General features: G+C 40.5%; 2 protein-coding genes across 3 annotated transcripts; both read right to left on the bottom strand.

Annotated features, from left to right (window-relative positions):
• Window positions 1-20,313: 20,313 nt before the first annotated feature.
• LOC147880573 (uncharacterized) lies at window positions 20,314-26,112 on the bottom strand. 2 transcript variants are annotated; one of them, XM_087371137.1, is made up of 4 exons: window positions 25,871-26,112; window positions 25,581-25,741; window positions 20,907-21,066; window positions 20,314-20,779 (listed from the first exon to the last, which is right to left on the bottom strand). In XM_087371137.1, exons 2-4 carry the CDS (start codon window positions 25,657-25,659, stop codon window positions 20,476-20,478), a joined length of 543 nt encoding a protein of 180 aa, XP_087227263.1. In that variant the 5' UTR covers window positions 25,660-25,741; window positions 25,871-26,112; the 3' UTR covers window positions 20,314-20,475. The 2 variants fall into 2 exon arrangements, with proteins under 2 accessions (XP_087227263.1, XP_087227262.1); XM_087371136.1 differs by having other exon boundaries at window positions 25,896-26,112.
• A 25,626-nt stretch (window positions 26,113-51,738) lies between these two features.
• Window positions 51,739-58,011, bottom strand: LOC147880572 (uncharacterized). Its single transcript, XM_087371122.1, has 6 exons — window positions 56,579-58,011; window positions 56,258-56,364; window positions 54,306-54,894; window positions 53,064-54,164; window positions 52,881-52,964; window positions 51,739-52,756 (listed from the first exon to the last, which is right to left on the bottom strand). Exons 1-6 carry the CDS (start codon window positions 56,730-56,732, stop codon window positions 52,602-52,604), a joined length of 2,190 nt encoding a protein of 729 aa, XP_087227248.1. The 5' UTR covers window positions 56,733-58,011; the 3' UTR covers window positions 51,739-52,601.
• Window positions 58,012-72,089: the final 14,078 nt, after the last annotated feature.

Genomic DNA, 72,089 nt, shown 5'->3' with positions numbered 1-72,089 from the left:
AAAAGTGTATTACACTAAAAATCAAAGAGCCAATGCATCATTCAAAAATACCTCATTTTCACTTTTGTGTTTTCTCAACCACAAAGCATTAACATTTTTACTATGCTAAAAAATGGAAGCTTGTGACAAAAAATAAATGTAAATAACCTTTTGACCACTTTTAGAGAGCTTTGAAATGGAATTATTATCGTGCAAAAAAAGGGGGCTTGTTACTCTACTCAAATTATTGTATCAATTTTTAGCTTGAGAGAAGGATTCATATGTTTCACAAATTAATCATTAGTATTTTCATAATAAGGAAATTTTTTTAACAAATGGCAAAAAAGCAATATTATAGGCATTCTAAGTAATACTGTGGTAAATCAAAAAACTGGCTAGTGCCAAAGATATAAAGAAAGAGAGAGTAATGACAAGATCAGGGAAACTAGAAAGACAACTATTGGATGGTTCGAGTACTTTAAGCACTCCTACATGGATTTGGTAATCGTAATGATGACCCAAGCTGTCCATTACATTAAGACTATGGAAGTCATCAGAAAGAGGATTTTTGAGACCACTACAAACCAACTACGAAGCACATAATCGGTGGTATTTTAAAAATATTTTTTAGCAAATCCTTGTCTTTGTATAGTATTATCCGCACGCCACATGCTCATGTATATTTCTTTAGGAGAGATGTTGTAGGCTTATTGAGGATTTTGCTTCTTTGCTAAAGTGGCATGGGACTCAATTTCAAAAGCTTAGAGCCTTGAGCTTGGAGCCTTTATATTGGAGCTGCAACGCATTCAAGCATGTTTTGAGACTCTATTCTCTTGAAATAGAGGTCATCGCTCCTAATCTAAGATTTGGAATATTCAAAGATTATTCTCAAAGATATTGATCACTGTGCCTCATATGTCTTGGGCATTGTTGTTCAAGTTATCATGATGAATCATTGAAAAGTGGTGTGTGAGCAATCTCAAGGGAATAGAGCTAGGGAGCCTTTGTTTGCTTGGATCATCACTGAAGATATTATGGAGATGAATCATTGAAAAATGGATGTGAGCAATCTCCAAGGAATAGAGCTAGGGAGCCTTTGTTTGCTTGGATCATTACTAAAATGGAGAGAGCAAACCCTCACATTCATAGACCAAAGAGGATTGGAAAATGCAACTAGTTGGATTTGAATGGGACTATGTTATCAACGAGCAAGGCTTTGTAGAGTGGAGGTGAAAATATTGAGGGCAAGAGAAATAATATGGTGCACCTTTCATAAGAGGATATCTTCTTGGAAATCCAAATAACCAGACCAAAATTTGTCCAGTTTTGGGTGCATTAGAAGTAGCAAAATCCCCATGAGAAAGGTGTGAGAATTTGCCAAAGAATATGTGTTCTTGAATGGTTCTTGATGACAATTAAGCTACTCACATGGCCTCTTAGGATACTACAATTTAAAACTTAATAACATGAAAGTACAATTGCTACATCCAAGTCAATTAATCATGGTTCAAGTATTCTCTACTAAATGAAACTATCTCAGGCAATCAACAACTATTGATATCTTGTAAACACATGATGATGCACAATGCAAGCTTCATGAAGCCATCTTCTTCTTTGGAGCTCCCATAAGGATTATGAATGGCAATTATGCTTAGTGAAGGATAGGAATCTATGGTTCTAGTTTTTGTACCCATATTTTACATCATAACATACTAGACAACTTGTCTAAATATATGAAGCAACATGTACGTTATTCTATATTGCAACAATTCAATGTTAGTGGGTGTACAATTGTGTCAAATAGATGACCAATGTGGTGTATGTCCTTTGATTAGTGCCATAATTGTCATTCTTAGAGATGAGGCCTTACAAAATTGATAAATATAATGGGAGTATTCTAAGCATTTTGCGAAAAATGATTGATGAGGTGGGGTGGCTAAGTGTAAAAGAGTTGGCAAGATTGTCCAATAGATTTTGGTATCAAAGTAATATTGTGAAGTTCACGTTCAAGTGTGAATGCTTTATGTTGATCTACTTATCAAAGACCGTATCCACTCTAAAGATTCCCTGTGACACAAGATTTTGCATAAATTTATATGCTCTAGAATCGCGATTCGCTAGAAATAGACCAAGACCATCTAGCATGTGATAAATAAAGTAAATATTAACAACCAAATATGTGATTGTAGCCCACAAAGCCAAGCTAGAATCATCCTCCACTTGGGTCAGGATTGTTGATGTAGTTAAGGTTATAAAACCTATCATGTACGAGGTAAGATCCCTAGACACAAAGAGTCGCAATTTTGGCAAGGCATATGCAAGTCTCTAATTAGGCTACTGTGCTTTTGTTGGCCCTGCAAGGGTCCTATGGGATGGACCTACTGATAGCTTTTTCCAATCAGGTCCATCCCTCTCTTGGATGTGGTTTTGGTCAACTTGACCTGGTTTGTTGGAGGTTAAGTAATAGGTTAGTGTGCGTTAGTGTCTATTTAGAGTTTTAATAGGGTAATTAGGGTTTTCAATTTTGTCTTGTAATGGGGGTCTTAAGTGTGTTTGTTTTTTGTGTGTTGGTTCCGTGTCATTTGTGGGGCTTCATGTGATGAGCAGGGTTGGGACATGGCGATGACCACGAGTGTATCATGGTGGATTGTGGACATATAAGGGTGCTGCGAGGCAAAATTTGCTAAATTTTGGATAGGCGGAGGGCTGTATCGGGTGTGGGTTTTCTAGATCATGGACATGGATTGTGTTGCAGGGTGAAAATCACTAAATTCTCGATGTAGATAGGATGCCTTCTTCTTCAGCAGAGCCATTCTTGGCTTCCTCTATTGATGAGAGGCTAAATTAAAGCAATTTGGGGATGTGTCGTATCAAGCAGATGTTCATCCACTCTGATGCGATGTAGAGATGCATTTTGCATGAGGCTTTGTGTGTATAAATAGAGGTATTACTTGGTTGAAGGTCATTTGTCATTGTTTCGTTACGTTGTCTAGTGAGGTTCCTCTGTCTGATCTTGATATTGTGATGGCAGAGTCTAAAGGAAAAGATTCAAATGCTTGGTCTAATTGTTGGTCATAGCAGTTATTGATTAGCAGTAGTCTATGTGTGGATTGCATGTCACATGCAACCGGGTGGACAGGTTGTGTTTCAATGTGGGTGGTTGTTTGATTTGGTTACACTGTGTTTGTGAGGGATGTGGTTGGTCTGCTAATCAGTATTGGGTGTACAATCTATATGTGGAAATGTGGGTCTTTGTTACGTTTCATTCGGGCCTTTGGTGAGCGAATTTCATGCAAACTCTTGGTTTATGATCCGTCTTACAGGGATTCGCACTAGTTGAGTTTGAACAGTCATGTTTGTTGCATACCTACTGCATTTCATGTTGGTGACTCTCTGAGTGGGTTTTTTGTAATTCCTCTTATGGGGATTGCGAATAGTCGGTGTTGGCAAAGGAAATTTGTAATCTGCCTTATGGGGAGTGGCACTAGTCAAGGTTGAGCAGGCTGTTTTCATCCTTATTAGGTACCTTCTGCATTTTGTTTCAGAGGGGTTTCTATGATTGATGTTCTATGGATTGTCAATAGTGGGTATTAGCAAAGGGGGTGAATTTTCTGTCTGATATGTTTGTACAAGATAGATTAGGCACTTGTGTTTTGGATCAATGTATTGGATAGTCGGTTTCGTGATGCTCCCACCTGCTATTCATAGTAGTGATTGGAAAGTTGTGTGATTGCTAAACCCTAAGGCAGAGTCCGAGGATTCATTTCTTTGATACTTGGTGTTGGCAAGGGAGGAGAATTTTGTGTCTTTTGTATTCGTCTAGGACAAATAAGAGAGTTGTGTTTTGTATTGACGCACTAATGAGTCAGTTTTGTGATGGTCTTGGTTGTTGTTTGTGGTAGTGATAGGGAAGTTGTGAAATTGTTAGACCTAAAGGTAGGGTCTGAGAATTCATTTTTTGTGTGATTCACTAGCGAGAGATGTTGTGGAATGTCAACTCGGTTTGCGTGATTTGCTTATGCGATCCTTTGGGGTGTTGGCTCAGTAGTGATACTGTTGCAACTATTATGGACTTGTCGGAATGTTGGGTGTGCAATCGAATGACTAGAAGCCGTTGTAGATTGTGCAGTAGTTTGCTAAGGTTGTTGTTGTCAATATAGGTGGAAACCCCCCACATTTCTTACATATACATATCCTTCTTCTTACTTGCTTTCCTAGCACTTCAAAAGCAAAATATGTTTTCATTGCACTGAAAATAATGCATGTAAACATGATCTTAAATAACTTGCATAAACAAGTATAATGCAAATGAATTATAAGTAGATTACTCTTGTATTAGGATATTTTTTTTTGGCTTTCCTTGCATGATAGATTAATATTTCAATAGAACACCCATGCAATGGGCTGCAATCTTGAATTTCCTTGCATGAAAGATTAATAGAAAAAAGGATCACTAAAATGAAAGAAATTTGAATCTGATAACATATATTTTGTTGGAGCAGATGCTCTTGTTCCCGAGGAAAAGAGAAACAAAGTCTTGGTAACTGAAACCTCCCCCATCAAAATCCATGTCGAATTCTCCACACCCAAAAAATGAGAGCATAGCTTGCCTCGTTCATCACTCTTTCGTTACCATTGCATAGATCAACAAAAGATTTCCAATTCATCAACACGAATGAGAAACATAAGAGGGCCTTCATTTTAAAATGGAAAGAGAAATTACTCGCACCGGAGGATGACTTCACAGACATTTCTTGCGAGAAACTAATTGATAAGTATGCTAGGAGGCAACACATGGACAACATTTCCCTAGCAACATTCACATTTGAAAACAATCACATTAGCGTTACCTCTAAGAAGAGAAACACACCTAGGATTCTGAGATTCGTTAAGTTCAACAAGTTCAAAGACCCTAACAACTACTATCGTGAAGAATTGCTCCTATAATTCCCTTTCTCAAATGATGAGAACCAAGAACTACGTATCAATGAAAGTTGGAAAACCGCATATTTTGCAAACGAGTCCAACAAAGAGATAAACAGGAGGAAATACAACTACGACTACAATCATTGAAGGTGACATCGAAAACATCTAGAATAATTTCCAAGACAATGATAAGGACGATGATGCCCCACTATCATGAATCAATGATCACAACAATAATTTGTATAACATCAGACTAGACATGCCCAAAGTCCTACCAGAGAAAAGAAACGATCACTTCCTCATACTCGTGAAGAAATAGGTGTTGCTCCAAAACAATGAATACTTCCAAAGACTACGTTTCTTAATACAGAGAAACGTGAGCTATTTGAAAACATAATGACTCGAAAAATAATAAAACCAACGGAAAAAATACACTTGTTCCTAATTGGAGGACCTGGTATAGGAAAAACTTACCTCTTGCTACTTATAGTGTGAGGATTGTTGCTTCATTAAATCAGATCCTTTCCAAAATAGGCTACAACTTGCTCATAGTTCTCATGTTAGAAGAAACTAGAAAATCATCATGCAATATTAATGGCAACATGATCCACTCGGTAGAACACTTGCTGACACATGGCAACAACCTCACGTCACTATCGAAAGAGAAATTAGACACAGTTTCAACACTATATTCGCAAGTCCAACTAGTTGTTTTTTATGAGATCTCCTTGGTTGGAAAGAGAGCGATGAATTTTGCATACTTGAGAGTGCGTACCTTGAGAAGAGATCATGAGCATTTCGTATTGATGTCATCACATGCGGTGCCTTCTACTAGGCAAAACCAGTAAAAGACTCTTGGGTCTTCAAAGTAAACGAAAGTGAGCTGGAGTGCATGGTAGACGGTATTGGCATACAAAACCCTAGCACTTCAAGATCAAGACCACCATGTGCCAGAACAGCAGCAAGTTCATTGGTGCACTCAATTCTTTTAGGAAATGCATGCACACGAGTCATGACATAGAATACATAAACACGATGTGCTTTTGTGATGTACCAAACAACCACACTCTACCTCACTTGTACTACACAAACTCTCAAATGAACAAGCACCACAAGCATGTCTTACAATTCTCCACGGGACAAAAAATGTGCTTAAAGCCATAGACCACTTCTCATGAACAGCATACAACAAAGACAAAATACTAGACGATCCAAAAGCCACTTGTGGTCTGCCCACAACAATCATAATAAAAGAAGGCATGCTCGTTGAACTATGTTTGGGGAACATCAACTAGTAGGATGGACTAGTAAATGGAGTTGACAAAGGTTTCATGACAACTACTTCGAGCCATATGGGAAAGGACATAGTTTGTATTCTCTTCCCTTTAAAAGACATAGGCTCCAAACAAGGTCAGATAACTTTGCCACTTTCAAGCCTCTTATCAACAAGGACTGGACACCAATCTTTAGAATCACAAAAGACATCCAAATAGGGCCATCTAGAATAAACATTCTTACTTGAGAACAATTTTTTACTCAACCAGCTGCCTGTTGCAACAACAATTCACAGAGCGCAAGGCCTAACATTAGAGAGGCTTGCATTCTCACCACCAAACGGAGTGCATGGCCATGGCTTGGCCTATACAACATTGTCATGAGTCAAAAAAATAGAGAACTTGTACCTATTGGAACCACTTCAACATGAAAACTTCCACATTGACAATGATGTCAAAAAAGAGATGACCAAACTCACTGAGAAATTCCCTTGGAAAACAATAGCTCAATTAAATATTAAAAAAAAGAGAGACTTGTACATTGTTGGCTATATCGCCACACACAATCTCTATCTCAATACAAGACCAACATCGAGAAGACACCGCTCCTCACGAACTCCAACATTATCTGCTTCCAAGAAATAAGAACAAGAAACTCGTTTGCTCATGCCAGGACAATTTTAAGTCATACAAAATTACTCCCACTCTAGACAATGTACGCTATTGGCAAAATGGATAAGGACAAACAACGTTGCTACATACACAGAACAAGGAATCAAAATTACTACCATCGATGTAAATGTGAAAGATAAAAACTTCACTACCACCCTTCATAAAATACAATATACGTCATCAATTACCTTCACAACATACTCGTAAAAGCACCACGGAAAAAGACACCACCATAATATTGCTAGGTGACTTTAACATAGACATGAGCAGAGGCACACTAGAATCGATGAATCTATAATCGATGATGATGGACATCTTGACCTCGAAATAAAAGTCAAAGAGCCTATCACTACATAAAGCTCCCAACTCGACCACGTTTGGAACAACCTACCAAACATCATTTGCTTACTGGAGTGACCACTCCTTGGCATACATTTACACTTACTAGGGGTACCAATAAGACTCGGACTACACTTGGCAAGGCCTTAGTGGAATCCCCACCTTGTTGGTAAGAAACATTTAAAGGAAGCCTGCATTTTAGATTTCCATGTGGATGGACGAAATAAAATCCCACAAAAATAATTTTATCTTTTAAAATGAACCATCACTAAGGTTTTCCTAAAGGGCAAGCCAAAAAATTGTTCTCTATTAATGGTCAAGTTGAGTAAAAAGCAAATATCTTGGAATTAGCTTTCTAAGTGGTAGATTATTTTTATTTAAATTAAAAGATTTTTATGTGGAATGAAATCGCCCCCCCAACCAATACAACACCTACCAAAATATGAATCATAGCAAGATACTCATTCTCTTCATATCTTTTAATTAAATTTGTTTTTACTTCATAACGAAAAGCCTCTTCTATATTTAGAATTTTATGGATTGAAAACTCATTGTAGACCCGTGACAATGTCATTCAAGCATATTTTTATGGGTGCCCACCATAGCACAATGTTCTTTCATTCTCATTGAGTATGTATGTACATGATACTCAATGGATCCTTAACTATTTTTAAATGATCATTCCTCGTAGTAAATGTATATTTCTTATGTTTGTGTTTGTCAAATGTGAATGCATCAACTAATTAGTACAACTTAGGCATAGAGAACTTGGATTTTCTCTTAGTTACTCTATTTTGTTGAGCTATATGTGAACATATCCATGGCCTCCTTAGGTCAAGTTGTGTCACTACTAATCTCGATGTTCATTTTCAATGCATCTTACTTTAAAAATGAAAAACATTGAAATATTTTTTGAAGGTGATGGGCATTGAATTGCACATTTTTTTTAAAGGAATAAAAATGGAGGTTAGTGGCTTGCAAGCATGTGTACTTGTGTACATAGTGGTCTTAGGTCTTGACATAGACCATATTATGTGTATCCACCAACCACAACTCCGTCCAACTCATCTCTTCCAAATTTTGTGTCTTTCTAGAAACCACATGGTTGTTTGAGCAATTGAAATAAGATGTTGGTGCATGTGCTTTTTTGGGTGGAGAGAGCTACAACGTTTGTGGGACTGGCATCACATATTTTAGTTATAGTAGGTTCTAGAGTTTTTCTCTTATTAAGATGCTTTTTGTTCATGTGAGAAATCTCCTTGCAAATTGGTCCAAAGGTATGGTTTTTGGGGTGAAGAAAGCTACAATGTTTGTGAGCTTGGCATCACATCTTTAAACTATATCATCTCATGTAATTTTTGCTCTATAAAATACGCTTTTTGTTATGTAATAATTCTCCTTGCAAATGACGTGGCTTTTGGGGTGAGGAAAGGTAGTGCATGTAAGCTCTGCAACTTAACTGTCAATTATAGTAATTTTGCCAATGGGTTATTTGCTTTAAAAAAAGAGGCTTTTTGTTCATGTAATTTGTCGCTTTGTGTATTACTTTGGACATGTGCTCCTTGCGGTTTAGGTATATGTTGTTGCATAAGTTTTTATGGCTTCCATTGACTATATATTGCATGCAACTTGTCACAACAAAAAAATTTGAAATTCTAATACTTGTTGAGCTAAAGTATGTGACGTCGATTGTTTATGATTTATGTATTGCTAGCCAATAGCCATACATCTAAAGGATCAAAACTCACAAAACTCGCTTGAAGGAAAGAACTTGCAAAATGCCATGGTCCATCTACACACATTTGTAGTTTTGTTGTTCAAACATAGATAGTGCTATAGAGATCCATGATTTACTTGGGGCAAAATATATTTTATTTATCCTATGGTATCATGGTTTCATATTTGACAACATGGTACCATGGTTTCATCATTGACAACATGGACATGTGCCATTAGATCCATAGATACTTGACCTTGAGTTTCTTGGCCTAGCCATTAGATCCCTAGATACCTAGTGACCTTGAATTTCTTGGCCTTGCCATTAGATCTAGTGGCAAGTTTAGCATGATTTAAGAGCCCCTCAAGATGACAATCTCACCAAGACCTAGAGGAGTGGTAGGAGTACTCAACTCGTCTCACCTCAATATCCGGAAGCTCCAAGCGAGTGCACTCATACCGATCTATGTTACCACTGCAACTGTGAAACTTGCTCCTGAAGATGTTCAATGGATGCCAAGTCCCACTGCAAAGCCCTCTCTCTCTCGTGAAGAGTATAACAACAGTGCATAGCATAGGTGTGAAGCTCCTCACTGCTCCGCTGAGTCAGCAATTGCTGCCCACACGGCCCACCCTCCCTGCGGGGGGGACCCAGGCTGCTGCTGTAATACTTTGTTGTACCTCTTCTTCCAGGAGCAAAGCATTTGGAATGCAGACCCTCTGCAACGGACCACGACAGGCTGCTCTAAGTGAAGAACGATAGGAGAGTGGTTTGAGAGGGTAGTCCCTGCATACACATTGAGAATCCCAATTCTGGAGTCCCCAACCCTCAAACCCATCCATACTACTCTGCCTGGGATGAGCTCGCCCTAATCATACACATCCGCTCCAATAGACTGGGACACCAAAATGAATGACCCCCCTACTCCTACCAACCGCGGGGGACCATACCTTCGGGCCTCTCCCTGGAAGGAGGTTTTGTCTACATCGAGCATCTAAGGTTGAAGACATATGCTCTTGGATCAAGAGGAAGTACCACTACCCTTTGCACCTCCTGTCGAAGTAACAGAGGATGCGGCTGCTAACGCGCACAGTCATGGAGACCATGCACGTTCCAACTCACCATGGTCCAACTCATGGGGAGGTTGGGGGGAGTGGAGAATAGAGCTCACCTATGAATGGGAGCCTGTACTGAAGCCTAAGACATCTAGGACTTCACTGCGGGTTTAGATGGGGAGTAATCTGTGTTTGTAACAACGTCGCACCAAGGGCATAACTAGCTCGATGCCTACCTTGGTGGCCCATTGTTTGAGAAATGAGGAATCAACCCCTAATCTATCTACACAAAGTTGTAGAGTCCAATACAAGGCCTGCTTCAGTTCAACCTTGGGTCCCACGTGAAGCACACAGAGTGCAACACCCAGCTCCCAACGGCCAAGCTGAAAAGTGGTGATGTGACCATGGTGACCCACATCTCCCTCCCCTGGGGGCCAAGCCACTCTTCCATCATGTCAAACATTTGCTACTGCATCATAAGGTCAAACAATGTGGGAGTCCACTGCTCCTCTCCAGACGTTGCAAAGAGAAACCCCCAGAAAGGGCGTGACTGCGAGCCAAACACTCCTATAGAGCCTCCTCGGGGCTGCAAAATCATGACAGGCACCACTAGAGCCATTGGGTATCTGTCAGGGATCTCAAGATAGTTCCACGGTCCTAGTTGCCAGAACTCTCTAGGTAGAGGCTATCCTGGATGAGGCTTGGGACCTGGAAGTTGCAAAAACAGACCGCGCCTGTGCTCTGCTGTGTGGAGGAGGACACACCCGAACTAGGCTACGCCTGGGAAGAGGGGCCCGAGGCATGCTGCAAGGGAGAGGACTCTAGCACCCCCTTGCCTCCTAAAGACACAAGTCTGGAGAGAGAAGGGGGACGGGTAACAAAGGGGGCGGAGGGGGCTGCAGTCCTAGAGGCAGGGAGGGGAGGCGGGCAAGAAGAAGGGGGGCGGGTGGTACGAGTGATTGCAAGATCAGGGGGAGGAAGTGGAGGGACTGAGCAGGGGGGCAAAGGCGAGGGGGCAACCTCGATGGAGGGTCCACTGAGACCTACTCAGCGGTGGCTCCAGACTCTTGCTGCAAAGGGACCTGGGCGCTCTGCTCTACTGGCATCTACAGCTCAGTTGGGAAATCGAAGAAAGTCTCCTCCTCCTGCTCCATAGGGGCAACCTCTATCAGCTTCTCTTGATGTTGGGGGATCACCGATCAGGCTCTCTCGCGCTCTCTAACCCCAACCCAATACTGCGATGCTTGAGGGCTGCCTTGCTGGGCTTCTTGTGTTCAACCTTGGTCCAAGTCCCCTGAGAGGGCTCAACCCAAGGTGTTTGCGAGCGTTGCTAATGATCTGACTGCCTAACCCAATGCTGGGGAGCCCTCTGCCCCTGCCTGGGTTGAGGGGGAGCCCCTTGCTCCTGCCTAAGTTGAGGGGGAGCCCCCTGCTCCTGCCTAGGTTGAGGAGGATCCCTACCTTGGCCTCTCATGCAATCTCAAGCTAAGTGTCCCATCTGTCTACATTGAAGGCACTGGCCTGGAAGCCCAGAGACCTCAACTCTCTGACATAGTTCACCTCCATCCAAGGTCTCCAGAAGGATCTACTTAGGAAGTGTCTTGGGGGTGTCCACAATCACTCTGAGCCTAGGGACCCCATCATCTATGACCATTGTGGCTCTTGAGGGAGGAGGAGACTCGAGCACCATACCAAAACATCCTTCGATATATTGGAGAATGGATATATACTCTTTTGGGAGCCCCGAGAAGCGGAGCATCATCAAGAAGTGAGGTTCATGGTGAGTCGTGTCCATGTCCGCCACTGTGAAGCCATGGTACCAAGGGAAGAAAGAGGAAGACCAGATGAGGACCAAGAAAGATAGGGCTCTAGTCCACAAGTGACAAGGTGGTCTCTGGAGAGAAGGAAGACCCCTCACCCATAGATGGTGACCTCCTGGATGTGGTCATCCCCTAGGGCTAAACTCGCCTCAAGCCAATCTCGAATCTACCGCCTTGAGGGGGTGAGCCAACAATCCGGCCTACCAAGCCCTTGTCCTGAAGAGCCTCCACGACACTTTGGACCTGTTGCTTATCCTCCAAAGAGAGAAAAACCTTAATAGTATTGGGAGTCGAAGGTGATGCCATTTGAGCCCCTCTTGTCAGACCAAGGGTCAGTGTCAAGGTTAATCTTAAAAAAAAAGCAATTAGTCCACTGCTGCGTGAAAAGGAAGGCAGAACAAAGATCGATGGGCCCTGCCAGTCCAAGAAAGTCAGCTGTCCTTTGGAACAAATGCCTCTAGCACTCATAGACACTTTAGAGAGCCTTGTTGTAGTTATGACTTGCTCTTAAGGTTGGGTAGAGGACGCTCCAAGTTCTCTTCATGTACCAGGGTAGCCCGAGCCAACCAAGCGGGCTGTAGAGCCCCCAATTAATTTCGTCTACTCATGGACCTGCCCCGACCTCTGAGCGCTAAGGCTTGCTTGCAGAATAGACAACGAATTGCGTGATGGCTGCGAAATCCTGTGCGATGGCAGAACTCGATAGAAATCTCCTTATAGGTGGCACAGCTTGGTGGCAAAAGGGCGGCATAGATGCTCGTCAAACATTCACGAATCTTGGCTGCTGCTGTTGCAGGTTCGAAATAGACACCAGCCTCTACTCAGCTCTACATGGACTGCAGTAAGCAACTAAACAGCAAAGCTCCAATGAGCCAAGCAACACAACGCTCCAACGACCAAGTCAGCGCTCCTGACGACAATAGCTGCTAGCTCTTGAGAGCTCACAATCCGAACGGAACAATTGCTTCATCTGTTGAAGCTCCTGGTTTCTCCATACTATTCACCCGCCAACCAAGACTAGTGGTGAAAGGAGTCTCAGCACTCAGCCAACGCACATGTGATGCCCCATAGAGCTTTTGCTCTGTGTTTCGCCCCAGAGCCTCACCAAGTGCTTCGCCAAAAGCTACGCCAAGAGCTTTGCCAAGAGCTTCGTCGAGAGCTACACCAGGAGCTTCGTCGAGAGCTGCACTGTGAACAAGGATCACTGTAGTGTTTCACCTCGTCCCTTGCTTCTACTCCATCACTGGAAACAATCAGCGTGAAGGTTGTTACCACATGCTCTGCAAAAGACAACAATAAATTTATGTTTTGAAGCATCTATGATAGGAATAAAGATCTAAACACCGGGCAAGGTACATTGTATGCCTACAAACTTAGCCAATGTTGGAATTGTCTTAATGAGACGAGATAAGCTTGCTTTGAAGGAATATTTATCCATATTAATGGCGATTAGTGCAATTCCCTTCCTGCTCAAGAGTAGCCCCACCCTCAAAAAGAAGTCCCTCCACAAAACAATTCCACCACATATTAATTATCATGGCGAAAGGACTCCATGAGTTGTGGAATTAAACTTCATCCCTAAGCCTACTTGTGTCATGCATCCCAACCATTTGGGATAGGTTTTTTTTTTGGGCCATCCTTAAAATCATGGACAGATGTCTTTGAGGGCCATCCTCTAAACTTGAGATACATACAAGGCCTCCAAAATAAGGGCCCATGGAGTGCTTAGGATCTCTGGTAATAAAAGCCACCGCAATTCCCATCTATAAGATTTTTTTGTGAGCCTTTTCTCTCTTACTAATTTCTAAACTCCCACTTCACATTTAAAGCATCCCTCAGTGTCTTCCAAACCGTATGAATGTTTTTTAGATAATATCATTTATACCATTTAATTTTTGAATATAAAACATTGTACCTCTCAAGTACTCCTTTGACAATGCCTTATATGCTTCTATGCAATTCTACAACTATACTTCAAGTACTCCTTTGACCATGCTTCTATGCAATTATAGATATATGATCACCAAACCCATTGGGATATCCGATCAATCCTTTCAAAAATATTAATGAGCCTCTCAAATTATGGTACAACAATTGTAGCAATAACCTAATGGTTGTAGTGCACATCCTGGTAAAGGATCCTAGAAGTATATGTTGATAGTTAACTACTTGTACTAAAAATGGGGGATATGGTCTCTTGGTGATAGCATCTTTTAGCATGAGAAAGAAATCATCATGGGACAAAAGGATCCACTTTGCACATCATCATGCCACTTGTCTACCTTATCTCACCTCATCCATATCTTCTAGAACTTTCTCATCACTCTCATCCAATCATATATTTTCCTCTTCATACCCCTCTTTTGATCACATACAATATTGACTAGCATGACATCTTTCAACAATCCACCCATACACACACACACACACAAACACATATATACATGTGTGCTTGCGTGCATGCACGCATGCATTATTTAAAAACAAAAAGGTGTGTGTGTGCGCACACACCCATGCACGTGCGCATGTGTATAGATCCCACCTCTAAGATTGATCAAGAGAGTGTTGAATTACTTAGTGTTTTTTATTCCATTTTAGATCGGCCAAAAACATTCGACATGCCCCTGTGACTCTTGTATCATACACTATAATCCTTCTTACTTTGGAGCAATTGATCTTTCCTACGGACCCACAAAACTATTATGTTTTGGGAACACCACTAGGAGACCACTAGATACTTGAAGAATGGTGCGAATTTAAATCAGAAGGCAACATGAATGAATGATCAAATATAATGTATACTTGATTAGATAAAGTCTTTCATTTTCAATTCATTAGCCATTTTCTCTTTGATTATAGATGTTGCCTTTCATAGACTTACACATAGAAGAGTATGACATAGTGAGTCTCATACAAACTCAATCTTTCTCATATGATTGGCCTCTTACAAACTCAATCTCTCTCACACATGTTGTAATATCCAGAATCCTCTTAGCACCAGACAAATACATTGATTCACAACATTGATCATCTCCTCTTGAGGAGATCTCTTTCTATCAAAAGATATTCCAATCGACACTTGTTCCAATCAAGCACCGTTACTATTAATTCAAATGAGATTCAAATATTTTTTGCAATCAATGGTGCTTCATATCCACCTCTTCATATCTCATTGTTAGTTGTGCAAACTCCACTCTTCTTTAGTTTTAAATCAAATCCTAGTGGTGATCTCCTGTATTTACTAACAAATGAGGAAAATTTTCATAACTTGAAAGCCATGTTGGTAGATCAAGATTTGGGAAGAATGCATATGTGGGTTTTACTAGAATAGAGCTAAGTGCATGCAAAGATAGCCACGATAGAATCACAAGGTTAAATACAAATTGTAACAACCACCACAAAAAATGGAAGAATTATCTTGGTAAGAGCTTCAAACTTCGTATGACATGAGTAGTAAGCAAAACTCGCCCAAGTGAATAAAATCATAGCCACCTTAGAAAAATCCAAGCAAGAGCAAGGTATTATCAAACCCATTTGCCCTCCGTTAGCTAAACTCCTAGAACCCTTCTAACTTCACCAAATCATTCACTTCTCCTTTTCTGCTTTGTGATATTCCCATAACGGACTTGAACATTTCACACATGACCTTGGTTCTCCCATTAACACTACTATTCCTAAAAAATGCTAGAATGTCCATAAGCAAATGCAAAGATGCTTTCATTTTCTATCAATTTAAAGATGAGGATGATCCTACATGGACAACAATGATAGACATATGGGGTGAAGTAGGCTAACCCACTTAAGTCCTAATACTAGCGGATCCCATTTGATTCCTAACTGACTCAATTCCTAATGCCAACAAATCCCATTCAAGAAATTTGGCAAAATTACCCAAAGATGAAATCCAGTGGCAAATGGAACATTCATAAATTCCAAAAAATATAAATAATGTCAATGGCGCCCTGAATAGCAAACTGGAAACACAACCAAAGTTGGAGAAAAACAAAGCTATAGAAAACATTATACCTACAGGAATAATGATGACTCCATGTTATAAGATGCACCCAAAAAATATAAATAATGTCAATGGTACCCTAAATAGCAAACTGGAAACACAACCAAAGTTGGAGAAAAACGAAGCTATAGAAAACATTATATCTATAAGAATAATGATGACTCCATGTTATAAGATGCACCCAAATTTTGATGCAAAGAGCAAAAAGAAGAAGGAATACAAAACAAAATTCCTACAAGAATAATGACTCCTCCATGTTATAAGATGTAGTACTAAGAACACAAAATTTGAGACATACAACTAATTCAAAAGGAAAACTAAATTGGCCAAGGATTGAAATGTATTCCAAGGTGGAATGGATAATTCAAGAAACATTGATCAAACCACTCAAGGTACAACAAAAAACAATAACAATCCAGATTGAGTTTTAAAAGATTGTGCCATCAACCCCATTATGGGAATGGATTTAGGATCCATGAGCCACCTCTTCCATAGAGTCAACACTCTTGTTCAGGCTGTTATATGTGTCAATTTAAAAGGATGGTCAATTGCAGATTTTGGAGAGAGACAACAAGATCTATTGGGCGAATTCCTCACTCCAAGAAGAATATCACAAAGCAAGTTAAAGTGACAAGTCCACACTACTTGAGTAAAGAACCACACTCCACCATCAAACTCAGCCCCTCAAAAAATAAAAAAGTCCACCATCAAACAACCTCGATACGTAAGGATGAGTAATGAAATCGAGCTAGGGGAGTTGTTAATACTAAATATACCAATTGAATGCAGGAAAGTGCAATCATAAAATGTGTGTGTGTGTGTGTGTTCAGACCTTTCGCCTCCAAATCCTTTGTTCGTCAATCCTTAGTTTCATTTCATCCTCCTGCTTTCCGTGTCATCTGGCGCATCTCCCGTACCCTTTGTTTTCCAATCGGCTGAAGCTTTTCCTCCTGTTATAGACATAAGCAAATGAACAAGGTCTTCACATTTCATTTTGCCTCAACCAAAATAAGGCCGTGAAATTGGATTATGAGACTTTCTCCATGTTGCAATGAGATCTTCTTTGCCGGTTATGTCACGAATCTATTTTGGAGACTTAGGATCCGGTTTTGTTGCTCAGTCTTGCTCTCCCTCCAGAGTCTCTTCTTCAGACTATTTCTCATGCGCAACAGCTTGTTGTTTGCCTCTATTTTATTGGATGAATCATGAATTCAGCTTCATTGCATGCTGTGCTGGCTGCAGTTTGTTTTGATCGAATTAATTCCTTTGTTTTTTTGGGGAAAGGTTTCTACTATGCCAATTGTGCTGATGTGGATACTCTTTATAAGCTCGTAAATATGGCAAGGGTCCCTGGTGCGGGTTTCTTTGCTTATGTTATGCCTTGGGATCACCCAGCCAAGAATCTTATGAGATTTTGCCCAGTCTAGGTCACTCTGGAGTCCTTGCCAGTACCCATCCTCTCGCATATTTCTGCTTCTACAGCTTTATTAGGGAAAGTGCTACATCTTCCCAAGCGAGAATTTTTAGTTTCCACTAGGGACACCTGAGTCTTCAAATGTGAATTTGAAAGAGCAAGATACCGGAGTGCTTTCTCCTAAATCTCAAAGTAATTTCTCTCTCCAATATATGCATCCTATGTTGCAACAAGTTTTTGACCTAGTGATTCAAAAGTTTCGGAATCGTAAAGGTCAAAATAAATTGGATTTTATTGGTGGTACTACTACTTCGCTCAATGGTTTTCTAGTACAATAGGGGATTACATTAGAGGATATTATATTTATGTCGCCACCTGTTGGTACAGTAGGGGATTACATTAGAGGATATTATATTTATGTCGCCACTTGTTAGCATGTAATTTTGTATTCTCCTCCTTTCTCTTTTGCTACTATTTTCTTAATCTCCTGTCTTTTTTGGCACGTGTGCTTTGTTTATTTTTATACTTCATGATGGGTTTTTACCTTCTTTGAGGTTTCCCATGCAGTAATATATAGTATTACCCCCTTAAAAAATGTGTGTGTGTGTGTGTCTGTTCGTGCATGCGCACGTCTTGTGTGTGTAGTTGCGTAGTTGCACTTGTAATAAATTGGGCCTGAGAGCATATTTAGAAAATCCAATAGCATAAGCATAGTCAAAACACTCTCTAAACAAGAGTTGTACATGCTTTGAAAATCATGCTCTAGAGGTCTAGTGAGAGACCACAAACTAATTGTCTATGGGCTCTAGTAGAGGACACAAGCTCTCTAATTGGGCTCGAATTTCACTCTCGTCTAATGGAGGATGAACATCGGATTTCAACACCAAGTGTATTTTGAAGTTAGAGAGAGAAATTGCAACCCAATGAACACAACCCTTTTGATTAACGCCCTTGAAAGAAATGACAACCAACATAATAACAACCCCACAACTTCTATCCAAAGAGATCTTTAAATATAAGCTCCTAGGCAAATGCAAACCATGTGCAAACACTCGAACAAAACTAGAACTTATTGAACATCTCACTCCACCAATTGGAGCCATTCAAACATCATGTCAAACCCCACCAATGACCCAATTGCAAATGGATCTCAAGCCTAGTCATCCCTCTAGAAACATCCCTACTACAAGGACCAAAGCAACTAGGATATGTTGAAGAATCACCTTAGATCTCTTGCCTTCTATAATTTGGCAACTTATAAGTGCATTAAATGCCAATTCTGTGCCCTTTGGGCCTAGAAAAAAAATTATATATTTTCTTTGGTTTCACATTATACCAAAGAAGAGCAACCTGTAATTATAGAAAACTAAGAGACTTTCAATTAGATTTGGATTACCAAAGAATTATGGCATTCTAGCCTACAAACTAGAACTATGAAGGTATACCTTGATAAATGTGGACTATCATTAGATATAGACTTCAATTAGATATGAATTAACATACAAACTATTAAAGACTATGGAATTTTAGCATGCAAATGAGAATTGCAAGGTATACCTTGTGTGTCATATGAGCTTAGTCCAATACAATGAGAGATGCAAATCAAAGAGAAATTAAGCTAAGAATCCACAAATTTAACATTCTATCCAAGGCCTAACAACACATTATGGGCATACCTAACCAAAAGGCATGCATAGCATGACAAGTGTGCCACATAATTCCTAGGATTTGCAAGCATAAGCATGTACTAAAAGTGCTACAAATAGGAAAATAAGGAAATGATACAACCCAAGAAAGAGATAGCACTTGCACAACATACAAGAGAGACTTGAGACATAAGACAATCCATGAAGAGTTGATAAAGTGGGAACTTTACTTGCAGTGAATAATGCTAGGTAGAAAGATTGGGACTTTCGATGCACAAAGTTCCCAAATGTCTTCCTTGCTTTTACTATTTTGGCATTATTGTATTGAAAATTTACCAATTATATTGTAAGAAAAATAAGTAGTTCGAAGACTTCATAATTTGAGAAAGTTGTAGATCTCTTGAAGGAAAACATATGTATTATATAGTTTAGTGGTTGAACAAATGTTAAGAGAAAGACAAAAACAATTTTGAATCCGTTCTTTTGTATGTTTTGTATAAAAAATGGTGCAACTAATTTGAGGATTAAAACAATGGAGTGTAAGATAAAGATGTGAATTTGTTAGCACTACCCCATTAGGGGCAAAGCTCTAGCTACTACAAAGCTTCTAATTTGGAGGCCCTTTTAAAGTGGATCAACTCGAGTGCCCTAAGCACATGTGTGCCCCTTGTTTTGAATGCCATCAACACAATGAAGTGATGCGAGTGACGTAGGTGAAGTAAATTCCCTTAAAGACATTTGCATTACAACTACAACTGGCCAAGCAAAGGTGCATGTAAGGAACCCAAAAAGAAACGTCATGCAATACCTTACACATGAACCACATTACAACACAATATGAAGACGCAAGATGGTTCTGTAATTGAGACCAAGAAATAGATCAAGGCACAAAAAAGTTTGCACCCGTCCCATTTTGTGCAACATGTTTTTAATGACATTTTCTGCTTTTTAAATTAGCCTGGGATAAGCATATGATTTCCAGTTCTGAATCAAATTTATGTTGAGCCGGGCTGCTAAATCCCATCACACACACTCACACACACATACACTTTCCTTCTGTAATTACCACCCTGCCCTCATAAACTAATTAAACAACTTTCAAGCAAGAATGATTTCAGGGTTGACAGCATGCTCTTTAGAATGGCATTCACATTCGAGATGCAATATCCAGATCTTTACTAGCTCCTGCGACTGTAAATGCGTTCAAAACCCACCTCCAAAGGCATCTCCGCCCAAATACTGCAACCGGTATACTATTTTCCGAATTATCTTTACTCATCGTTTTGGATATGGACAGGACTGGCGTTCCTTCCTAGTTTTATAGGTGTGTGTACGGAGTTGCTGAATAGAGCATTCTTGTTTGAAACTAGCGCAATAGCAAAATATCTGTTAGGCACAGCAAACCACGTGACTTCCCCATCCATAAGGTTCAAATGAGGCTTTGAAATTTTCAAAAGCTTACAACCAAAATCGACTTGAAGTTTTGGAGCTTTTGTGCCCAAAAGTGAAAGTAAGACCCGCTCACAGAGGAATTATGTACAAACAATCATACAAGAGGAAAGCAAGTACATTGTCCCGGGGGTAACTTAGCCAGAAGAAATCTTTAATACGAAAAGGTTCAGCAAATACGTTTTCGCTTTGGCTTACGCATTGCATAGTCCAAGTCACCTAGGAAAAAGAAGATCTTGTCCAAAAGGCCTTCCTGAGAACTGACACGTTCCACGATTTCCTCTTTTAAGGAAGGAGACTCGCTTGTGCCACCAAGGATAGGCACCGGTTGTTTCTTCTCATAAAGGATGTTACGTCGCTGACAATCTACACCCTGTTTCCATGATTTACCTTTACAGGACCCAAGAAAACGTACATTTTCACCCTTGTGGACCATAAAATGGTCCAAACCCTCCCGAATGACCATCATATCCCTGAACATAATATTCAACACAGACAAGGATTCATCAGGGTGCTGCATACAGTTATAAAAGAATATATAGATCGTACAACATATATATATATACATATAGCACAGCTAGAGGGAAGTATGATACTCACATACCAACACGCTCACAGCGATCTTGAACTTCATACGCTGCTTTCCAAGACTTAAACTTTCCTGGCTTAAAGCAAGCAGACTGGTCTTCTCCCCATCTTTGTGAATACAGCCGTTGCCACAAATCTGATTGCCCACTATGGTTGCTCCAGCTTCGGCACACTGGCACCAATTGGTTTCAGATTAAGAGGAAGAGGAGCAATGAAGAATACTAGCTCATGTTATTGGCCAAAATAATCATTTCTTTGGAAATTTGCAAGGAATTTTACCCTTTGCGGGATGTACAATGCTTTATTTGGTGAGAAATCTTTTAAAATATTAGTATCTACAGAAAACTTTGACTTTTATGACCACGGGGAGGCAAACCAATAAAGTATCCTTGTAGTCCAAAGTCTCTTTATGTTCTCGATGCATCAACCCGTTCTACTCATGAATGGCACATGCACAGGTAAACATTGACAGAGCAATCTCAATTCAACAAGCGTACACTATCACTACCCTAGTCATGCATGAGTTAAAACCACTTTCGACCCATGGCCTCCTAGTATGGAGCCAAATGATGCCCTTCACCATAGTTGACACATTCTCACAAATAATGTTGTTCGCCCGGTCAAGCTGCTATCACTTGGCAGCCTACATTGCGTAGAGGCTTGACTCCTGACGTGTGAAAGGAACCAGTTTTTAAATTTTCTGTACTTTCTCTTATACACAAAGAATACAATATGACATTTATGCCCAAAGCTCCATTTGGAGGAGCAGAAAGCAGTAAGTCAAGCCTTAATGCTCTATAAAAGCATGGAATCTATGCACTTCCACTCTAGTTTCCCAGATCGCAAGGCTGCTTTTAAGAAAACACCCAATAAAACACTCACTACCTCATGCAGTATGCACTAAAGCTTGCTTCCATCATCACATAAAAAATAATCTAGCTTTAGATGCAATTTTCTGCAGTATGCAAGCCCCTTAGTGGATCTATATTTTGACCACTCTGCTGTCCCTCAACTCCTTGTGCACCCATAGATAATGCTAATAAGAGAAGTATTTTTGGCTGCTATCTCATTTTCGAGCACAGGTGAATACATTGAATCAGGAAACGCTTAGCTTTGGCATTATGCATTTAAATATAAACAATGCCAGAAGTTATGACAATAGACAAGAAGGAGCACAAGATGCCTTCAAACTAGCAACAACACAATGAGAGTATAAGACAGTCAAAGATTCCAAAGAATATACTAGAAGCAAAAGCAAGAGGAGAAAGGATTGGCGCTGTGGCAAGAACACACACACATTTTATTTTATTTTTGGTATAAGGAATTTTGCATTAAGAAAGGATTTACATTTATAGCTGGGACAGCTACTACTCATAAAGAAAACACACACACACACACACTGTTTTTTTGGGTGAAAACACACACACGCGCACACAAAACAAAGGCTCCAATAAAAAAGAATGCATCCTGGTTGCATCTCAACGGACACAGCAACCCAAGGGCGAAGCAAATAAGAAGGCCAAGAGGAGCAAAAGAATCATGTTTGCAGGTCCACAAAGAACATTTCACAAGTACTGTGCTGCCATGAAAACTCACTCACAGCACTCCTAAATGCCTCTAAAAGAGAGAATCACATCTTACCACCTCTTAGCATCTCAGATGTTGTAATGAGGCAAACTCCGTTGCATAAAAGCATTGAAAAATTTTCCTTTATGCTGTTGATCAACTCTGAAATTGTGTCTCAGCTGCAAAATCCAAGCTGTGGCTTCTAATTCCTATACCCAAACTATCACGCCCCAGGAAGCCGATGAGACCTACAACATGTCGCGATCCACAGCTAAGTGACCTGAATGGACAAGCAATTCCAAATACTGTGTGCAAAATGGAGGACATAATCCGTCTACAGTTACTCCACATTTTTGAAGAAGGTGAGGGCCAATTAAATCCTAAGAAAGCTTGAAAGAAAGCAACGTTACTTGGGCGTCTGCCCATTGGTAACCAACCAGAAGGGCAGTAATCAGGACATCAAAGTATTTCAACCACAAAATGAGTGAAAATAGAACAGCAATAGTCTACCAAGGAATTTGGGAATGATTCAGATAGCCACATTATTGGAAATGCACAAGCTTGGAATGTTTTGGTTCTTATAATTTAGATAACCACATTATTGGAGATGCATATCCTTCATGCAGATTTCTCCCTGAAATTATGACCTCCTCTTTGAAACTTGAGGCTGTTCTGCTCTACATAAGCTACCATTTGAATGCTAGTCACAAGAGATTGGTATTTTACAAGGGGAAGTAATATGACTAAGCTCCCATTTTGTAACCAGCATGACAAAGTGACCCCCTGTATTTTGGCTGTCTTAGCTTGTAGATTGAACCTCTGGTTGCAACTTCATCACATGTAAACCTGGAATGTTAACGTCCATAACCTGATACCATCGTCTATAAATTTAGGACGTACACTTTGATGGTTTGAAGCCATTCTTTATTGCCAAGGTGAAATAATGGGGGATGGAAAAAGGAACCCCTACAATGCCACAGACCACAATTACTGTCAGGCCTTAAGTTGAGTACAATCAAATCGCCTGCTTAGAAATAACTTATCAGCAATGAAAACCTAGCAAATTCCAATCATGATCATGTTTACAATAAACACGTCTTCAAGGTGAGCTATGAGGAATGGAAGGGCATTGACAAACAGTACACTTGTATTTCTCATTATTGAGGTGGCCACCCTAATTTTCAAACAAGTTTTCTCCGATGCCTCTTTTGGTTTTCTCTGATAACTCTATGTTATCTGGAGAGATTGTACAATCCCTCCAAATAACATGTAGAGAGGCACAAAACTGGAATAATTCAGCAAGCAAACACCTATATGATATACACATGACCCCTAAAGCGCAAGCCTCCCAATCTATATCCAACCTTAGGGCCTAACGCAGACCCACCATGAAGCCTGGGGTCTAGATTGGATTTCACATGCCCCGCCCAGTGAGAAAAATGAGCCGGTCTGCCAATACTTCAGACCAAACTGCCTAAAGGCAAGACAATATAAGTTCTACCCTCACACCAAATGAGGTCTGGCCAATACGTCTAATCCCAATTGAACTCAACCTCCACCTGTATTTTGCACAAGGGTCAATACCCTCTAGAGGGGGGAGATACCAAAGGGGTTAGATAGCAGAAGCATAGTTACCAGGGAACAGGAATGTTCTGGGAATTCAGATGCTGGAACCCGAACATTTCGGGAAGGGAAATGGGGGAAGGGGAACGCCACGTCATATGCCACATCATACAACAGTCATCATATGACAAACCATGCTAGAAAATGAAAGAAACTAACATTTTACAGCTTTCAACTTTCCATTTCAGCTCTAAAATACCCATTTGGAATTTTTAGATAGCCAAAAAGGAAAAAAGATTTGGAGAACGTTTCAGGGCCATTCCGGTTCCCTCTTGATTTCCAGAACGTCCAGAACACTGTTCCAGATGGGGTAACGGCGTTCTCTGATAACTATGAGTAGAAGAGGGCTTGTGTAGCCCAATTGGGTGCAATTATAGGTTCCACCCCACATAAACCACCCCTACCCAAGGGTGACAATAACTGAGAACTGGCCAATATTTATAAGCCTCGGCCCTCCACCAGCCTTATCAATGCTTGATAAGGAGATCTTCTTAAAGAGATCCATCTTTTCCACATGCCAAGGTTAGGGCCATCACAACCAAAGCCACTAACAGAGCTAAGTCAGTTTACAGACGCGAACAACTTTAAAAAAATTTATTATCATTTGTATAATTGTCATAATCTTGCTTTTCCTTGACCACTAGCACGACAAAGTGCTGGATCCACAAGTCTTGCAAGCAATCAATAAATGAGAGCCATATTCAAAAGAGGTTTCTAAACAATAAACAGGGATCTTCTAATAGCTCGCAAATTTGTGAACAAAGTTCGTTGTATTACCTGGAACGTGAATTCCTGCACAGGTTGAAGACCATATGGCAAATTCATAAACCGACTACCTTTTTAGAGGTTGTGCACTGAACATCTAAGATCAGTGATTGTTTTGTCTTACAGCTTTGACTTGATTAAGACTCAACGAACATAATGCAAATAAGAACCCATGGCCAAAGTGCAGGCTTTATAGAACGCAGTCGAGGGGGTAATTGCCATGTTCTGTGTGGGTAGCATATGCCTGACAATTAAAATTCCGTAGGAAGCATGAGCAAACCTTGGCAATCTTTAGTGAGGACGTTAACTCGGGAAATCAATGTGGCTTTAAGCTTCAGTCTACAATGACGATGCATATTCTGGGGTTGTACAAGTACATAGATGCAATAATAAGCAGGATGACTCTTCTATAGATGTATGAACCAGATTATAATAGCGCAAGCGAGACCAGTCTATGATATGCACAAGATACAAGGCCTCGGAGAAGGTACTGAGCAAGAAGAAATCTATGGAATTAAAACACCATGGGCTTAAATCGAAAGATGTTCAAAGGGGAAACGAAATACGAAATCGGAACGACATTGACGCTGGCGTCGTTTTTCATTGAAGTTACGGCTAAGTTAGCATCGGCCGGATCTCCAGGAGGAGAACGAAGGCTAGCAGCATTTTCCTCAGATTGGATCCATAAAACCATGGCCATTGCAAAGGACTACGAGTAAGACTGGAACAAACCGAGCGCAGCAGATGCCAGATGTCGATAGTCGAGCATGGAAAAGATTCGCAAGCAGAGATCTACTGGCAAATCTTCCATCACCTTTTTCGTAGCGAAATTCAGCCCTTCGAAAAGCCCAACAGCTCAATAAACTTTCCAATTGTTCGAGTGCAACCGTGTTCTGCAAGAGCCGTCAAGAATTGAAGCTTGGAAACAATGAGCGTTTACAGCAATGTCCTCAATTCGTCAGATCTGGGATGAAGCAACAGAAACACAGATTAAGAAACCCAAAACAGAACAAGGGATCTACGAATTTATAGGAATGTCGGAAGCACCATGCATGAGGATCCTCGATTCTTAGAGATTGATGTGATGATGGGACGATCTACATGGGATTATGGATTGAGAATGCTCGATCTGAGATGGGATTACAGATTGAAATGGAATCTGAGAAGGGATTACTAATTGAAATGTTCGATCTGAGACGGGACGGGATTATTGATTGAAATGCTCGCAGAGATCGAGCGGATACGCCCAAAATCATTTGGCAAATGATTTGAGTGCGCGCCTGCCAACTAAGTAGTCGTTTTCAAAATGCTTTTTCATTTCAATTTTCAAACTTTGCGCCATATCACCGGGAGGTTTGCCTCCGTGGAGCTCCCTTCTTCCTCCACGTGGCCTGGCCCTTTAGCTTGAATAAGTGGCCCAAGTATAGCTCTTACCAGGAGGGGACCCCCGATTTTCCACTCTTCCGAAAGGAGCTACCATTGTTTCGGCTGGGTTCACACTACCCACCCGCCATGCCTGAAGGACTACAGGCCTAGTTGGCACAATAGAAGGGACGGGGCCCGAACACTGACATAAAAGATTTGTGCTTGACCCATGAAGGCCGCCCACTCCATGGTCAACTCCTATATGATCGGCCCATTCCATCTCCAGAGTTGGTGACATAAATTAGCAACCTGATGACCTTGGAGTCATCCATTGGCAGACGAGTGGTCTAAACCAACTCTTTTTATCTTATTGTGGACATGTTGATCCAAGAATTTATGGCAAATAGGGGAAACACGTCTTTTCGAACCAAATAATGTATCCTTTGCTAGAATAAATTGAGCGAAACGTCTGTTGTTGTGTACATCAGGTGTTGGCAGCATTTAGACACGGAGATTCAAACCATACCAGGTCAATGGTCCTCAACTAGCATTCCCTTGGATGCAAGAGAGGGATGGAATTGAAAACATTTCTTAACTTTCAAGATGTTGGTTTTGTGGTAGCAAAGTTGGAGGACGTGCTGGTGTTGGTATACTTCCACTCAACATGAAGGAATTCAATCACGTGGAGTGCTAAGGGCCACTAAACGACGATTAAACTTGGTGGCAAGTGGCGTTCTTGGCAATTGGTGAAGGATGTACAAATGAACTTAGATTATAGTTCACATGGTGGTAGAGGATCTTTGAGTGTGATGGAAGTGGTCCTAGGTTCAATCCCTTTGAAGGCACACGTGGCAATTCAAATTTTCATAGACGTAGCCACACATCAAGCGTGTACGGCCGCCTTCTCTGCTCTAGCATGCATAGTAGTTCAAATTTTGATGGATAGCATGCAACCATGTGGCTAGCACGCGTAGCCACCTTCTCTGCTTTGGTCTTGTGCATAGCTAAATCGCCACATGGCAACCACGCGTTCATTCGCTCTCCTCCCACTTACCAAACAACTTGCACTCTCATTGCTTTTTAAAGTCACATTTTTTGGGAGCTTTATGAAGGTGACACGTGGAGAGAGAGAGAGAGAGAGAGAGAGAGTCCTAGAGAAAACAACATTAATTAGTATAGATTAGGCAGGAAGATTAGGCAGGATGCACACATGCCCGAACACCTAGGGTGAGAAATGTTGTTCAGGCGTCACACATGACCAGACATTGCAACAGCTTCTATGCATTTGCTTGGATGAGCATGAGATGGATGATGCGTTCACACCTACTACGACCCTCTATGTGCATGCAGTCCAAGCTCCACAAGCTTCCGACTCCTCAGTAGGACCTAACCTACATGAAGATGCTCGTCATGTAAAAGTCATGAGAGCAGCCTCTGAGTCTCAATCCGACGAGTCTATAGAGTGAGTCAATTACTAGTCTCATACACAAACATGACTAAGCATGGAGATTGGGATTGCATTGATGAGGTTACTCTCACCTGTCTTGCTAGTGAAGTCAAGGACCTTAATACAAAGCAAAAGGACGATATTCAAAGAGATGAAAGTATGAAAAAAAGAGTCTACAAGGCCAAAGTTGACCGAGTTTCCCCACTGGCTTTCGACTGCCTGGGCAAATGAATCTTGCAGGATTTTCATTTTGTTAGTCATGGATTCTTCCAAGCAATAGTTGGAATGACTGTGAAGAAGGTGGCTACTATCCTGCTCTGTTGGGTACAAAGGGAATCTTCTTTATTCCATTTCCTAGAGTGCAACCTTTTTGTGGAGGATGTTTTTCTCCATGAATGTGCAATTTGGGTACATTTTCCCAGCATCAGTGAGCTCTTTCAGGATCAACTCAAAACCATTGTTGCGACTCTCAAACGAGTGTTGTATCTCCCACCTTCAAAGCCTAAGAAGGCTTCACCTAAAGCTTGTATCTTCTGGGATCGAAGAGAGGAACCCCCTAGTTATCTCGAGCTCACTATTTCAATTAGATGATTTGGCCCCTTCCCTAATGCATGTTACTATTGCAAACGTACTAGTCATTTTGCAGGTAATTCTCGGGTAAGTATCTAGAGCAACATCACCACATTGCTCGACCTCTTGTCAACATTATGCCCAATCAATTAGCTTCTAAGTAACGGCAGTCCATGGTGATGCAGGTTAAGGGGCATAAGTCCAAAGGTGATAAGTGAACCCTATTGGCATATTCTTTTCACTCAGTGCAAGTCAATAGGGTTCACTTATCTATATACATCCTTGTTGGATTTCATGGGTGAAAAGAATATGCCACCTAACATTCATTAATCTAATTCCACGTCACATCACGTTTTTCACTTAGAATGTTTGGAGAGCTTGCTCCCCTATAAAAAACGACCTGCCTTGAGGAGTTTCCATGAGTATCGACCTCACACTTTCACCTCATAAGAACTGAAGACAGGTTCTCACAACTAGAGGACTCTAGATCCATGGCTACACACATTTTTTGAACTGTTCTACTAGAGGAAAGGGTGGGACAACAATCCTAACATTATGATTGTAACCCTCAAATTATTGCAGAGCAAATGGTTCAAGCTCATTTATGGTAGTTTTACTTTTAATTGATGAGACATTAGTATACGTAGCTTCAAAGTATGCACCAAATACGACCCTAGAGAGATTTGCACTTTGGGAGTGACTTGGCATTAAGACAAAAGGAAAGAAAGCCATTGTAGAAGGCGATTGGAATATGGTGGTCATAGCTTGAGATAGATCACATTAAGGGATTGAAATGTTGGGTGCTAAGATCACTTCATGGAGTAACTTTACAAGCACCTATACCCTTGTGGATTGGTGCGAATACACCAACGGTGATTACTTAAGTGAATTCAATGTTGCTTCAAGGTCCTTTTATAGAGAAAGAGTTACAATATGTAGTTCATTTCATGGCTACATACAAAGCTTTGGGTCCCAATGGGATATCAATTGACTTCTATCAATACTACTCAAAGATATGTGGAGCTGACCTCACTAAATTATTGAATCATAGCTATCAAACGTGATGCTTGTCGAAATCAGTTAATAATGGCTAATCAATATTTTTCCCAAATCTACCATATAGAATATCCCCAACAGATTGGTTTCCTTTGATGATGCTCAATGGAGCATATTGTGAGAATGAAAGGGAGCAGGAAGCAAGAGTGAGCAAGAGCAAAACGTAGAGTGTGCAATAGAAAGATAAGGTGAGTACAAGTGAGAGGATAGTTTTGTCACTAACTGTCGTTAGGGGAAAAACCTCCTAGTGAGGGAAAAGTGCCCCTAACTCACTTATTAATTACATTGGCCACTGCCTAGAATATGCCAATAATTCTAACACCCCCCTGCAGTGCCAATGTGATGTACAAGGAAGTGATCAATCACCAAAAGGAGATAAGTTCAGGGCACTCCGAAATGCCTCAAACATCTCACGTGGAAGTGCTTTGGTGAAGATGTCTGCAACATTGTCATGTGTTGACACATAGATCATACTGATCTCCCCTGTATGCAACTTCTCTTTGACATAATGATAATGAACCTCAATGTGCTTCGTGCGAGCATGAAACGTAAGATTCTTTGCCATTGCTATAGCACTCTGACTATAGTGAGAATCGGAGAAGGACCCTCCAACATGAGATGAAGATCAACAAACAAACGACGCAGCCAAACACATTCAACTATTGCTGTGAAAGCTTCCCTGTACTCAGCTTCACATGAGGAAGTAGCCACTGTAGATTGTTTTTTGCTCAGCCAAGAAATGCAAGCTTTGCCCAAAAAGAAACAATTACCACTAGTGGACTGCCTAGTGTCATAGTCTCCAGCCCAATTTGAGTCACTGTAAGCATGCATCTGCAAGTCACCCCCCCTAGGAAACATCAAGCCATAAGACTTTGTGCCTTGCAAATAATGAAAGATGCATTTTACAGGCTACTAGTGTGTTGTCTTTAGGCTATGCATAAACATGCTCACCTGAGATACTGCATATTGAATATCACGCCGTGTATTGCACAAATAAATGAGGCATCCAACAACCTAGCTGTAAAATGTGACATCCATTGATTCACCTGCATCATACATAGTAAGCTTCAGCCTCGGCTCCATGGGAGTGGCTATAGGCTTACAATCTTGCATGTTGAACCTACAATCTTGCATGCTCACTTGGGATACTGCATATTGAATATCAGGCCATGTATTGCACAAATAAATGAGGCATCCAACAGCCTGGCTATAAATTGTGACATCCACTGATTCACCTGCATCATACATAGTAAGCTTCAGCCCCGGCTCCATGGGAGTGGCTATAGGCTTACAATCTTGCATGTTGAACCTATCCAAGAGCTTTTGCACATACTTGGATTGAGACATAACGATGCCACGCTTGTCTTGTATGAAATGGATCCCCAAATAGAAATTTAACTTGCCCAAATCTGTCATGTCAAATTTAGCTTTCAATTCAGTGCAATTATTTCCTCATTTGACCCTGTGAGTAGCATGTCATCTACATAAAGAATGATGAGTAAAATATCCCCCCCATCGTTCTTGATGTAGAGGGTGCTTTCCATGGGATTGTTGTGTAACCACTTACTTGCCAGGAAGGCATCAATCTTGGCATACCATGCGCGTGGGGCTTGTTTCAGCCCATATAAAGCTGTATTCAGCTTGCAAACTTGAAGTGCATTGCCCGAAAGTTCAAATCCAGGAGGTTCTTTGACATAAACCTCTTCCTACAAGTCCCCATTAAGGAAAGTTATTTTTATGTCCAACTGATGACACTCCAAACAAAATTTGCAGCCATGGCAATAACTGACATGATGGTGGTCATCCGAGATGTAGGAGCAAACTCCTCATAATCTATGCCCTTTTTTTGAGCATAACCTTTGGCAACCAGCCGTGCCTTATACCTTTCAATGGACCCATCTAGCTTCCTTTTCACTTTGAAAACCCATTTGGTACCAATGGCACGTTTGTTTGGTGGCAAATCCACAACATCCCAAGTCTGATTTTTCTTAATGGACTACAATTCATTGTGCATGGCTTGCATCCAATGCACATTATCCTTGGCTTCTTCAAAAGAGTCAGGTTCTTCTTCATCAAGAAGACTACCTGCATAAGCTATCTCAACAGAAAGATCCCCCCTATGTGCCTTACTACACTACAAGTCCTGCCAGGCAAAGGTGCCTCAATCCTACTCTCCCTGAGAGTATGTAGCAACCAATTTGGAACTGTTTTGGATGCATGTATCTCTTGAATCTCTTTCCTGAATACTTCATCCACACCCTGTGGAGGAACAAAATTAGAATGTGGATGAATCGAGGCATGTGGATCAGGAGGAGGTTGTTGTAAATTCTGATTTTCAGCATGAGCCTCAGGTAGGGAACCAAAAGCTATAGGAAGTATCCCCTCAAAAACATCATCTGAAGAAGCTGGAAGAGTAAATTAAGCATGTGTATGTGCTGAATTATCTGAAAAGATAACATCTCTACTCACAAAAATCTTGCGAGAGGCAAGATTGTAGAGATGATAGCCTTTGCTTTGTGCACTATACCCAACAATGATACACTTGAGTACCTTATTTGACAACCTATGTCGAAACTCTACAGGCACATGGGCATATGCAACACAACATAAACTCTGAAGTGATCCACTGAAGGCTTTCTCCCATGCCAAGCCTCATAGGGAGTGATTGTCTTCAAAGCCTTTGTGGGAGCCCGAATCAAAACATAATTGGCACACATGAGGCCTTTAAGCCAAAATCTGTGAGGCAACTTCTTACTTGTAAGCATGCATCTATCCATCTCCATGAAAGTGCAATTTTTTCGCTCAGCTTTGCCATTTTGATGAGGTGTAAGCCTCACTGTTAGCTGATGTGTGATGCCCTCATTGTAAACTGATGTGTGATGCCTTTCTCCTTCAAAAATGCCTCAAATTAATGAGACATATACTCCCCCCCTCTGTCAGTGCAAAGTATCTGCACCTTGAGTCCTGTCTCATTTTCAACCATGGCCACAAAGTGTTTGAAATGCATAAACACTTTTGATTTTTTCTTCAGACCATAAATCCAAGTATAATTGGTGTAGTCATCTATGAATGTAACATAATAGAGATAACCACCAAAAGTAGGTGTCCTCATGGGACCGCAGACATCACTGTGTATGAGCTATAATTTGCGAGTACCTCTTACTACACCATCCTTTTTAAAGGGGAATCTATGCATCTTGCCAAGGATGCAACCCTCACATGCATGAGGAGGAGGTGACTCCAAAGGAGGCAATGCATCAACCATAGCATGCTTCTGAAGTGTCATCAAGCTGCCATAGCCCATATCTGGCATGCCATAACTTTGCATTCTGCATCGCAGCAGTGGGAGTGCTCACTGAAAGTGCAAGATTGGATCTTTTCTCATAAATGTCAAGCTGAAAAAGACCCCGATATAAAGTGCCAAAGAACATCAAAGCAAAGTCATTCTCTTTGTCTCGGACTGCACACTTAGCATCATCAAATATGACTTGAAATCCTCCTCGATTGAGAGAGGACACTCAAAGTAAATTCTTCTTTATACCGGGCACATAAAGAACATCACTAATTCTGAAATCTGTGCCATCCGTGGAGGTGAGTATGATGTCACCCAGTCCACACACTGTGAATAAGAAGAATTGTTTGCACATGTCACCTTCTTTTTAGCGGGTGGTGCATGTAGAGATGCAAAAAGACTCTTCCTTGAAGTGATATCTTGGAAGCACCACTATCAAAATACCAAGTGTTCAGTGTCTCATTGACACTGAAAGAGCATGCATCCTTTGAAGGGTCATAGCTGTAAGTCAAGAAAGCATACGGGTCATCCTCAAGAGTGGCTATATTATCTAGACTAGCCACTGGAAAATTTGAAATGCAAGACAAAAAGGCATAATTCTCTTCCACAAAGTTGGCTGCTGTAACATCCCCTCCATCATGTGCATTAGGAGCTGATGCATTTGAGACAGCCATACCCAAATCCCTTTTCTTCTCCTTAGCTATTCGCTTCTTGCATTCACCAAAGTAATGACCTAGCTTCTTACAGTATTGACAAACGCCCTTCCTCTTAGGCTTCTTTGCATCACCTTTAGCTTTATGAGAGGGGTGTCCTGAATCAGCTTTATGCTCGTGTAGGCTGATTTCTCCCTCATCCATATGTGTATGAGATAGCTCTGTCTTCAAGAAGGAAATTGTGGCATCATTTCTTACTGCAAGCATGCTCTCTAAAATCTCCCAAGCTGCCTTCAAGGTCTTGCATGACCGAATGTGAGGAATGATAAACCTCTTGATAGAAAGAGAAAAAAGTGAAAGAGCTTGTGCATCTTGTGAATCCCACCTTTTTTGTTCTACTGTGGGAGCCACCAAAGTAGCAGCTGCTGCTCCAACCACTTGTCTTGCATTTTGACCTCTGCCCCTGCCTCCACCTATAGGAGTGACAGGTGTAGCCACAGTTTCTGGCCTTGTCTCATCTCCATTGACATAATCCCAGAGATGTCTGCCAACCAAGATGTTGTGAACCATAAAACTCCACAAGGAGTAGTTGGTGCCATCCAAGTTATCCTCCTATGTGAGGACTCCAAACACCTCATTGGGGTTATTCTGAGCCATATTTGCCATAAAACTCAAAAAATGCAGCAAACTAGACAACTAAAATCTCTTCTTGGGATGTAAGATACACAATCAAATTCTGCCAAAGATTCTACCCAAAATGACAATTGTTGTCACAGCCTATCAAAGGCTTGAAATGCACCAAAATGCTGTGCAAATGCCCAAAAATCTACAAAATATATATGCAAAAAATGGCAAATGTCAGTAATATGACTCAAACTGAGTCCAAAACTACTTGCAAAGCTCCCAAATGATCTTTCAACTGCGAAATTGCATTCAAAATGCAAAAGCCCCAAATTCTTGCAAGAAATTGCACCTGAAAGAGGGAAAATCATCCAAAAGCCCCAAATTTTGCAATTATTCGCAAAAGCCCAGATTTTGTTTGCAAGATTGTAAGTAGAATATGAAACCAGAAGGTAATCCTTTTCACACAAATTCACCACCTTAATCAATTGGAGAAGAAGAGCACAATCACACCACGAGAACAATAGTAGACTGGGTACAATCTCCCCCCCCTTGGGATGAGTGGCTCACGCTTCCTCATCTAGAGTATTTATGATATTCCATAAAAGCATCAAGGAGCCAAAATTATCCCTCTCATCCAAAAATGAGGGATTTTCTTTACATAGCCATCTTAGGGCCCAAAAATGAATTATGTCCACAACAAAATATACTGCTCAAACTTACAATAATAAAACAAATACAAAATACGCCCATGGCCATTTATAATGTGCTGTGTGACACCTCGATCAGTACCCTCGCACTAACTCCAATCCTCGCTATGAGTTCCATCACCTGTACTCAAGTCGCCAATTACATTAGTTATTAACAATCGATTGAATGAATCACTGAATCAACCGATCCCAACATAACCGCGCTCAAATCACAATAATCAAGCACAACACCAATAACACTAGCGACATCAATATTAACATGGAATCACCCACAATACTGACCATCTAGCATGGCAAAACACAAGCTAGTCACGCATCCCCAACGAACCACACAAAGTATCCACTAGGACCCCCGCCACGTCCGGTGCGCTCCTATGGAGTACTTTGCCATAGTCATACTTGACTAAAAATAATAATGTCCAAAGCAAGATATATCAGAAATATAATTTCCGTAACATCCCTCTTGCTTGGATTGCAACTGACCTCAGTTACGTGTTTGATTATAGGAACTAAGGAGGTCTGGAAAAGTTCGAAAGAACCGCTCAGGCATCCACTGAGCATCGTCTCTTGGATGGTTCTTAAATTTGAGCAAGTATTTAGTATAGACATTTCCTTTTCGGGTCGAGGTCTGTTGATGATCAACAATGCATTCGGGTTCTAGAATTTCTTCTTCATCAACAATCAATGGGGCCTCTTCATAGATAGGATGAATAGGTAAAGGTCCTTTGAAGGGCTTTAAGAGGCTGATATGGAAAGCATTATATATTTTCCAATTATCAGGTAATTCAAGCCTATAAGCTAGATCATTGATTTTCTGAATCACCTTGAATGGTCCATAAAAACGTGGTGACATCTTGATTACTGGCCATTTCTCAACACTCTTCAATCTTCTTTTCTCAATCCGAAGAAGTACATAATCGCCTTCTTTAAAAACCATGTTTTTCCGTTTCTTATTAGCTTGTTTTGTGTACTTCTCTTGAGCGATTGCAATGGCTTCTCGAACCTCTTTGAGAATATTTTGATAGTCATGGGTAAATGCATCTGCTGCCTCCACTCTATGGGTCAATCGTGTGATAGGAATAGGTAAAACCTTCCCATAGATAATCTCAAAGGGTGCCCTTCCAGTTGTAGAATGAGGAGTATTATTATAAGCAAACTGTAAGAGATGAATATATTTGTCCCAAGTCTTTGGTTGACTTCCTGCATAAGCTTTTATCATATCCAAAATAGCACTGTTTGTAACCTCAGTTTGTCCATTTGATTCTGGATGAAAAGCTGATGAGAAGTCTAACTTAGTGCCTAGATTATGAAATAATGCAGTCCAGAAATTATTGCAAAACTTCGAATCTCGATTAGACACTATAGTCTTTGGCAAGCCATGATGAACAAAGATATGCTTGATGAATAAATGTGCAGCTTGCTGAGCTGTTAAAGTCTTCTTGCATGGGATGAAATAAGCTTGCTTACTAAAGCAATCTATTATCGTCTAAATCATATCATTTTGGTTCGCTGTAGTAGGAAAACCTGTTATGAAATCCATAGATATTTGTTCCCAAGGTTGCATAGGAATAGGCAAAGGCATAAGCAATCCTGGGGTCTTTCCTTTGTAACTCTTGATCTTCTGACAAGTGATGCATTCAGCTACAAACTTAGCCACATCTTTTCTTATAGTAGGCCAATGAAATTCTCTTGCTATCACTTGTAAAGTGGCAGTCACTCCCCTATGTCCCATATATGGTGGTTGGTGCATTCCTTCCATTACAATTTGTCTAAAGGGTCGAGTGATGCATAATTTCTTTTGATAAAAGAGGTATCCATCAGTGCATGAATAGTCCAACATAGGATTCCAATTGTTATTCTCTAATTTGTTCCATATATCAGAAAAGTCTGGATCCCCTTGATAAGAATTCTTCTTACTTTCAAAAGGCTGGGTCTCTATGGCAGTGATGTGATTAATACTTGGCTTTCTGCTAAGAGCATCAGCAACTACATTTTCCTTTCCAGGTTGATATTGAATCATGGGCTGAAAACTCTGTATAAATGATGCCCACTTGATGTGCCTATCGAATATTAGTGGCTGAGTTAACAAATGCTTGATACTTTGTTGATCGGTTTTGATAAGAAACTCAGCTCCCATCAAATAATGTTTCCACATTCGTAAAGCATGCACAACAGTGGTTAATTCTTTATCATATGTACTGTAATTACATTCTGTTGGTTTTAATTTTCGGCTCTCATATGCTATTGGATGTCCATCTTGCATAAGTACGGTTCCAATTCCATATCCACTAGCATCGGTTACAACTACAAAGAATGGTCTAGAGAAATCGAGTAATTGCAACACAAGAGCTTGTGTGAGAGCTTCTTTCAAAGCTGTAAAAGATTTATCTTGACGCTCAGTCCATAAGAAATTCTTAGCTTTTCTAAGAAGGTCTGTCAATGGATGTGCAATGTATGCAAAATTCTTGACAAACTTTCTGTAAAAGCTACACAATCCCAAGAATGATCTCAATTCATGTATATCTCGGGGTTTAGGCCATGTGACTATGCACTCAATCTTCTTTGGATCTACTCGAATCCCATCGACGGATATAATGTGACCCAAATGTGACCCAAATACTCTATCTGATCTTGAAAGAAACTACTCTTTTCAGGATTTATGTACAATTGATTTTCTTTCAAGAGTGAAAAGACTAGCTTCAGATGTTCCTTATGCTCCTTAACATCTTTGTTCGAAAAATACTACCACACAATCTTGGTGTTTAAGAAAGATTCAGTTCATCATTCTACTAAAAGTAACTGGAGCATTAGTTAGCCCAAAAGGCATAACTAGAAACTCATAATGTCCAGTTTGAGTTCTAAAGGCAGTCTTGTATATATCCTCTTCTACCATACGAACTTGATGATAGCCAGATTTGAGATCTATCTTGCTGAAGACCTTGGCCCCTTTCAATTTGTCCAAAAGATCATCAATCCTAGGGATTGGATATTTGTTCTTCACTGTGATTTTGTTTAGTGCACGATAGTCTATGCACATTCGGTAGGTTCTATTTTTCTTTCTGACTAATAAGACAGGTGCTCCATAAGGAGAACTGCTGGGTCTTATCAATCCTCTCTCTCTCAGTTCCTCCACTTGCTTTTGAATTTCCTTTTGTTCTAGTTGATTGACTCTATAAGGAGCTTTGCAAGGTGGAGTATTGCCCGGTAGGATTTCTATCCTATGATCTTTAGGTCGAGAACATGGTAGTCCAGGCGGTAAATCCTATAAGAAACAATCAAAAAATTGAGAAAGAAATTTTTGGTGCATAGGCTTAGTGTTTGGCTGAGTAGCCGTTACCGTATTCACCAAAATAAGATATGTTTTCTCACGTTTTCTAATTGCTCTTTTGGCTTGTGTGTGGTTGAGTAAAGGACTGACCTCAGATTTCATTGAGCTTTTCAGACATATTTCTTGTTTGTCCTTCTCAATCCATATCTGATGTGAATCATAATCTATGTTAGGATTGTATTGATGCCTCCATGGCATTCCTAAGATGATGTCCACTCCTCCCTGTAGGGGTGCCACTAGAAAGTCTCATGTATCCTTGTAGGGTTTGATTGAGATTTCAAGATTCTTGACCTCTCTAGTGCAATTGTACTTTGTTTTGGTAAAAGTAGCTTTGACCTTGTAGCTAGATGGGAAAGAAATCTAGGTTTAGCTTTGCTAAGGCTCTTTTTGAAATGAAATCATGTGTACTACCATCGTCATGCGGAATAACAACCTCTTTGCCATTAATGAAACCTTTCATCTTTAGAAGAGCATGATAATTATAGTTACCTCCCTCTTGCTTGGCTGCTTCGTCGTCAATCATGTGCACTTTCACCGTCGGGGTCCTCTTTCTTTTAGGACACTCAGTGGCTATGTGTCCCAGCTTGTTGCATTTGAAACGCCTTATTTCTTTCTTTGGAAAAATCCCACCGTTCGGCTTCGAAGAAGAATCTGTCTTCTGTGGAGCAAAACCATTTTTAGACTTAAAGAAGGGCTTTTTATCAAATCTCTTTTTCTTATGGAAGGGTACATGGCATTCCGGATCTTTTCCTTCTTTTGGGATCCCATTCTTCCTTTCATAATTCATTGCAAGAGAAATTGCTGAGTTCAGTGAGCGAGGTTGAAACATGTTAATCTCGGCTCTCAACTTAGACTTTAGACCTGCCACATACTTTTTGTGTTGATCTCGCTCATTAACTTTCTCCAAGGATCGTAATTGGATCAACGTTTGCCAAAATCTATCAGTATATGTGGAGATCATTTCCTTATCGAACTGTCTGAAAGTATCCCATTGTTGTCTAGCTTTTGCTTTGAAATGTGAGGGAAGGAAATCTCTTGATGAGCTTTTGAAAAGACTTCCAAGATTTTGGTCGCCTTTTACTATGCGTAGTGATGTTCCACCAAAGTGCAACACTCTCTACTAAATGATTTGTAGCACATTTGATCTTATCTTTTTCAGAGAATTTCTCCCCCGAAAAATAATCATCGAGCTGACTGATCCAAGACAAGACAGTGTGTGCTTCTTTCTTTCCATCAAAATTTTGAAATGAGAAAGCTTTTTTACTTATCTTACTCTTCTTCCTCAAATTTTGTGCTCTCAGTGTGGCTTTGACTGTCCTGATAATAGTATCATCATTGGAATCATCGTCGGATGACTTATCTTCAGATGAATGTCTCTTCCTTTTCTTACCATTGATTTTCTTTTCCAATCTCTCCCTATGCTCACGCTCATCGGCCAACTATGCCTGAAGTGCATCTAACTGCTCTTGGAGCATGGGTGGTTGTGGTTGATGCACCATGATAATGCAATAAGTACAAATAAAGCGGAGCAGAGAATAAAGATACTAGGTATACGTTGCATCAAAATGATCATGTAGTCAAATTTCTCAATGTGCAATCAATCTCCAACCATGTGCAAAAAAGGAAAGCAAGGTTTGTGGCTATGGATGCGAGGGATGCAGTGGTTGTGGTTGTCTATGATGGGACTCTCCCACCTTTTGTTGCAGGCAAGGATGTCTCGATCTATTTGACCAAGACATCGTTCACTCTGCAATGCAAAGTGATCAAGCATGAATTGATCTCCATATTGTCCTAAATATGTAGAAGACATGAATGCCAATCTCCATATGAGAGTTGGAGCAGTGGTGCAGGTACGATGTTTATATGGGCGGCTGTAATGTACGGCTTTCACGTGCGGAGCAATGTACGGACACCTATACGGCTCCGTACTATTGTACGGACGGCGATGGAAGCAAAGCTGTATGAATGAAATCATGCAGAAGTACGACACACTTTTAGTAGATGTACGGTGCACGTGTACGGAGCTGGTATGGAAATGTATAGGGGTGTACAGTTGGCAAGGGTGCACATTGTACGACGAAATCCATACATTGTACATTGTACAGACAACCAGCAGGATGCGGAGTACGGTCGAATAATAGTAGGAAGCGAAGCACGAGTAGCAGGATTGAATTAGAGGAGCTTGATCTAGAGCAGGAGCTCAACGTGGCTCTGATATCAAATGTGAATGAAAGGGAGCAGGAAGCAAGATCAAAGACTTTAAAGCTAAATCCATAGACTCTCAGTCGATAACTTATGTTTGATTTGCATTTGCTTTCTTTTTTTCTTTGTTTTTTCCTTCATCTTTAAGGGTTGAACAAATTGTAATTGGAACTTAAGGCTATGACCTTGTATTTTGAGACATAATAAAAACGTTACTTTTTTTGCTCAAAACAATCCTTGTAACTTCATACTAGCATGAATTCTTGCCCCAAGGTAGTACGGATTCTTACATGGTCACAGGATCCATGATGCAACCTTAAACATGTTGTTGGCCATATTATGCCCTTCTTAAAAACCAAAAGCTCTTACTATTGAATCTAGACCTAGAGAAGGCCTATGGCTGTATAAGATGGACATTCATTCTCACAGTCATGCAAAAATTGGGATTTGGAGAAGGCTTTTGCAACATGACAAGGACTTTGTTCACCAATATTACTGCAAAGGTGGCTATCAAAACGGGTACTATTATGATAGTTTTCCCCTTTAAATATTGATACTTCATGGTTGCTTGCTAGCTGCCAGTGTTATTTTCCATCTAAATGACTGAGCCATTATTGTGCTAGCTAGACTTTCATGGAAGTAGGGGATCCATTCGAGGCTTGCCTTTGCTCAATGGAACATGTTTTTCTTTGCAATTCTTTACTAATGATAATACTAATACTTATTTTTAGCAGGGCAAAAAGATAATATTATAGCATTTATAATGGAGCTATAACATTGTATATTTAGAGCTCCATATGAGGAGTTACCATCAAAACCATAAAAAACTAGCTCCTGGCTATAAGCTAAAATTTTGAAAGTACTATGTGCAGAGAAAAAATTGAAGATTTCAACATGAATTTAACAGCCAAGTAAAAAGTAGCATCAATTCAGTTTGGTTCTTCTTTGACTTTTGAGGCATATGGGGAAAACTAAGAGCTTACAAGAGCAGGATGGGGGGGGGGGTTATTTCATTTCTTTGTCCTAACAATGAAGGCATAGAAGATCTTTATGGCTTCTCTAAGCCTTTCTTGCTCCTATAACACCAAGAGGAGAAAATATTTTTTGGATTAGTATCAACATGATTAAATTGGAATTTGTTAACAGAGATCCAAATAATCCACAATGCATGTGCTCTAATGTAAACTCAGTTTTTTGCTTGACCTTCAGAGCATAAAGTTCCTTCCACTTTAAAGGCTCCCCTATATGCATCTGCATAAACTTCCAAACTGTTCTTGCATGGGGGCAGCCAACAAACAGGTGAAAGATGTCCTCCTTATGGTTGCCACACCTCTTATAGTAGCCATCACCTTTGCAGATGACCAAACTTCTAGCATTTATCCAGACTGCCATGTGCGTTATGAGCCAGAGTAAGGTGGAGTGTTTTTTAGGGATGCTTTTTTACTATACTCTTATGAATTTGTCTCTCCAGAGGTTGTTGCTGTCTTGAAGCTTTTATCTTGCATTGAGGACCCTAAAAATGTCCTCTACAATAGAGGAAGGAGTGGGGATGGGAAAAAAAGGGGGGTGTACCTCCTTTCAACGTATATCCATAGCCCAATCCTCCCCATTATAGTTCCTAAGAAGCAATAGTGAGCGTAAATTCTGTCCTAATTTCTAGCCAAGTTTTCCATCTAATATTTTTTTTGTCCCAAACTTGACTACAACATTGAAGTCCTTTCTTGAAGAGAAGTTTACCTTTATTAAAATCCTTGTCTTGGAGAGGTTTATCCTTATGGACCACCGAGACCCAAATAGAGTCAAGAGCCATGAAGGCCCCCTTCCCTGAGAAAATAATTCGGTAGCTTATTTCCTTAAAATATTTCTAGAAGGATTGCCAAAGGGAGCTTCCCTTAGAGTTGCAGGGCTTTTAACTGCATATGGCAGAGAGAAGAGGAAAACTCTTCCATTTAGGGTCTCTTATTGGTCTAATTTGGTTAACATTCCTTAGTAGAAGTTGTGCCCAATCACTGTCAAGGTTTAAAATAGCCTTAAATCTATGAAGCAGAAAGTTTTCTTGTAGCTTTATAATACTAATTTTTTGATAGAGAACTAGGCTAGCCTAAATAAGCTCATGGAGGTGTACTCAAAATTTGCAATAAGATTAAAGTAAAAAATAAATGCATCTGAAATGTCTTCCCTTTATTAAGACTGGGGACCTTGGGGACCCCTTCACTCTAGATTGGGGACCCCTCCACTCTTTATTAAGATTGGGTACCCCTCCATTCTAGATTGCATAGCAGAGCTTTACACAAATCAGCCTAGGGACCATATTCAGGTACCTCGATTGCCCTTTAGGTCTAAGAGTTACTATCAAATAGAGACTTAATGGTTCTATACTAAAATTCAAGGAAAGTCCCATAATTGGTGAGACAAGCCAATTTCTCTTCTTGGTAGAATCACTATTATTAAGCAATCCTTTCATTCTATTGGTGTAGGTGGTGTCAGTACTTCCTTTCTCTACAGGAGGGCTTTTTCTAACAATCGAGAAGCTTTCCAAGAATTTCTTGTGGAGAAATAATTGGAATTCAATCTCTTCGACAATTTTGACTTTTAAAAAAGAGGTAGGGGATTGGGATCGAACTCTTTAAATACATGTGATAAGTTACATTGCAAAAGGCTCATGAAGCTCATTCCTAGTAGCCATGGGTTCTTGCACATCATACTTGTGGAAAAAATTGCTTGGTTCCTATAAACAAAAGGTGACCAAAGATTGCATGGTGATGAATTCTAGGTCAAAATACGTGGATAAATGGATTTCCTTTTCAGGATCACGTGGCTTCTATTTGTATTATCCCTCATATGTCAAAATCCTTGGTAAAAAAGTATAGAGTGCTTGTCTTAATGTATGGAAGCACAAAAAGCAAGACTGGTGCATTGATGAGTTGGCTCATCGATTTCAACTATCTTACAAGGAGCTTTACCCAATTGATGGGTTGGTTAGGATACATGTTCCTCATACTTTAGCCAATGATTTGTTCTTAGCACAAGAGTTTGGGTGGTCAAGGACTGAATCTTTGATGAGCTACATTCATGAACAAAGAGAAGTGCTCCATACATGCACAAATGCTGAGGGATAGGAGAGACACTATGAAGCTGGGGTACAACATTCCCATGCACATATTGATTTTATTTGTCATGAAGGTATAATAACCTTTCATGGCCCGAACCATATACCCTATTCTATCCACTATAAAGTTTTGGCTAATGACTTTGTTTGTGTTTATTAGGATGACGACAATCGGAAGCTAGGTGAGGAATCCATTAAAATAGTTTTTGCCAAACTGAGTTTGGGTGAGTCCCATAACGTACATGACATGGCAATGAAGAAGACCTTGGAGAGTGTGAAGAGAAGAGAGTTATGTTTTCAATGAATTGGAAACTGAAGGGAATATATTAATAGAGAACAGATTTGTTCCCCTTGTGTAACAACACTGGCATGGTTGGTTGATTACATGCTTGAGATGTTGCTAATGAATAATAGTTGCATGGCACCTAGCTTTTGTACCATTGTTGAGGCATAGTTAGTTGCCTAATCATGTATGGTTTGGATTCATATATGAACCATGTAACCTATCTTTTGTATATCTTCTTGTGTGGGTTTGAGGAGTAAGGAGGATACCACAATTTCAACCACCTCCTCTTATGTCTCCCACCTTTGTTGTGTGAAGAATAAAGTTGCAAGTAAGAATCTCCCCTCCTCTCCTATATTATTTACATGGTATCAGAGCTTGGTTCATGGTGAGGTGCTTAAGTCGCAAGGAGAGGACATGATACACGAGTAAGAGGATATGTGCTTCTCTCTCTTTTGAGTTCGGACACTATATCTGTGCAGTACCATAGTCATGAGCACAAGGTGCACTATATCCATTTGGGATGTCCTTCACAATGATACACAAGGGCATTAATCTGAGCAAAACAAGGTCCAAAGAACTTTTTGTTACAAAAAGTTCATGATCGAAGGCCATTTTTGGGGCCCGTTTTTGCATTGCGAGCTTTTCCATAAATACTCAAGAGAGAATTTTCAGTTTCAACTAGAATTGCTAGATTTTTGCATTTGAGAAAATTTGCAATAGATATTTGAGTGCATGTGTTTACTACAGAGACCTTGAGATTGTAAGCCATTGTTGGGTGCATGTGTGTATGCATAATCATCACTTGAAGTGACTATTTGGCTATTTTCCACTTTTTCCAATTGCATAAGTTGTGCAGTTTGCCTTGGTAAAAGGCAAAAATTTTGAATTGCTATAGTGGTGCATTTTGCCCTTGTGAGTTAAAAGTTGTGAGTTACAATTAGAGTTTGGTTGTTGCAAGACCTCCACCCAATTTGGGTCATACACCACACACGTGTACATTCTCCTCCACATACTTGTACACCACATAGTACAATAGGCATGCTCCATGTGACAACATCAACGAGGCCCATGACCTTCCATGTGACCCTTTACATGTGAACCATGTGCATACACTCACCTTTCACCTTAGGTAGTGTTTGTAAACCATGATTCTTGCAACACTAGGAACACTATATTTCTAGCTCGACAATACAGCAAGAGAAAATAAAAACCAAACATTTCTTGTGTACGTGTGTAGGCTTGTGGATAAGGGAGTTGTTGATAAGACCAAAGTTGGATTTCTTTTGGTTGGTCATACTGACAATAAAATTAATTCAATGTTTAGTGCATTTGGAAGAAATGATGCATTCACTTTGGTAGAGATGATGGCTTGTGAAAGAATTTTATATCCATGGCGTGAGGTGTATCACTTAAAAGAGACTTATGATCTTAGGAGATTTATTCAAGATGGAGAAGGTGAGGCATGTTATACCAAGAGATTGAATGACTTGAGCTTTCAACATCAATTTCTCATAGAGAAAAAAGTAGATCATATATATATATATATATATATGGTAAGAAATATGCCTCTTCTCCAAATTGGGTGCCCAAAGATGCCTTACAATTTTTGTCCTTTCTTCGAATCCATGAAATATATGCTTCTGTGCAAGAACCTTTAGTGATAAATAGTGACGTGAATCACGCACAAGCTCAAGGAATGGACATTGACTATGGAAGGTGCATGTCTAAGAAGAGAAGTTTGATAGAGAAGGAAAACAACATACACTAGAAGTGGAAACAATGGTGTGTGGTCGTTTGAAGACCAAGGCCCAGATCGTTGATCAATTCAAGAGTAACACTACCGCTTTTTGCAATGTTTTTCTATGAGCAACGTCTTGTCCTCCTTTAGGACATGCTAGACAACCTCATAGTCTACCGCTTGAGGTAGAAGCTTTAATCAACGTACCTATATGAGAGATGTACCTTGGCGCATGATGGTCTCTCCAACCATGAGAAGATCTCACTACAATGTGGGTAGGTTCCATATAAGAATTTGAAAGTTGGATCTATGATTGCAACTCTTGCTCAAGAGAACCTCTTAGACATCCATTCAGGATTGCAAAATTGGTAGAAATTCAAAAGTCTGTGCAAGGGCAAGTGACTTCCATTGTTGTGCAATATTTTAGGACTATGCTCCATAATTAATTGGATGTCCAGAAAGGAAAAGGGCAAGAAGGGGCACCAAAAATCAGCCATGATCGGATGTTCTTGATCTTGGAGAAGTAGACATACTTGTTAATGATTTAGCTTACAAATGATGGATGCCTAAGGAGGAAGACAATAGACATCCTCTTTGAGAAGGTTCCATCCTATGCTGCACATCTTGCTAGAGCCTCCTCCTCTTAACTCACAAGGTTGGAAATGGAAGGAGCATTCAAACTTCATAGGGATGAGGACAATGTTCTGTTGATACTATCAAGGAGGATGGATTTATCTTCTTCTCATTGAATCATGACAATGACCTTGATGATGATGAAATTGGAGATGTTGATACAAAAGAGGATACAGTAGCAGAGTGAAAGAGGATACACTAGTAGAGTGAAAGAGTGCACATACACTTTTTGGTTATGTAACGATCTCTTAAATTTTTTTTTCTTGGAATATCATTGTACCAAAAAATTCCCCAACTTTTCAATTTCTTTGATGAAGTTACCTAACCATAAGGACTTCTCAACATGACAAATCCTTGCATTTCCAAAATTATATACTCCACATTGAATATGCATTGTCTTCTTCTTAAAGGATAGAGGTTTCTCTCTCATGATGAGAAATGGGGTACATTGTCTCATTATCGTTTCTATCCCATGATAGGGACGACATAATGATAATGCATTCTGACTCTTACTAGGCTCTTACCATCCTTTTGTAACCTTCATCTTGGGAAATATAAGTTCCTCTACTTGTTGCAATTATGAAAGTCAAATGGGAAAAAAAATCATAAATTAGATGAATGTGGAGATCCCCATGCATAAAAAGTGAAATAAATAAGAAAAAACAAAACTAAATATGGTGCAATGGATTGCATATGAAATTGAGGAAAGTGGAAAGAAATTGAGAGAAAGAAAGAGAAGAGCCACCATCAACAAGCTTCCAAGCAATATTAAGGAGTCATGTCATGAGTGAGCTTTCATGGAGTGCATTATTGATGGAGGTTACAAGGGAGTGTCATTGGATTGCCTTGATGATAGAGAATGAAGCTATGCATGGCCTGTGGTTGTTGAAATGAGGTCTTAAAAAGACTTACATAGCAATGTATGGGAGAGCATATATAATAGGAAACAAATATTCATAAAACTCTTATTGTATTTATTGATTGCACTCAAAATTTGACCACCACTGGACAATATATCATTAAAAAACATGTGGGCATGGCAAGCAATATCTAAACATTAGACTCAATGGGGAATTCCCTCTTCCTTCTACATAGTCACATGCATGTAAGCAAAGGGATTTTCTTTAGATTTGGGGGTGTACTATAAGCAATGGGGGTCCTTTTTACTTTTTAAGCTAATATGTATATGTATAATATACTAAGAAGTCATTATTTTTAAAGGTCCAACCCATACATAAGGATTTTTCTGAATGGCCCAAGCATAGCCCGTAGCACATTTGGGATCCTATGATCCCAGTGCTTTTAGTGTTCATTTACGATCTTGTGAAGAATGGTTTTCTTCTTTGATCATGGCCTTTGCTTGTTGACCATTTGCCCTTGGTAGTAAGCCATTGTTTTCTTATGCTAAATTAGGAATTCCTTCATCAAATTTATATGATTGAGTTGATGAAGTGAATTCCTTGATATGATATGATCTCGATCAAGCACCCAAATTTGCAAATGATATTCTCATACAAGGGCCTTGCTATACTTCACACTATGTTGTCCCTTACATGTAGTCGATTGCCACCATGACATACTCTTGCATCTAAGGTGTGTTCTAACCCTGAATGGACCAATAAAATCTAACCCCATTTTTGAAAGGATTCTCATGGGTAGGTGGAGTTGAGTGGCATCTAATCTCTTCAAACTTTGGCCTACCCAACTATTGGCATATGTCACACCTTTTACAATGCCTTGCTACACCTACATGTCAATGAACATCGTGGGAAAGTACAACAAGTACTCCTCCTTTGTGGTTGCATGTAACATTGCCACCATTAGGGCTTTCACCTTCTCATCCTGAGTACTTTTGAAATTTGATTTTTACCTTCAATCCCGCCATTTTGGGGTTGCTAGTGGGCTATATGATAAAATCTCCCATTCTTGTGGAGCATGCTATTGAACTCCTTGCCTTTGGGCATATGGTAGCACACTGCTGCCTAGTCCTTCATGCTTGATATGTCCAAATGTCCTTCAGCAGTAAAGCCTTAATGCCTTCTTGACTCTGTTGGTCTTCTTGCGATCCTTCCCCTCTCTTGTCCTTGGTGTCATGCTTAAGTTTTGCCAACTCAAGCTTCCCATGTTCTACTTTAGCTTAGATTTCCTCATCATTTATTCCGTGAATTGGGTAATTCACTTTCACCATCCATCTTCTCTTCTCAATTGATATCTTTTTTAGCAATGAGAGCTCTTGCATCCTCCTCTATGCCTCACAATCATTGTGCTCTAACTTGCCTGAACTTTTGCAGTTTTTATCATCAACACACCTCATACTACGGTTTTCGATTTGTGTAACTTGACCCCTAGATCATCTCTCAACAATTGCATGAGTGTCAAATTGATGGATTCATTGGGATGCAAGCATTGCATGAGTGTCGAATTGATGGATTCATTAGGATGCAAGCAATGTTTGCCTTTTCAAAGACCCCCCTTGGAAAAGGAGCGCCTAATTGGAATATCCTACTCTCCTCACCCTTGAGAAATGATAGCCTAAAATGGACGATCATGCTCGAAACTTGGTGGAGGATATTAGCCATAAATTCATAAAAATGCTTGTTTTATTCATATAGCTTAATGAAAAAGCTTCAACAAACATGTTAAATATCTAAGTCATGCCTTGCCATTTGATTTGATATGCTACATGATCCCATTTGGATTTGTCAACTGAAAAGATATAGGTTGTCTAAGTTTGGCTGGTTGCCCACATTTTTGTCCCAAACCCAAATGAGCACCTAATTTTTTAACATTCACTTTTCACTTCCCTTCCACAATTTGATGTAAGCCCATAACATAATCTTCCTAGGGTGCAGGGTTATTTTTTATCTAGGAGGTAAGGTGTTGACTGGAACATCAAGTCATTAACACACAATAGCATAAGAACAATGTCTCATGCTATCTTCTTGATTTATAAAGAAGAACCTAAATTAGATATTTGAAGTTTCATTGCAAGAATAATGATCATGAATAATGATCAACATAAAGCAACATAAGAACAACGTCTCATACTATCTTCTTGATTTATAAAGGAGGACCTAAATTATACGATTGAAGTCTCATTGCAAGAATAATGATCATGAATTCTTGCATTCCAAGCACATGGTACCTGTGGAAGAGTAACAAAGACAACTTTTCCAAGAGGAGAGCCACGTGGGCCATGTTGACTTTATAAATGGCTATTTGCTCATTGAATTTCCAAATTGGCCTCACTTCTTCTTGTATCTTGGGCACTACACCTCTTTTGGAAGCTATTGGTACCCATGCCTTTCTCCCTTTTGCTCCTTCCTCACCACTTGGTTTCTTTGCCATTCTCACAAACTCCATCCCACCATCTTCCTTTTTTGGATCTAGTATAGACCTTCTCCAATAGGTTTGCCAAAAAAGTAAGCTATGAATTGTATACTATTAACATATTAGTTCCATTCACTTGAACATGCATTCGGTTTTTTTCTCTGCTTTGAGCTCCGTGAGAGTCATTTCTAGATGGCCTAACAAAAGCATTCACTTTAGTACTTTTGCCATCTTGGCATTGATACTCACCTCTTTCGGAAGTTGTTGGTACCCTTGCCTTCCTCCTCCTTAGTATTGATGTATCTTCAACATTCCTATACACTCCATCCACTCCATCCCACCATCTTCCTTCATTGGCATATCTAGCGTAGACATTCCCAAGTACGATCGCCATAAAAGTTAGCTATGAATCATGTACAATTAACATGTAGGTTTCATACACTAATATGTGCATTTGGTCTCTAAGATCCGTGAAGGCAATATGCCTACTTATAGACGGCCTGACAGAAGCATTCGCTCATTACAACCCCTCATGAAATTTTCTCGATTGTAAGTGAGGTAGAACGATGGACGAATGCACATTCGAATGTAATTACACAATGTACTAGTTGCCCAAAGGCTGAACAGCATTTGGAGAAAGAAAGTGTTCCGTTTATTTCTTCATCTCTATGCGAGGCAGGACAATCGACATGGGACGTACTCTACACGCCTGATCCTTTGTCAAACTCACTCTCTCTACAACCCATCAAGTGCTAAGTACAACGTGTATGCCTCAATAATTCGTGGCAATGCCACACTTTGGTAAATGACTCACATTACTATCTACACAAGCAGTGTGATAACCACCACCACCCACAACAATCGACTACTCATTAAATACTCTCGTGTTGGGAATCTCGCCTCTAATGCTGCCCAATCACTACGATGGTAAATGCTTTCAAGACTTAAGATGCACTTCCTATCAAAACTGTGGTCACGATTCCACCATGTGTCTTTCCTTTCGTGTGGCACCTTCTTCATGGTTTGGCCTTAACTGCCAAGTCGGTCCAAATAACTTGTATTCTGGCCAACGGATCGCTTCATCTTGCATTTGCTTCATCGGGTTTTTCAATTCGTTGGGGGGACCCCTTCATTTTGGGGATTCAACACCAAGCGTCCTAATCCTAATACTAACCCTTAGGGAGAAGAACCTCCTACAATGGAGGGGGAAAGTGTCCAAGCTGCAATTCACACCACACTACTCGTAACCTAATAAATCACCCCTTGCTGGTAGCATGAACATGTATAGAGAAATGGCTCAACCACCAAAAGGAAGTAAGCCTGAAGCTGTTCAAACCTTCTTTGGATAGTGCCTGTGAGAAAAGATCGGCCAGATTCTGATGTGTAGGACAACAAATCAAGCTAATCTCTTCTGCATGCAATCTCTCTCTGACATATTGATGATGTACCTCTATGCGTTTCATGCGAGCATGAAACACAAATTATATTAGCACTCAAACTATCAATGAGAATAGGAGTAGGTGATTCCATAACCTCATGAAGATATGCCATCAACAACTTAAGCCACACTCAATTGTAGTTGTGAAGGCTGCCCTATACTCGACGTCACATGAAGAGGTGGTTACAACGGGTTGTTTCTTGCTCACCCAAGATATGCATGAGCTACCAAGAAAGAAACAGTTTGTCTAGGACCAGACTCACCAACCCAATCTAAAGCATTAAATGCATGGAACGGAGAGCCACCCCCGTTAGAACAATCTGTAATGCTGGTCCCTGTAAGTATTTGAAAAACGAATTTTAATGCATTCCAGTGAATGGCCTTTATATATGCAGTCACTTCTGACACTCCGTATTAAATGTCATGACGTGTGTTGCATAGGTAAAAAAGGCAACCAATAGCCTGGCGAGAGTCCAGCAGCCAGGCAAGCATATATCTAAATGAATCCATGAACATGCCCAAACTCATCCTCTAAAAAAACAACACATAGTGCAGTTTCAATCTCACGATAGTCACTCAAAAGGTTGAAACCATAAACTCCAATACACATAGCAGGGACTAGCTACTATGACATCCCCACAGGCGTCATCAGCCAGGCAAGCATCTTCAAAAGGCCATTTTTTGGCCTTGTCAGCAAAGCAGCAGTAGCACCAGCAGTACATCAGGCTAGTTGCAGCAGCTAGGCAAAGGAGCAGCTCTTGAGCATTCCTGGTGTTGTGAGTAATCTCTCCCTCTCTCTCTCTCTCTCTCTCTCTCTCTCTCTCTCCTTCCTGCTTGTTTCAGTTAAGATGTATTCAGAACCTCTTTTGCATTGTTATGGATTGAGCAATCCTCAAGCCACATAGTATGCTGAGTGAGATGATAAAAAAGCACAGCCACCTCTAATACCACTGCACATGCACATCCCAGGAGGGCTCTGATCAGAACCACCAATCAGTCCCTGCTTGGAGGTCCCAGCCAATCATCTGGGTTAAAAAGTTGTGGACCCTTCAAATCAGTATGCTGGATTTCTACACTGCTTTCTCAAAACGGTACAAATCAACGAGGATTGCGGAGGCATTAAAATTTTCACTGTGTTCTATTATGCGTTTAGACTTTGGGTTCTGCATGTATGCAGTGGCCTGACTTTCTCAAAAGAAGAATAACCAGAGTTCAATAGCCTTTAAGACCAGCTCCTGGTGTCTCTGCCTCGCTATCAATTTTATATATTAAATCACCTAAGTTGAATGATACATCTTCAAAGAATGTGCAAACAGGAGACTCATATGAAACGGATACCTACTGCCAAGCCTAGCATTTATGGTTTAAGACAAGAAGGAACAATTCTAGTAGGCAGGCCAGTCATAGATCCCAAGCTAAATCTTGACACAGGCTTCTTCTGTATCAGCTCCAAAGCCACCTCAAAACCACATTCCAGATTTTGATGGGAAACACGTTGCCATGCCACTTCATTGCTGAAGAAGGTCTAAGGGGCAATGAATACTTGTCATCCATTGCTTTTCATGCACAAATACTACCTTTGTTTTACTTTGTCTGCTGGAATAAATTTAAAGGGGATGTCACACATATCAGCAACCAAGCCTACCATAGGGGCTAAAATCCACCAGCCTTCAAATTGGTGGAAAGGCTTCCAAGGTCACACAACTGTATACCCAGATTATTTCCAATGAGTTATCAAATGGGGATGGCAAGGATCCTGGTTGGCAGGATTGCCGAGTTGCTTCGCAAATGGCCCAAATTATCAGTTTCCTGGTCTGCCTAATGAAATATGTTCGATGCGTAGCTGGGATATGCAGGAGGCATTTCGTCTGCAATTTCCAGTTACTTGGCACTGGTGGCTGCCAATTCAGCAGTTGTTAATAACGACAATTGACAAGGGAAACAACTAGGTGTCCATGCTTTGGGTGGGGCAAGCTCACAGGACTGACGATGCAAATAGCTGTCTGAATTTTGAAGAAAGCCCAGGAGCAGGCAGTCTTGGACCATGGGGGGTGGCACCCAAATCATCAGGACTTTCATCAGGAGTTTTCCCGAGCACATTGAGCAATTTCATTCTCTTCAACTCATTCCCTGCAAAAGAGTGATGACCAAAATGGTATTCAGTGAGCAAGATAGTTGATGAGCTAGCTTCATCCAGTATTCCACAAAAGACCACAACATATGCTCAAACTACCCTATAAAAAGTTATATATACTTTCTTCTAAAGCGAGCCTTATTGCCCTGGTTTCAAGCTCCACTGCGTGTCCACTCCTTGCGGCTGATGAAAGTGACCGTAATGCTGTTGCAAAATGTTATAAACTCAGCATGAGATAAAAGATGAAACCGGTTATTAGCAAACAGTCAGCACAAGCTGCTGTATAAGGCATCAAGTTCTCACCTTGCAGACAATCATTTTGATCCGACTCATCACACTGTTTCAGAAATGCTTGCAGCTGCTTGAAGCGTTGCTCAAATGGCAGCAATTTTACAGTATCCGTTTCTGCCATTTTCCCTGCAGGTGTTGCAGAGAGGGCAAGAAATTTTCCCCAGTCTGCATCACTGGAAGAGCTCAAATGAACAGGAGTCTTTCCATATCCAGAACCTGGTAATTTCTGGGAATGCAACAAACGGAGAGGAAGGGAGGGCTCTCCTTCTGAGAAAGTTGACAAAGATTTGGGCATCTGGGCATAAGCAGGGGTTGTGAAGAGTTTCAGTCCATCTGATGGTACATTGATCTCCTCCATTGCATCTGACGAAACTCTTGCTATGTGCCCTACAACATCAGGAGCCGTGGAAGAGCTATTCAATATTGCCGTTGAAGGTGAAGATATCAATCTTGAACCATTCTTTGGTTCCTGCTCTTTGTGGTAAAATGAAGAGAGCTGCGAGTTAGAACATTCTTCATATGAGATTCTAACACCTTGGCCATGCTTCTCGATACCATCCCTCCATGGGGTGTCCTCAGGACATATCTCATGTTTTCTTGTATACTCCAGAATGTGATTCCCATTCCTTTGAACCATTTGGGTTGGATAGTTAATCCACTGAGCACCTGTGCCTGTATCCTCCAATACACAGCCAGTGGCCTTTGGCTGCTCAGCAGCTTGTCTTTTCTTTCTCAAGGGCCTTCTAGCCTCACCACATGAAGGTGCACAATCTGCTAGGAGACTATCAAACCCACCCTGTTCCTGGCTACTCCCTGATGTTGAACCATGGTGCGAGTAAAAGGGCTTGAACCTCTTCCCAGAGTTCTGTATGGCATGTCTATTTTGTCCACCTTTGTCATTTGCTGCCTGTTGCTCCTCAGCGGACATATCTAGGACACTGGGGAGCAGCTGCATGTACTTGGCACACTCCACCATCGTTGTATTTGCTAAAGAGGAGGCTTGTTTTGCAGGCAGGCATGAAGTTGTACATGCACCATCAGCTGTATATGGTAGAGACACCATAGAAGAAAACGATTTCATTGCCAGGTTTGACTCTTGCGATAGACATTCCACTGTTGGTACACCGAGAACAGAAGAAGCAGGTGTCAGAGACTCTCCTTGTTTCATAAACTGCTTTGGAAAGAGAAGGTCCTTAATCAAAAACACAGTTAGAGAACCCTAAGAACGCTGGAGCGTTGTAGTTTTTGCCATACCTGGTTTCAATAATTGCAGAGAGCTATTATTAGGCAAAGATGAAGATCCATTGCGAAGTCCACCTGTATGTCCTGTCCACTGCAGACAGTGTCTTGGTTGAGGATTTGATCCTTCAGCTGTAGACAACTTCGACACTCCCAACACTCTGGGATGTGAAGGCTGGGCCGGATAGTGGCCAAAGGACAAACCAAGATCTGATTTCTGAATCACTTGCCCCTGCTTTTCATGATTTGGTAGTGACAGACACAAGAGGTTCTCTTTATGAAGCTCAGGTCCCTCCCTTTGCACTTCTAGCTGAATTCTGTTCAAATTTTTGGAAGCAGCCGAGGTTGCAAATTGAACTGACCTTGCAGGTAGCTGGTGCCAATAAAATTGCTGGGACTTTGACACACCTGTCACAAAAGGAGCTTCACTGGTTTGACTCTTTTGCATTTCTAGAGGGCCGATACCCAGAGACAGAGATGGGGGGTAATGTGAAGACTCCGGTGTTTCATAACTTTGAGGCTTCTGTCGTGAAACTGACTGCATCGGCGTACAGGGGGCAACATTTGGTGCCATCTCAGTACCATTAGTATGCATGCCTTGCACCTGCAGACGCTTTAGATCAGAATTAAAAAAATATTTGCTGCCTCCCCTCCCTTTCAGATGTATATAGAAAATGTTTCTTGTTACACATAAAGAAAGATATTGACCACACCACGCTAAAATGGGAATCAGCAATACATACATACATAGATATCTATCTACCTGCACAAAGAGAGAGAGAGAGAGAGAGAGAGAGAGAGAGAGAGAGAGAGAGAGAGGGGTGGATAAACATATGTTCTCGCAGAATCACTAGCTACTATCATATCCACAGTGACGTCATTGAAGGTCAATGGTGGGCATATGCTCTCACAGTTTCACATCTGTCGACACACCTCACATACATCCACACACTCAGACACACACGTAAGCATAAAGTCTTCATACTGAGTTCCTGTCAAAGCTCAGGATGTAAGCATCAAATCATACGATAAAGGCTAGCACTTACGGTTAAAAATTGGATATAGCACTTCAAAAAAGGACAAAAAGGGCATTGAAGATGGGAGAAACCGATAAAAGAACTGAGAAGAACCTTACTCCTGCATGACTCTGAACATTTGTTGCTCTGTAGTCCCCGACATGCATTTATCCCACAGCAACACAGAAAAACAAACGAACACCCTCAAACTAGGAACTCTAGAACATACCATTCCAGGGGAGCTGAACGTGAACAATTCCCGAAATAGAAAGTTCTAACTTGACTACAAACATATCTACCGTTATCAACTGAGCCTAGTGGGCGGATGCACATCAAATAACTCATTAACAGACTGATGCAAGGTTGGATTTTCTAAGTCCAAAACTCAGGATAGTGTATTGTAAAATACCATGCTATCTAATCTGCTTGTGAGCTTCAGTGACATGCTTGCGGTAGAGAGGGATCGTCAATAATTTCTGTGTAGGATTTCTAACTAGCTTATGCCTAAGCGGACATGATCACGGTTATTAATTACCTAGAGACTTGAGTGATGTTCTATATTGCCATCTATAGACGATTGTTTTTTCTTTTTCAGTGACGCGCAGTCCTTAAAGAAAACGTACTTTTACGTTGCTAAACTACCAAATCAATAGACAATAAGCAAAATTTGCAAACTTCTTGCGGGATAGCTTTGACATATCTCAAGTATTCTCATTAGATCCTTTCTGAACCCTGTATGCGACTTGTAGAGGGAACTTGCAAATTTAATCGAGGCATTTTAAATATTTGCATGTGTCTAGAAAATGTGATTTGAGGATTTTTCTGAGCACGCATACGAAGCAGAATGTGGCCCATCCCTAACCAAAGCACTTCATTACACACGGCTGCAAAGGCTGCCCTACAGAATGAAAGAAGAGGAAGCCAGTTTGGATTAATATTCAAAACTCTTACTTGATCTGAGGTCATCCACAGTGGCATAGCTTCTGTGCCTGCTAACTTCAAAACTGACTTAGATCCAGTGGCGTCTTTTCCAGTCCCTTCAGCAGGATAAATTGCCCCTGCAAAAATATACAATGGTGCAATGAAAAAGCTTCCACTAACATAGATCTCAAACGTTCAGCTACGAAGTTCATAGCTACTACGGTCTAAAATGATCAATGGCACAAATTTTCAGGGACAAGCACGGTGGCCGTTCGCAGACATGCAAGGATGAACTTGAAGCGCGCGAAGTGCGACTCAAAGAGCTAGAATCCTATGGGGCGGTGATCTCACCTTTTGTCGAAGACGGATCAGTAAAGCTTGTATCTGAGCTCATTTTCTCCTGGAGCCAGGGCGGGCAAATTCGCAGCTTTGAAGAGTCATGAGCAGGTGCAAAACATCCGATCACGTGATGGGTACCCGGCTGCTCGACGTCGGAGGTCGTCATGGTGGCTCTGTCGTAACCGTGACGTTGTTCACGGGGAGGGCTGCAACGCCGGGGGAGTCGAAAGAAGCATATCCAATTATCGAGTCCAGGAGGCTCTCGAGTCCCTTCTGGCTGCGTACTGCGTTCTACGGGGACTTTAGACAGACCTGTAGGCTGTAAGAAATGCTAGACGAAGGAGGAAGTCTATTGCGAGAAGTGACGACAAGCCACGACCAGCTGAAGTTCACACAGTACAATGTATTGCAATATCTACAGGTGCCATGCTCAGCTGAAAAGGCCTAGCCTGCAAGAAGAGTTTCCAAGGTGCAATCTTGTTTTCTTTCAACGAAAAGAACAGTCGGGCCGAGAATCGAGATGCAGCAAATTTAAGGCTTCGGCCTGACGCGATCTTCCCGTGAACCATGCTTCTCAGTTACCAAGGAATTCGCCTTTCCTTCCCGAATTGTAGCTACACAATCCTCGGAAGTTCAACGACGCACCGACTGCCTCCCCTGCTGCCACATCGTAACGTCCAAATGAAGCTGCTGTTACGCTTCTGCTCACTGCGAGGAGTTGCGGTAAATGCGGAGGGCTGAGTGATCGACCCCAAATCTCTCGTCCAAGATGCAGACGTTGTATCGGATCGACAGTCAAAGCAGCATTATGCTGCTGGAAGGCCGAGCAAGAAAGGCTTCAAAACTTCAACTCCCATAAATTGAATGATGCTCTCTCTCTCTCTCTCTCTCTCTCTCTCTCTCTGAGCTACAGGTGAGGCTTCGGCCTGCGGTTCCAAGATTGCGGAAGAGATATCAAAATACCGGTCGCTGAGGCTGTCTATAGAAGAAGTTTGAAAAAAGAAGGGCACTGCTCAAAGTCGTCAGAGGGCAGAAAATGCGCGTGGAAGAGACAGCAAAAACGACCTGCCCAAACATGTACTCCTGCGGCACCTTCTTCCCAGGGGGGCACTACCTTCCTCTCAGGATGGAATGGGTCAATGGAAAAGGATGCCTTAACGCTCGAGAGGGCCGGCTACACTGGGGGCAACGATGGTGATGGAAAGGGGAGATTCAAATGCAGAATACGAAGCTTTCCTCGTGATCAACCGTGAAGGCAGGGAAGAGGGGGGGGCGGGGGGAGACTGAAGAGGGAAACCGTTTGCTTAAGCTTGGCGGGAGCAATTGGTGGATTGGTGAGCGGCAGTTGCTGCTGCAGGAGAGTGAAGAGCACTGGAGAATCATCTTGCGAGAGATGAATCAGATGATACGTCCAGAGGGTGGAAGAAAAACTACCAAAGCTCAAGAATCCCACTAAGCAGTAAAGAATGAGAGGCGTGCTACAGGAGACAATCTATTCTAACAGTCTCTTTCTCCCTCTCTGTTCGCTCAGAATTCTAATTTGCAATTTGAAAACCAAGCTCTGTTGTTGCTTTCGATCTGTGAGTTCGGCATCAGCTCTCATCAGCAAAAAGACTTTGACCCCCCCTCCTCCCCTGCTTGCTTGTTTCCTGCTCACAGGAAACAAATCAAGATTGGAGCTTGGCTTCATCAAGCTTTGCTTTTGGACTTAAACGGGAAGCTTTGCTGTGGACTTAATAATTGGGTAACTTTGCTTGAGAATGAAAGAGTTAAAAGAGGCACTGTTGCTTGCTTCTGACGCCCCCAGGATGTTCGCAGATGTAGAGCCAAAGGAAGCCCACAAGTAGAGATTACTGCAGCTTTGATGGAGCAGGAAATTAGGGAGGGGGGGAAGAAAGGGTGGCAACACGTCCACTGCCTCGGATCCAGATTTAAGAAGAGATTTTGTGAGTCGCGTGTGTTTCTGAAAAGCGTCAGCCAATCAAGTGGGTCCTGCCAGACCTGGAATGAATTCTGGTGAAACCAACAATCCTATGGTCACACTGAAATTGATTCTCACATCAGGTTGCTCTTGCGAGTCAAATCTACAGAAATTGGGTAAAATAATGATGGATGCACAGAGAGCTTGGAGGTGATTCTCAACTCAGCTTTGCTCTTCACAGTAATTGGGCAAACGAATTGATGCACCGACAGCTTGGAGGTTTTGTAGACATACAAAGAGAGAAATTTAAACTGTGGTCAATGAGATTGATTCTCAAATCTACAGAAATTGGCCAAACGAATCATGCACAGAGAGCTTGGAGGTTTTGTAGACATGCAAAAAGAGAGATTAATGTGGTCGCTGAGATTGATTCTCTAAGCAGCTTGCTCTTGAGAGTCAAATCTACAGGAATTGGACAAATGGATGATGTAGAGATAGCTTGGAGGTTTTGTAGACATGAGAGAGAGAGAGAGAGAGAGAGAGAGAGAGCTGGGTGTTAAGATGAGCAAATCATTCGGTTTGCTGTTGGGCTGATCCTCGTCTTGCAATCCGAGCCCCATCCTATAAGCTTACAATTGATTGTGATATTGGATTGGCAGTTAACGATCCACACAAATATTTTATTAGCATTGACAAGGTTATGTCCGGTAGCAGGTGTATAGATATTCAAAGGGAAAGAGAGGAGAGACAATGATGGGAGAGGGGAGGTGGGTTGCTGGGTGTTTTTTGTTTGTGTTTGTTTGTTTGTTTGTTTGAAGGTCACCACCATCAACAGAGAAAAACAGAGCTACTTTTACTGTTGGCTGCACTGTTATGACTGTAACGAGAAGAGGCAACCCCAGAGAGAGAGAGAGAGAGAGACCACAAATGCAGAACAAATGCAACACAAATGCAATGCAAGAGGACGACTTTTGCGGTGAGGTCGATGTTATGAAGAATAATGAAAGATAGGAGGAAGAAAATCTGTACAGAAATTTTGTGGCGTTTAGTGAGAAAGGGCGTTTGAGGGGTACCTTCGAAATAAAAGTAAAGTACACTCCTCAGGAAGGCCGCTCAGCTACGATTCTCTTGAGAGATTTGATGGATTGTCATCGGGTGATGCCATTCTCGCGAGGAATCTCCTCCCGACAATCGGCCCCCGTGACGACATTCCAAGTAGCAGCCTAGGAAGATCCTTCTCGCCCGGCCCACCGGCCAGGCTTTCCGAAGAGGCATCCACGAACGTCAAGGGCCCCCCTGAGACATTTCCCTATGGACATCCGGCTATTTGACAGCCAGTAGCCAGGATCTTCCCTGAATGCCCTCCCCTACTCGGAATCTCCTCAGTTTGCTCAACACACAGACCTTCCTGGTCATCAAGGTAAGCTGGTAGGCAGTGAAGCAGGAGTTTGCAGTGAGTTTCTACCAGTTCTTTTAGGGATAATTTCCTTGATATAGACTTTGTTAATCAGACGGCACTGAGCTGACCAATGACCTTGACATTTACATATAGTTGGATGCATCACGAAAGTACCCTTAGCGAATCATCACACTGAAAAGAAGTTCTTGTGCTGTGTGTGTTTGTCTTTTTGCTCGTTTTCTCGTGCATGTGCTTGTTTGAAATTTGCTCCCATAATTTATCATATCATTTTGAATGAGAGGTACCCACATCACTTGCTTCACAAGGCTCACACATAAGCTCGGCAATAACAAAGGAGCCCTCCTCCCCCTCCACCCCTTGCCTTGGAATCCTAGGGCCAACTTTGAGGCTAGCTCAACATCACCAGCTAATTTTTTCCCGAGTAACTTTTTTTTTCATCTTGCAATGATTGCACCTCCAGATGATTTATTACGATCCTCCCTTCAGCCCTCCACGTGGGGGAATGAACCATGGTCGAACTTTACTGGTTGAAAAGTCTCAATAAATAGCTCGGGTCTATCAAAGAGTTTTCTACCATGAAAGTTCTCCCTAGACCCATTCCCCCATACGTCAAGTGCTATGTGGACCCAAACGGATGGCAACAACCTGCTAATCAAGGTGTGGGGCACCTCAAAGCTTCGAAATTGAAAGAGTATGCATAGGTGCCCGAAAGGTTTCGGGTCAGCAGTGGATTGAAGGGAGATTCACAATGGACTTCTGCTCAAGAAGTCTTGCCGATTCGATGGAGGAGATTTCTCCTTTGTCAAGTCTCCTTTGTCGACCCATGACCTTGACAAGGAATGAATTCCCTCATAGGCATTGTAATGAAAGCTAACATCTTCAAAATTTTCGCATCATTATTTTCTCGAATTTTCAATGTTTTCTTGCCATCCATGCATGCCCCACATGCAATCCAACAACCCTCCAATTTATTTTTTCCCCTAATATTTTCCCCAACATTTATTCCTCTCCTTGTCCCTCTCTCTTTCCCCACCAAAAGACCGTTACCCTTTTCCCGCCCAAACTCAAAACAAACCCTTTGCCTTCCTTCCATGCCTTACCTTATATTATTAAGCCTTCCATGTGCATTTCATGTTCACACTTTTGAATTCACCCTATCACGATCCGTAAGTTGCACTAGCTAGACAACTCTCTGCTTTAACATTGGCTATAATTGATTTCTATTTATTGTCTATACTGCAACAACCCACAACTTGGCTTCATGTGCAAACACATTAACATCACATAGCATGGTAATACACGTATGCCAATAATGTTGCCCTTAACCCTCATAGCCATCTTGGTTTCATTTGTAGGATCAATGGCATTGTCAAAAATTGCCCACCTTATTCTATCCACCTCCTCCAAGACCTCCCACCCACCCAAAAAAGAAAACCTTGAAATGAGAAAATATTAGAATTTCCCACTTCAAACTATTCTCTATTATATATGTAAAGAAGAGAGGTTCACTTCAAGTTTCTCTTTTTCCTCCTTAGTGGAGGGCTTTACAAAGGCATGAATATATCTATTTAAAGGGTTTTCAATGTAGAGAGGACCTTTAAAAAGGAAAAATGATGGCACACACTTAATTGTCCTTTTCTAAGATTTGGCTACCCCCCTCTACCATTTCCCATGTGAGCAACATTCAAATTTCCATTATTGTATATAATTCCAAAGAACACCAAAGTAAACCAAGCATTGAAATGACTATTGGCCATGTGACTATACTTTTCTTGAGTACGTCCATGCTATTTGTCGTGTGACTAGTATTCTTTTTCCTTTGATGTTGAGATAAGGCATGTTCCAATATTCATCCACATCGTTTAAAACTTAGTATTCAAAGACGAAAGAATATGAGAATAACGAGTACATGTAAAAACGTGGGTGTCCTTTTGTGAGGTACAAACATAATATTCCTTACATTTTTAGCATAACTTTTAATAACTATATGGAATCTCACTTTTTTTCCTTTCTTCAATTTAAAATTGTAGATTGTGTGACCTTGCATTAAAATACAATCTAAGGGGTCTCACAAGGTAAAATCAAAACTAATATAAAGGCAAAGATAAACTCTTGTGTGTTTTTTCATATCATTTGTCAACTTCCATTGAAATTCAAAGGACTTTGATTCTCTCATAATCATAGACTTAATACTTTTTTGTGGTATTTCCCTTACTTTAACAATACCAACTCATTTTATATTTAACAACTTTTGTTTCAACGTTTTTATAATATTATAAGAATTTCAAACATGCAATGTCACTTCAAAGACCAATTTCTTCACTTAAAGTGTGTTATTGGAAAGGTAACCTTGTATTAGTGACAAGACAAACATGTCAACCATGAATGGTGAAAGATATACAAAGGGTGTGCATCAGTCTAACCAAGTTTATCATAGCTTCATTCTTAACTTAGCAAAATTCAAAAAGCTCGTTTATCCACAATTCTTGACTTTCATGATGGTATCCAACTTTACCATCTCTAAGCAAACTATAATAGATTCTCATATCCACCCATGATTAGATCTTTCCTTTCATTAAATGTATTTATTCTTTGAAATTTTTGAAGAATTTTACAAAATCCCTAGCCTATATTGCCAAAGGGAACTTATGGGGTCTCTATCCCACACAACAAGATCTTCCAAGCTTCCACTTATAATTTCCAACTCGGTAAAATTCATTGAAACACAATAGGGTACACATAAGCATGGTGTTAGCAAAATCTTTTTGTGAACCAAAATCAATGTTGGTAAACATGTTAGACTCCAAGTAGGCAAAACATATAATGCAAACGATGTTTTTATGAGCTTCACGTAAGTTTTGATGAAATCTCAATTTGTGATATATTCTATGAAAAGTCCAACTTTTAATAGCATGCAATGCTCACTATTTAATCTTTCCTTCTTTAAATAAAAATTAAACTAGTTGTTAGAGACTATGTCAACCATATGTGTGCTTAGAGCAAATGAGGTGGATGTGGTTGAAATCCACATGTAGATTCATTGACTTTTAATTGTTGTTTATGATCGCTCACAAATTTCATAATATTGCCTCGACATCATAGCAACATGCATTCCATTTTAGAGTGCCCTCTAATTGTTGACTTCAACAAAATTAAAATAGGAACCAATGGTGGCAATTGACAAGGGTATCATTCAATTATATGTGAAAAGTTAGAGTTGGTAAAAATGGATATTCCTTGGGCACCAAATGAAAGTCCTAAAACTTTATGAGAGATGTAAAATAAAGCCATAAATTTGTTATGGCATTAATAAAGAATAACGTTTATGTGTTCTACATTGAGCTAGAGTTTTTAAGCCATAACTAGACTAGTAGCTTATTATTTGAGGGTCCTTATTACATAATGTCAATTGAAAAATGTTAAGCCTTTGTATCTTCAAGACAACATTCTAGGTGTATACACCCTCGTACTTTCCACAATACAAAATATGCAAACCAAAAGACATACCTAAATTGCATAAGAATAACATGGAAACCAAAAGACATACCTAAATTGCATAAGAACAATATCTCATATTATACAAGAGGGGAATATCCACTTTCTACCCATGCCTATAACGCACCTCTATCCCTCCAAAAACTTTGGGTGAAGTTCTCAAGACCAGAATTTAGGATTTGGTTACAATTTAATACATTTTGGAGGAGGAGTTATGAACATAATATGTTGAGTTCTAGGTATGCATTGCATCAAAGTGATCCTATAGTTGAAATTTCTTAAAGTGCAATCAATCTCCATATTTCCTTGAAATTTTATGTGTTTCTTGTGTTGCCCACTCTACCCATGGGAAACTTTTCTATGTATTTTTTGGAATAGCACTAACGGGTTAGAGAAAGTAAAATGGGGTGTAAGCAAAAGGAAATAGAGGAGTGAGATTAGGAGGTGCAAATTGGTGTTGGTTAAGAAAAGGAGGAGGTTGTGGAGCCACCCATCAATGGGAAATGTCAGACCCCTCTTCTTGCTCTTTGAAGAATGTTTGTAAGAATGGGTTTGTTTCAATGGCAAATATGACTAGAGAGCAAGGAGAGATTGTAGGAGAAAGATTTGTATTGCGTTAAGAAGAAAGCTAGAAAATGGAAAGCTTATTGAGGCTTGGGATTGGAAATTGAAATTGAGCATCTAGTAATCTAGAAACACCAAGGAATGGGAAAGTAAGTTTAATAGGTACAAGGGACTTCCCAACAGGTCTCTTATCTAAAAAGCAACATGTATTACATAAAACGAGAGCTTTAAAATCAAAATGGACATCCTGATAGAAAAAATGGCACCAAGAAACGATACTTTAATTTTCAAGCATGGCATACATACAAGTAGGGTATTCAACTCTCTAGTCAATCAGTAGTTATGAGATCTCGATGGACATCCTAGAGATCTACTTGTAAGGCACCTAAAGGATTGAGAGAAGCATAATTTACATGGGCAAACTTGACATTAAATTGATTGAACTCCAAATGATTCTTGAGATTGTATTTAGCAAAGAATTTAAAGCTATCACAAAGACTTGGGAAAGACTTTCAGGTAGCTTTAAGCTACAAACAACTACTATTGGGCATCCCAAATCTACAACAATAGCCAAGGCTTGCAATTACATTTGTCAATCCTTGGCAAAAGACATTATAATATTTCAAACATCATAGAAGCAATCTTTGGTCCAAAACATCACCCAAGTTTGTAAAACATGGCCAAATACCCTACATGGATATTTCATGTAAAATTGTGAGCGCTTTTTTGCAAAGCGTATATCCCTTGGCTTCCTTGGTATTCACATGTGGCTGGTCTTTACGTGTCTCCTTCAAGCTTTTCTTTGTATGGATTTCTCTTTCCATAACTACACTATGTAACATGTGTATGGTCGAGGGCTATGTACAAGCTTGTTATGTTATTCTACACAACTCAATATAGCCAATATATACCATAACCTTGATATCTATTTCTTGATTTTATCTCAAATGCTTTGTTAGAGATTAAGGTATACAAAAAGATTGCAAGAAAAATGTTGACATTTTTGTGCTTGTCCTACTTACAAATGAAAGTTTATGTATTTTAAAGCCTCAAGGGTACATAGTCCTTTATTGTCCTAGTCTTAGGTACAACTTTTGGTATGATTTTGTTAAAAGTAGAGTATCTAAATCAGTGTTCAAATCTTAAATGAAAACTTTGCTACATGCAATTGTCAGGAAGGTGGAGATGCTTGAAGAGACAAACAAAATAACACTCAAAGCTTACCAAGATACTTCTAGATGTTTCACTTGATTAAATTATTCGATTAGGATCCTCTTTTGGTGGTCATGAACTTATTCATGTCACATGAAGAAGAGAATCTTATTGGTTGAGTTCTATTCAATTTTTTGTTCCAAAGTACACAGTCTCAATTTGCATGCATGTATGCAAACATGCACGGACACACTGTACATGCATGCACACACATGCATGCATGAGCATAGGTGGCACACACACACACATGCATGAGCATAGGTGGACACACACGTGTGTGCACGTTTGCGCATGCAAGCACACATGCATGTGTACACACACACATGCATGCATGCACACACATGTGCGCACACACACACACGGGCACACACATGTACACACTCTTCAAGATTTTGTATAGCGGCATGCAAACAAGAAATAAATGGAATATCTATTTTGATAATGTAAACATTTAATCCTTTTCTTTTCACTTTCAAAGAAATGGTGATAGAGTATCACCTAAGCCTAAGGTTGAGAGCATCTTGTGTATCAATTGTTAGAACATATATGTTTTTAAAAGTTTGAATGTAGAGTTTTTTTCAGAGCAATTTTAAAATCACACACATTTTTGTATTTCCCAGGGCCTTAGTCAAATGTTTTTTAAATTTTTTTTAAGTTGAAGAGTTTATAATTTGGTGCAATTTTTAAGTACAATATTCTTCATTTTGATATTATTGCCCAACTGAAAACATAAGAAGCACATTTTCTCACTCTATAAACTCATCCTCTTTTATAAAAATTCTAATGAGGCTTCATTAAATGATAAATTGGATGGGACATCCTCCTCACATGGTCAACATAAACATTATCTTAATTCCCCTAGAGACCCGATGTAGCTTTTATTATATATTATCATATTTCTAAGATGTTAACCATTTTAATCTTGAAACTATGGTCTCTAGACAATTAATTCCACTTCCTCGAGATAAGAACATTTTTGGATCCCCTTCTTATCCTTTTGGGACATGCTACCATCTTGAAAATGTAGTTCCCTTTCAATGGATTAGCAAGGGTACTTCTAACCATTACATAACAATGAAGGTACTTGACCCTGGTTGAACTTATGGATTTGTATCACCTTTGCAAGCTAAAGTAGATGTCCAAGAGGGATGTCTTGCGAGATCGTCACACCATCATAAGACCAATCTTGAAATTTGTATGACACCAGCCCACATTTTGCTTAGTTTTGCACATTTTTTGCAAGATCACCTAAGTACAAATCCCTTGTGAAGTATTGGTTTTATCTCTCCCAAAATCTTGTGGACTCCTCTCTCTTCCCACGTTCTCCCTACTCAATCAACATGGTAAATGACTGTATTCATTTGCAACCTAATAGCACATTATTGAGTGAGATAATGTTGAGCTAATAGCCCATTATTGAGTGAGCTAATGTTGAGTTAGCTCACTCAATAATGGGCTATTAGCTCAACATTATGTCACTCAATAACGAGTGCATTGGTCCAATTTTCCTTGAATGGGTATTGATTGGGAAAATGTGTGAGGGTATCCTCCTTGGGAAGAGTGCAGGGGGGCCATAAGGAGACTGAATCTTAGAGGGAGGTGAAAAGCTTCTTCCATTTTTCCTCATTTCAAGCACCGTGTAAGAAAGCTTGGGTGGAAGGAGACATAGTTATTGCCTATACAAAAAATCCACCTTCTCTCATTTACAAGTGAAAATGATAAAACATAACCCTAACAAGGATTTCCCTACGACTATACCAACCACCTACACATAGCCTTAGGTCCAATTCCTAGGATATTGTGCAAACCCAACCCTTCTACCTTGCCTCATGAGAATTTAGAAATATTAAATCTTAACTTTAATTATGTGATATATGGCCCATCCAATGATGGGTGAGCATCAAAGTATGGTCATGACCAATCATGATTGTCATGGCCCATGTAGATATTGTTATATATATGTCATATAGCTAGAGTAGCAGGGGTAGTAGGTTTACACAATATCACCTTGGATGGGCCCTAATATTTTGTGTGACATTAGGGCACGTCCGAGGTGATATTTTGTAAACCTGTCCCTTCGAATAGGTTTACAAAATATCACCTCGGACGGGCCCTAATATTTTATGTAAATATTAGGGCCCATCCGAGGTGATATTGTGTAAACCTATCCCTTCTGCTCTATGCTATATATATATAGCATAGAGTAGAAGGGACAGGTTTACACAATATATATATAGCATGGAGTAGAAGGGATAGGTTTACACAATATCACCTCGGATGGGCCCTAATATTTTGTAAACCTATCCCTTCTACTCTATGGTACATGACATATATATATAACAATATTTACATGGGGTCACGATCAATCCAATGGCCATACTTTAATACTCCCCCATCATTAGTAGATGGTCCACATATCACAGAATGAAAGATAAGATTTGACATTTCTAAACTTCTCACTAGGCAGAATAGAAGGGGTACATGACATATATATAACAATATTTACATGGGGTCATGATCAATCCAATGGCCATACTTTAATACTGCCCCATCATTAGTAAATGGTCCACATATCACAGAATGAAAGATAAGATTTGACATTTCTAAACTTCTCACTAGGCAGAATAGAAGGGTTGGGTTTGCACAATATCTTGAGTTGGACCCAAGACTACTATGCCTAATCCTCCTTTCCCCTTCATTTATATATGGATTTAGCCTCATCATTTGAGGTCTCCATCGTGGCAATATTTTGCTTTTTCTTTGATCCCGCTACTTCATTTACCATTTCCATTTTGTTGGATTCTTCTTGTTGATAGCTTTTAGATCACAAATGGTTTAGCAATAATTTCTTAATCTATAGTTTGTCCTTTTTGCATTTTGCACCTATTATTGAAGGACAAAGAGATAGATAGATATATGGTTTTGTATATCTACCTATCTACACATACATACATACATACATTATATATATATATATATATTTGATAGATAGATATACAAAACGATGATGAGGGTTGTCTTTTGAAATCAATGGGTATGAGGTTAGACATGGCACTTAAGGTATTACATGATGAAATGAAGTTAATAACATGGAGTTCAATGCAATAGATTAGGCATGAAGATATTATTATATCTCAATTGCTTTCTATTAAGGCAAATGAGTTTGAACGTCATGAGATGTCCTCTTGTTTGAAAAATAGGTAGTTTCCTTTTTCCTTGAAGTATTTCCTATTTTAAATGCATCACAAGACATCATCTCATTAGTTGTTGACTTGTCTTGTTTAGACATAAGCCTACATGAGTTCCACAACCACTGGATTACACACATGCCCAACTCCGTGATCACAATAAGCCATAACTCGAGGACGGGTAATCAAATGGATCTGGGAGTATGTTGTCTCTGTGCCAACAGGGACTTAGGTAGCACAGAATGTGTGTGTAGAGTAGCAGCAAAGCTCTGCTTATACTTGCATAAGGCTAGGAATAATCTCTCTAAGGAATCCTCAACATGCAAGTTCTACTTGCAACTCCTACATGCAAGTCCTGCATGCGATTCCTACATGCATGTTCTACATGCAACTCCTACATGCAACATGCAAGTTCAACATGCAACTCCTAGATGCAACATGAAACTCCTACATGCAACTTCTATATGCAAGTTCTAAATGTAGAGAGAGAATTTCTTACAATTCCTACATGCAGAGAGAGAATCTCTCCAACTTGTATAAATACCCCATAATGGAATGAAGCCCACACTCTTTGGGGCATTGTGTTGAGTTCTACTTTGGTATTCCAAGCAATTGTCTCCAAGTGTCCATGCTTCCTTGCACTCCACGTCCAAAAGCATGTCCTAACCTTGCAACTCCTCCTCCCCTCTCCTCCAAGCTTGCAACCCATCCTCTCGCTCTCCTCCTCCTCCCTCCTCCTCCCTCCGCCTCCTGCTCCCTCCTCCTCCTCCCTACTCCTGTTGAGATATGGTGCCGCACATAGATTAAAGGCTAAGGTATGGTATAGGAAAGAGTTAAAGTAGCCACCCTAGGATGTGGATTACATGATGTGGAGATGTGGATCGAGGATATCCATAAGGAGAAATGTGGATGAGAGGATCCCACATGGTTTGACTATTCTAAAGGCTCTCTCTATATAATAAGCCTATCTTTGTATTGTTCAATCACATTTGCAATAGATTGAGTGTTTGCTACCCTATGTCTCTCTTGTGGTGCTTTGATCCTCCTTGATCCCTCACTTTGTCATGGTATCAGAGCTCCCTTGTCTTTTGTTGAGACATCGAGATCCTTGCGAAAGCATGAGAGAGTGATTGAGAGGTCGAAAGAGATTGACTGTCGAGTGATTCCATATTTCATTCCATTGATGAAAGAAAAATTGCATTCAGTTCCGTTCATTGAGTATTCATTCTTTGAAAGATCTCTGCTCCTTTCGTGAGCATTCGAGAGAGATCAAGTGAGAGTTTCTTATCTATTCTTATTCATTTTGAGAGAGGTTCATTTGGCTGAGTTTCATTTTCTAGTTGGAGAGAGAGAGAGAGCTGAAAGCTTTGAGTGATACTTTGACCTACAACAACAAGCAAGGCTGACAAAGGCTAACAAAGGTGGAGGTGGGATTCGAAGCGGGAACTTCAGCCGCCTCTATCTAACGACCAAGCGCAGGCCATCTCCAACAAAGGCTTCAAGTGCATCCATAGCTTCAGAGCACTTTAGGCTCCCAGCTCCTTCAGCCAACTGCAGCGCCTCATAGGACTAGAGACTCATTGTAGTGCCAATAGAGCTTCCTCGACTCCTCCTCAGATGGGACGATAGGCTCCATCTCTAGCACTTCAGCTACTCCAGCACGATGGGCAGCCCAACGCTCCCACTGCATGCTCTATCTCCTTGCAAACAGCCTTTCTCCAGCCTTGACTTGGATGTCTAGCTCTCCACAGCCAGCAGCAGCAACAACGGCTCCTTAGCAATAGCAATCGAGTCCTCCAAGCTCCCCCGCCATGCTAGTAGTGCTCCAGGCGCTCTTCAATAGCCAATAGTGCTTCTAGCCTCCAGTGTGCTCTCGCTCCCTGCAATAGCCACCTCCAGTGTGCTCTCGCTTGCAATAGCCACCTCCATCAATGACGCTCAGCATACGCTCTAGCTTCATCTACCCTCCTACACTTCTGAGACTACGGACAGCTTCTCCAAACGCCTCACGTCAAGCAGCTCCATCCTCAACACCTACGCGTTGCTCTAGCCGTCGTTCACTGCAGCGCAGAAACTCCTCGCCGCATCGCATCGTCTCGCAGAAGCCTCCTCAGAGTTCTATTTTTCTTCTTCTCTAACCTTAAGACACATGGCAAAGATAGAAACTAACCATGGTTAAGTGACTTGGACCTTGGTTAAGTATGACATTGGGTTAAGGGTTATGGTTAGTTTAACCTTACCATGGTTAAGTCTTTGTAAGTTTGGTTTAGTTAGTTGCCACATGGCATAGTACCACCTAAAGCACATAGCCCCTGCTAAGCACAATGTATCTGCAGCATGTGAATGCCCCCTATGCCACATCATCATGCCTCTTCGTTCTTCATAAAAAACTTCGACAAGCCATAACTCCAGAAAGAATTTGCATGCGCTTTAAAAAGAAAAAATAATCTATTTTTCGAGCTCTACGCGCTTGTTAACTTAGATTTATTGTATGCAATTAGACACTGCCAGATTTGAAAGTATTTTCAACTAGTAAGACCTTTGCAATGGCAATATGCACTCCAACTATTGAGAAGTTCATTGGGGAAGGATTTCACACCTGGTCTACACAAATGAGGTATCTCTTGATGCATCAAAAGCTTTGGAAGATTGTAAAAGAAGACATACCCAATACAGAAAATGATGCCTGGAAGGAAAAAGATGAAGCAGCACTATCATTAGTCTACACTTGGGTCCAAACATAATTCATCATATAGACTCCAAGGATCATGCCAAGGATGCATGGGATGAGCTAAACATAATGTTTGGTGCAAAAGCCAAAAACCAAGAAATCCATCTTAAGATTCAATTCTATGGTATGCACATGGGCTTCAATGAATCCATGGTACAATTTGTCAACAAAATCAAAAGCATTATGCCCCAACTAGAAGGCATAAATGCAAAAGTAGGGGAAAAAGATGCACTTGCAATTCTCCTTAAAAACATGCCTATAGAGTACAGCTCACTAAAAACCACTTTGAAGAATTTGCCAGATTCAAAGTTTGAAAAAAGTGTATCCTTTCCTCTTGAAAAAGAAAGAGAGTTGAAGGCATCAACATCGACATTGACATCGACATCGACATCAACATGCTACAGCTATAATGAAGAACAAGCATTGTTTAGTAAAACATCAATGAAGTGCTACCATTATGGTAGGATGGGTCACTATCAAAGTGACTGTAGACTGAAGAACAAACCAAAGTGTCACCATTGCAAGAAGTTGGGACACAAGGAAGAAGATTGCAGATTGAAGAACCAGCAGGTCAACTACGTGGAGTCATCATTCATGTATTGAGAAGCAAAAGCCTTGCCACCTTCAGCCCATATGTTTGTAAATCAAACTTGACCACCTGAGAGTAGCCATGTAAGCACCCTAGGGAGGATTTGATCTTGTAACTCACATCTGACCATGTTGTAGTAGCCAATGGATCATGGCACCAAGGGGAGGTGTTGAGATATGGTGCCATGAGCACATAGATTAAAGGCTAAGGTATGGTATAGGAAAGAATTAAAGTAGCCACCCTAAGATGTGGACTACATGATGTGGAGATGTGGATCAAGGATATCCACAAGGAGAAATGTGGATGAGAGTATCCCACATGGTTTGACTATTCTAAAGGCTCTCTCCATATAAGAAGCCTATCTTTGTATTGTTCAATCACATTTGCAATAGATTGAGTGTTT

This window comes from Dipteris shenzhenensis, chromosome 32, assembly GCF_047967505.1.
Source record: "Dipteris shenzhenensis isolate YYH24624 ecotype China chromosome 32, Dip_SZ_1.0, whole genome shotgun sequence".
NCBI lineage: Eukaryota > Viridiplantae > Streptophyta > Polypodiopsida > Gleicheniales > Dipteridaceae > Dipteris > Dipteris shenzhenensis.
The sequence above is the reverse complement of the archived record's forward strand: the minus strand, read 5'-3'. Positions and strand labels throughout refer to the sequence as shown.

Excerpts from the sequence above, each read along its gene's own strand:
- LOC147880573 (XM_087371137.1), bottom strand. The coding sequence starts at position 25,659 with ATGGAAGATTTGCCAGTAGATCTCTGCTTGCGAATCTTTTCCATGCTC. Across the intron at positions 21,067-25,580 it reads TCTGGCATCTGCTGCGCTCG|TGTGCCGAAGCTGGAGCAAC; the intron begins GTTTGTTCCAGT and ends AATTGGTGCCAG. Across the intron at positions 20,780-20,906 it reads CGCTGTGAGCGTGTTGGTAT|GGATATGATGGTCATTCGGG; the intron begins GTGAGTATCATA and ends TATTATGTTCAG.
- LOC147880572 (XM_087371122.1), bottom strand. The coding sequence starts at position 56,732 with ATGACGACCTCCGACGTCGAGCAGCCGGGTACCCATCACGTGATCGGA. Across the intron at positions 54,895-56,257 it reads TGTGGATGACCTCAGATCAA|GTGCAAGGCATGCATACTAA; the intron begins GTAAGAGTTTTG and ends AAGCGTCTGCAG. Across the intron at positions 52,757-52,880 it reads AAGGCTCGCTTTAGAAGAAA|GGAATGAGTTGAAGAGAATG; the intron begins GTATATATAACT and ends ACTCTTTTGCAG.